The sequence below is a fragment of the Cervus elaphus genome, chromosome 23, assembly GCF_910594005.1.
Source record: "Cervus elaphus chromosome 23, mCerEla1.1, whole genome shotgun sequence".
NCBI lineage: Eukaryota > Metazoa > Chordata > Mammalia > Artiodactyla > Cervidae > Cervus > Cervus elaphus.
The window spans coordinates 43905411-43976785 of NC_057837.1; the positions used below are offsets into that span (position 1 = coordinate 43905411).

The 71375-nt window shown below is 43.3% G+C and overlaps 2 protein-coding genes, 1 long non-coding RNA gene and 1 other non-coding gene across 20 annotated transcripts; 3 read left to right on the forward strand and 1 right to left on the reverse strand.

The window, feature by feature from the left end:
- Positions 1-4393: 4393 nt before the first annotated feature.
- On the reverse strand, positions 4394-30588 carry AKR1E2 (aldo-keto reductase family 1 member E2). 15 transcript variants are annotated; one of them, XM_043883513.1, is made up of 12 exons: positions 30525-30588; positions 30357-30389; positions 26632-26739; positions 12623-12790; positions 11843-11959; positions 10922-10999; positions 9258-9380; positions 8024-8121; positions 7573-7645; positions 7206-7289; positions 6104-6186; positions 4394-5830 (listed from the first exon to the last, which is right to left on the reverse strand). In XM_043883513.1, the coding sequence occupies exons 3-12, from the start codon at positions 26689-26691 to the stop codon at positions 5788-5790; spliced, it is 927 nt and encodes a 308-aa protein (XP_043739448.1). In that variant the 5' UTR covers positions 26692-26739; positions 30357-30389; positions 30525-30588; the 3' UTR covers positions 4394-5787. The 15 variants fall into 15 exon arrangements, 10 of the variants coding, with proteins under 10 accessions (XP_043739448.1, XP_043739445.1, XP_043739447.1 ...); XR_006336960.1 differs by lacking the exons at positions 6104-6186; positions 30357-30389; positions 30525-30588 and adding exons at positions 6187-7147; positions 27139-27350 and having other exon boundaries at positions 7180-7289; positions 26632-26738; XM_043883510.1 differs by lacking the exons at positions 30357-30389; positions 30525-30588 and adding an exon at positions 27139-27350 and having other exon boundaries at positions 26632-26738.
- Positions 30589-30649: 61 nt separating this feature from the next.
- LOC122681422 (malignant T-cell-amplified sequence 1-like) lies at positions 30650-31482 on the forward strand. The gene has a single exon (XM_043883520.1). The coding sequence runs from the start codon at positions 30793-30795 to the stop codon at positions 31336-31338; it is 546 nt and encodes a 181-aa protein (XP_043739455.1). The 5' UTR covers positions 30650-30792; the 3' UTR covers positions 31339-31482.
- Positions 31483-34711: 3229 nt separating this feature from the next.
- On the forward strand, positions 34712-53677 carry LOC122681423. Of its 3 annotated transcripts, none has more exons than XR_006336965.1 (4): positions 34712-37767; positions 51048-51194; positions 51685-51764; positions 52454-53677. It is a non-coding gene; the product is annotated as an uncharacterized LOC122681423 (long non-coding RNA). The 3 variants fall into 3 exon arrangements; XR_006336966.1 differs by lacking the exon at positions 34712-37767 and adding an exon at positions 37805-38471; XR_006336964.1 differs by lacking the exon at positions 34712-37767 and adding an exon at positions 42661-43332 and having other exon boundaries at positions 52454-53676.
- TRNAG-UCC lies at positions 40708-40780 on the forward strand. The gene has a single exon. It is a non-coding gene; the product is annotated as a tRNA-Gly (tRNA).
- Positions 53678-71375: the final 17698 nt, after the last annotated feature.

A 71375-nucleotide genomic window follows, 5' to 3' on the forward strand; every position in this document is an offset into this window, starting at 1 on the left:
CTCTCTTGCTTTTTCAATGATCCAATGGATGTTGGCAATTTGATCTCTGGTTTTTCTGCCTTTTCTAAATCCACCTTGAACATCTGGAATTTCACCGTTCACGTACTGCTGAAGCCTGGCTTGGAGAATTTTGAACACTAATTTGCCAGTGTGTGAGATGAGGTGCAATTGTGCAGTAGTTTGAACATTCTTTGGCATTGCCTTTCTTTGGGATTAGAATGAAAACGGACCTTTTCCAGTCCTGTGGCCACTGCTGAGTTTTCCAAATTTGCTGGCTTATTGAGTGCAGCACTTTCACAGCATCATCTTTTAGGATTTGAAACAGCTCAACTGGCATCCCATCACCTCCACTAGCTTTGTTTGTAGTGATGCTTCCTAAGTTTCACTTGACTTTGCATTCCAGGATGTCTGGCTCTAGGTGAGTGATCACACCATAGTGATTATCTGGGTCGTGAAGATCTTTTCTGTATATTCTTCTGTGTATTCTTGCCACTTCTTCTTAATATCTTCTGCTTCTCTTAGGTCCATACCATTTCTTTCCTTTCTTGTGCCCATCTTTGCATTAAATATTCCCTTGGTATCTCTAATTTTCTTGAAGAAATCTCTAGTCTTTCCCATTCTATTGCTTTCCTCTGTCTTTGCACTGATCATTGAAGAGGGCTTTCTTCTCTCTCCTTGCTATTCTTTGGAACTCTGCCTTCAAATCGGTATATCTTTCCTTTTCTCCTTTGTCTTTTGCTTCTCTTCTTTTCACAGCTAATTTGTAAAGCCTCCTCAGACAGCCATTTTGCTTTTTCACATTTCTTTTTCTTGGGGATGGCCTTGATTTGTGTCTCCTGTACAATGTCATGAGCCTCCATCCATAGTTCTTCAGGCCCTCTATCAGATCCAACCTCTTGAACGTATTTGTCACTTCCACTGTATAATCATAAGGGATTTGATTTAGGTCACACCTGAATGGTCTAGTGGTTTTTCCCTACTTTCTTCAATTTAAGTCTGAATTTGGCAATAAGGAGTTCATGATCTCTTGCTTAAGCCAGTTTAAAAGAAATCTCTCTACCCAGCCCAGAAACAGGTACTTGACTAAAACTTTCTCTTTATCGCTTAGGTTTGCTCATCATCCAGATTACCCATTTCCTGAGGAATATTAACAACCGTGTCTGTGGTTGCTCCAGAGTTCTTGCATTGGGGTTGATGATCAAAGCACACCTCAAGGATAAGAAGGTCTCTGCTTAATTAGACATCACTTAGCCTGGTCAGTCGTGATACTAGAGTAGGAAATAAAAATCTCTAAACCCAGTCTTTTTCCCCAAAAGTAAATAAAGACACAATCCAACATACCGCTTGTTTAGCTTTTTCATCTTTTTCCCCCTGTGTAACTGAGACTGAAATGCTGATATCCCTGGAAGTGGTCATAGAGGATGGAGCTCTCAGAAAAAGCTAACCATAGTATATTTTCCAAATTTTTCAGGTGTGCCTTTTCACCTGCCTATAGTTCTTATGTGTTTTTTCCTCTTCCATTCAGTGAATTTCCCACAGTAAGCAATTTTATGAGACCTTTTAAAGGGATCTAAAGCTTAATGAACACACAATACCCCCATTGTCTAGATTTCCATTAAAAATTACTCATTATTCCCAAAACAAGGAAGGCATCAAATTGAATTTAAAAAGACAAGCTACTGATGCCTGCACCAAGACAACTGAGATATTAGAATGATTTTAGAGTACCCATCATGAAAACGTTTCAATAAGCCATTACAAATGTACTCGGGACAAATGAAAAAGTAGAAAGTTTCAACCAGGAAACAGAGTGTCCTAGCAAAGAAACAGAAGACATAAAGAAAAACCAAATGAAACCTTTAGAAGTGAAAAATATAGTAGTGAGAATTAAAAACTTGTGGATGAACTCAATAGACCTGAAGGAACAGAATAAATAGTGTTCTGGAAGATAAAGCAATATGAATTACTCAGAGGAAATCAGAAAAAGTAGGTTAAAAAAAAAAAAAAGGAATAGTGCCTTGGAGACCAGAGGAGCAATAACAAAAGATGTAACATACATGTGATTAGAGTGGGGGAAACAGGGAGATGTTCGTCAAAAGGGTATCAACTTTTAGTCGTGAGATGAGTAAGTTCTGAGGATCTACTGTACACCAAGGTGACTGTAGTTAATAATACTGTATGCGTAATTGAATTTGCTTATAGATCCTAAGAGTTCCCAACAAAACAAAAACAAACAAACAAGTAATGCAGAGTTGATGGATGTTAATTAGCTTGATTGTATGTGGGGACCATTTCACAATGTATATGCATAGCAGACCATCATTATATGTAAAATTTCAATTGTCAATTATACATCAATAAATCTGAAAAAAAAAAGTGATGAATCTCATTAAATGTCCTTTCATGGAATCAAACAATAGAACTGACAATGAGGAGAATACTTTGAGTTTATAACTATTCTAATTTTAAAAATTGAGTTTTATATTTATTGTGCTAGTGTCTACTATCTACTAGAGTAAATCTCAAGCCTTCTCAGCACTCAGAAGGGAACTATGTTAGGCGATGGGAGTTAACTCATATCATTTCACAGTGTGCCTGGATAGCAGATCAGAATCCGCCTGCAATGTAGGAGACCAGGGTTCCATCCTTGGGTCAGCAAGATCCCCTGGAGAAGGGAATGGCTATTGCTTCAGTATTTTTGCCTGGAGAATTCCATGGCATGTAGCCTGGCGGGCTACAGTCCATGTGGTTGCAAAGAATCGGACACAACTGAACGACTAACACTTTCACTTCATAGCAGATCACCATGCCATGCACTTAAAATACGCCGTTTGTTGATTATACCTCAAGAAAGCTGGAGAACCAGAGGAGGGACTGGGGCAGAAGTGGGGAGGACAGTTATAAAAGGGATGCCCATGATGATGGCAAAGTCCTGTGTCCTGACTGTGGTCATGACTCATGAAATAAATGTGTGAAAAAATTGCACAGAACTAAATGCACGTGCGTTGCTAAGTCACTTCAGTCATATCTGACTTTTTGTGACCCCATGGACTGTAGCCTGTCAGGCTCCTCTGTCCATGGGGAATCTCCAGCAAGAATACTGGAGTGGATTGCCATGCCCTCCTCCAGGGGATTTTCCTCACCCAGGGATCGAATCTGGGTCTCCTGCATTGCAGGTGGAGTCTTTACCCCTGAGTCACAGGTCAAGCCCAACTAAATGCACACCCAGCACAAATCTAGGAAAATATGAACATGGTCAGTAGGTTGCATGGATGTTGATATTCTGGTTGCAACACACGGCTGTTGGTTTTGAAAGACAGTAATGTTGGAGGAATAGAGGGGACACAAGCTTGCTCTGTATTCTTTTTGAACCGCAAGTGAATCCATGATCATCTCAAACTAAAAGTTTACTTTAAGAACTGCACCGGTGGGCCAGTGATTAAGACTGTGTTCTCCTACTGCAGGGGGCAGAGGTTAGATCCCCAGTCAAGATCTCACATGACAAAAAAGAAAAAAAAAAAAGAAAATGTTTACTTTAAAAAGAGCCACTGAAAACTTGGCATCAGCTCCACATGTTCTCCTCCCTTTTGCAATCCTTTCTAGTCAGAAGAATTTTGATGTGGCTCTAGCTTTGGGCCCTCCCTACTTTCTGTGGAATCCAAAAATAAAATTCTGCCCAGAGCACAGGCTGGAGGAAATGGGAATAAAAACAGTCTGGGCCATGAAAACCAGGAGGTGAATGAATACACACCCTCTTCTATGGAAATGAACTTTGGAAACTGGATGCCAGTCCTGAGATTTGGCACTGCTATCACCAAAACCATCACCAACTCAGTGGACATGGGTTTGGGTGGACTCCAGGAGTTGGTGATGCACAGGGAGGCCTGGTGTGCTGCGGTTCATGGGGTCGCAAAGAGTCGGACACGACTGAGCGACTGCACGACTGAGCGACTGAACTGAACTGAACTGAACACCAAAACAGGGGGCTTCCCTGGTGGCTCAGTTGGTAAAGAATCCACCTGCAATGCGTGAGACCTGGGTTTGATTCCTGGGTCAGGAAGATCGCTGGAAAAAGGATCAGCTACCTACTCCAGTATTCTTGGGCTTCCCTGGTGCCTCCAACAGTAAAGAATCCGCCTGCAATGGAGGAGACCTGCGTTCAATCACCAGGTTGGGAAGATCCCCTGGAGAAGGGAAAGGCTAACCATTCCACTATTCTGGCCTGGGAAATTCCATGGACAGTATAGTCTGTGGGGTCACAAAGAGTCAGACATAACTGAGCAACTTTCACTTTCACTTTGTTATCAAAACAAGATTACTGAGGGGGGTGGGAGGCGGAATTAAAAAAGAGGGGATGAGACCAGGAGAAAAACAGTCCTTCCTTTCTGGGAAGTGTGTTTAAATTCAAATTTTAATTTTTTCCCACAACTGCAAATGATTAAGCATAAATATAACTTTTATATAGCAACATACTCTAACTTGAGAATTTGGAGGGGAACCCCTCTTTTTTCCTAAAGTTCAATGCTTAAAGAATCAAATGCTACCAATTAATATGCACATTTTTAATGATTTTAAAATATAAGACCAAATTGCTTCCAGGAGCATCTACATAAATTTATAATCCTACCCAAAGTTACTGAAAGTGCTATTTTTTCAAAATACTTCAAGTGTTTTGGAGGTTGATTTTTTTTTTATTTTGGGGGGGACAAACTGGAAAATCACTGTCAATTCAGTTTTTATTTCTATTATAATTAATTTGCTCCCTGGTTTTTGGACATTCAAATCCTAACTTCAACCTTCACACCACGTAATCTTTGGGAATTATTCAGCCACCTTGTGCCTATCTTCTTAAGAGGATTCAGCATGTTCTGCAAATTAAATGCCTAGTGGGCTTCCCAGGTGGTTCTAGTGGTAAAGAATCTGCCTACAATGCAGGAGAGGCAGGAGACCCTGGTTCGATCCCTGAGTTGAGATCTCCTGGAGGAGAGCATGCAACCCACTCCAGTATTCTTGCCTGGAGAAGCCCATGGACAGAGGAGCCTGGCGAGCTCGTCCATAGGGTCACAAAGAGTCGGACACAACCACACAGCACAACGTGGTAAGTAATCAATAACTGTTACTGTGCTCCTCCAATATCACCCTTTTAAACTGGGAATTTATCATTTCCTTATTTATAAGAACTGCATTATGGCTTTATTACTCTTGTCTTGTGTTTTAGACAGGTTGGAAATCATTTTTCCCAGGCTATGGAAACCTGTCCCCTATGGCAGTATGTTAGCATCAGTGAGGGATGGGACAGTGGCAGGCTGCTGAGCACACCATTTTGTTGTGTGTTGTGTAAGGATTTTGCTTTAAAACCATCTGGGGGTATTGGCAGGGAACAGAGGATCAGAGACAAAGCAAGAAGGGCCAGGGACTGACAATGGCTGAAGCTGAGTGAAGGGGGTGGAGGTTCCTTATACTGTAGACATTCCAACATTTCCATAACATAATTTTTTTTTAATGGGAAGGCAAATTATTCATGAGTCATTGAATGTCCTTGTTTGATGGTGTAGACCACCCAGCACTCTTGTGAGAACCCAGCACACTGTGGGCTCCTAGGATTCTAAAACCTGAATGGGTCTTGGTGGAGAGCGATCGCTGCTCTCATGAAGCCTCCACCTTCAGGCACAGACCATATTCAGTTCTTGGGACTTCTCAGGGAACCCACCCAAATCAAGCTGAGTCCCCTGCCCTGTCCAGGGCTGCCCTGAGTCAGCAAGGATTCCTCTGGGCTGAGCAGGGTCCTCAGAACTCTGTTCTGAAGGGATAGTCCTTGTGATTTTCAGTTCTGAAAAAGAGAAAAACAGATCAAAGATAGAAGCAGAGAACGGTTATTATTTTTAAGAGAAACGTTGAAAAAATACACTTAACATATTGTTTAAACTCCTGAGTGTATGGACACAGTCTTATAATTTACCTCCAAAGTGGCCTGTCCTTAGACAGGAGAGAATTATGAGGTTAACTTAACCCCAAAGGTGGTAAAGCCCTGTGCAGGGAGCAGTCACGCAATCTGGACCTTTCTCCCCCTCTTTGGGAAGGAGGATAAAGGAGCCATATTTACATGGGGAACGTGGCCAAACGGAGATTCCTGTCCAGGCCAAGGAGGTCAGTCATATCCTCTTCTGATAATTCAAAATCAAATACCTGGAAACCAGAAGGAAACGGTCACTGGGAACTTAGTCTGGTAGATCTTCAGCTGAGCTACCTCAGCTGCAAAGCACAGGTGGGGATCCATGGGTGGGGATCAGACTTCCTGTGATACTGGACCAAAACCAGGCGGGCTCAGCCTCTGCTGCTTAGGAATCCCTGGGAAGACAGGTATGCCCTGCGTGCAGCCCACAGGGTAAGGAATGTCCCAGAATAGAAATTTTCCCAACATGCAAACCAAAACAACAACACAAGATGAAACAAAACAAAACAAAACAAAACACCATCACAATAACAAAACCAGTAAACCCCCTCAAGAAACACAGACCAAAAACATTTCTTCCATACACCCACTTGGTGAGGGAGACCTGGTCCCTGGAGGCATTGATGCTCACTGTGTAGTTTTTCTTTCTGGTCCTGCGAAAGCAGTATTCTAAGCAGCTCTCCCTTCTTCCTATCCCTAACACACGTGTGGACTATGACCCTTGCCTGCATTAAGAGCCGCTCCACTCAGGGACAGCCAACCCTGAGCCCACAGCTGAGAAGCTGGGGCCGGGGGAGGGGCAGAGACTGGCCTAGCCTCTACCTGCGTAGAAATCAGAGACTCAGTGGCAACCAAGGCAGAAATCAGAGACTCAGTGGCAACCAAAGTTCTGCCTGGAGAGAAAGCTGGAGCCCCGACACGTCAGGGCCAGGGCAGTCTGGGTGCAGTGGCTGGCACTGGGGTGAGGGTCAGCCTCGAAAGAACTCTGGCTGCAGCCCTGCCTGCCCACCCCCACCCCCTGTTCCATCCAGTCCAGTTCCAATAGCTCCGGGCTGGGAAGGGTCTGTCTCTACTCCAGAGGCCTCACCCTGACACCCCTGGGTGTTAAAGCCACAGGGGGTGCGGCTGCTGGCTCTCAACATCAGTACATCCCTTCCCCAAGCTAAGAGGTGACCCCAACGCCTCCGATACCATGTGATTCAAAAGGAGGAAGCACTTGATACCATGTGATTCAAAAGGAGGAAGCACTTTCCTGGAAGTTCTCGAGAATCTGCTTTGGGTTGACAGATTTGGGAATCACTCTTACGTTCCTCTGGATCTGAAATCGGATCAAAATCTGCAGGGAAAGAAAAGTCCAACATCAGACACAGGGCATTACCGGGGTCAGAGCTCAGCACTTTCCCCGACGGTCATGCTTTATCATGCAGTGAAAGTCCAGAAGCCTGCAGTGGGAGCATTTGCTTTCATTCTGAGTCATTCAGAAAACCAACTAGAATTCTCTGAGCAGTTCTAGCGGGAGAAGCTCAGAGGACCTGCATGCACCTTAAGGAGAAATCACTGTCATGCCCCGTCCCCAAATGATGAGACAGTGGAGCCAGGATGTGGCGACTCCCGCCTACCTGGGCTGCAGACTTCCTGTGCTTCTGAGCGATCGTCTGGATCGTAGGGTCCTCCATCAGGTGCATTCCCCCACTGGAGAGCAGAGCACAGGGCAGAGGCCACGAGGGCAAATGAACATGCTTCCTTCTTTAGGAAAACCTCAGGCTTCCTCCAAACACATAATCTAGACATATTTTTGTCATGATACTTGCTCATCATAGGAAACTTAAATGATGCAGAGAAGCTGCCACTCAAATCCTCCCACTCAGACAAACCACTGCTAATGTTTCAGGGGAGGCAACTAGACACACAGCTTTTCACATACACTTGGTGATTTTTCTCAAGAACCAGGTGGCAGTGCTAGAGGCCACGGGGCAGTGGGTCTCCGTGCTTCGGCCTCTCTGACCTCTTAGCTTGGGTACAGCCATTCCCTGCTTGGGCCTCAACTCAGAGCCCCTGGAGCATCCCTACCTGCAGCCACCGAGGGGCAGGTAAGCCGTCACAGACACGTTTCTTGATTGGCAGAAACTGATCAAGTTCTTCTGAGTGAGATACGGGTGGCACTCGATCTACAAGATGACAGCTCATCGGGAAAACAGTCCCCCAAAAGGGGCCCACATTCCTTCCCGGACCCTGTCACTGCTGAGCTAGGACCCACTTCTAGTGTCTCCACTGGGAAGTGGAAAAGCCTGGACGGTGGTCCCCAAGACATCAGCCCACTGGGAAAACCTACATCAGGAGCACTTAAACCTTGCCTGCTCTCCCAGACCATCCTCATCACTTTAGGTAAAAACCTTGGCCTCCCATCTGCTCTATGCACACAGAGAAGAATGGCAGTCCATGGTCACAGGCGGGTGTGGAGCCCACAAGGCACAAGGCTGAGTGAAGGACCAGGACACAGACACCACGTGCAGGAAGCAGCACGGTGTCCGTACCAAGTGCTAACACTCCTCAGTGCTGCTGGAAACCAGAAGAGCGGCTGCCCTTCCTGAGGGAGGGGGCACTGAAAGGAGCATCCGGGGGCTTCCGGCAGGCCATGGGGCTGGTCATGTTGGTTTACTGGTCCGCATGCTGGCCAGAGCCAGGCTCAGCTTATGAGATGGTCTCAAGCTCTGTTCTTAGGTGAGCACTTTTTTGCATGGACTTAACACTTTAACAAAAAGTTTAAAATAAAGGACTGCAAGAATGCACTTTCTACTTGCAGTGCCAGACTGTCTAGAGAACTCAACATTCCTGCTGGCACTAGTCATTTCTCTGCATTAACCTCTTGGCAGTCTGTGACCTGGGCTGAAGGTCGTCCATTCGTCCACGCCTTTCAGGCTGCAACGTGCCAGGCTGGAGAGCAGGGGGGTTCCTGTGCTTTTCCATGAAGCCCACTTACCTTGGAGCATCACCACTGAAGGGTGGGGGCTGCTGGGACCGCTCCATTTTTTAACGCACCTGGTGACGCACCCACAGCTGCGCAAAGGAGCCAAGCTCAGCTCAGGCCCTTGCTCTGGGGGCACCACCTCACCAGACCAGACTTTCGGGGATCTTCTGCCCCCTCACCCACTGCCTGCCTGACTGCTCCCAGTTTGCGATGCTGACAGCCCTGGGGAAGACACCTACACCTCTCGATCCACCCTTTCTTCCAGGGCCCCTGCAGCCTCCTGGAGGTAATGGTTGAAAAGATGATCCACAGCCTCTGAGCTGACCCCACGCTCACCTGGTTGGTCACCGGCTTGAACCTCAGGTTGGGTTTATTCAGAATTCTCTCGAGCTGCTCGTGGTTGAAGTTTGACACCCCGATGGCTCTCACCAGGCCTGCGGCCACCAGGTTCTCCATGGCCTAGGGGGATAGAAAGAACCATGGGGCATCCGGGCTGGGCCGGCCCCACGGGTGACCCGCACAGGGTCCGAATAATGGCCCCGCCTGCTGTTCGACAGTATTTCCCTCAAGGCTTCTGCAGCGCTTCCGTGCTCTAGGTCTGCTCCCTGTTGCACCACTAGGAGCTGGGGCCCGTGGGCACACCATGGGACCTCAGAGAGCCTCCATTTCCTCACCCGCACACTGGGGACCACCCTGTCCAGGTCACGGGGCTGGTTAAGGGCCGTGTGAGCAGATGCATACAGAGCTCTTCGCTGAGGGCTGGCGTCGAGCAAATGCAGCAGGACGGGCCGCTGTTACCCTGAGTCCCTGTCGCCTGGTGTCCGCAGGGCGTCCAAGCCGGCCTCACCTGCTCGCCCCTCCACCTGGATCATAAGCTGCTTCGGCACCGCAACCTGTGCTCAGCTCCTGCTCCAGTGCCAGTTAACGTCTTCAGAGACAAGGGCAGAACAGCTCTGCTGTTCACTGACCAGGAGCCGGGCCACCCCTGGCTTCAAAGGAATGCGGCGGCCTGGTGCCAGGCATGGGCGGCTGTGAGTCTGAGCGGCCACAGCCGGTGACCAGGGTCCCTGTGTCCCTGTGACTCCCTGAAGCAGCAACAGCTGCCCAGGCCCTCACTTGGGCCACACAAACAGCCCAGGGTTCGACCCGGATCCTTGAGAACAGGCCACACAGTGGACAGACGGGCCAGGTGAGCTCGGTTTCGCTGATTTGGTTGTTTGATGAAAGGGGAGGGAGAGGCTGGCCTGGCCTGGCATGCCTCCTCATCTGTGCCCCCTCCCCACTCTGCCCGGATGACCCCACACCCCATGCCTGCACCCCTCACCCCACACGAAGAGCTCGCACTTTGTCTCCCTGAACTCTGCAAGTTACGGTGTGAACCTCCTCTTTTGGCCTCCAACCCCCCACCGCCCGTGTAGGGGTCACAGGCACCTGCTGGCCTGGCTGGACACCCTGCAGGCAGGAACCCTCCTGCAGACAGGAGCCCTCCTCCCAGGCCAGCCGCCCACTGCCCAGCACCCCACACCCACCGCCCTGACTGGCACGCTCCCGCCTTGCTTCCGCCTCGGCACTTTCCATCTGGACTCGGGTTTGAAATAAGCTACCCCTTCCTCCACTTCTTCCTGCCTGCCCGGAGACGTTCCCTGCCGCCGAAGTTATGGTTCCGAAATGCTGACAAAGCACTAAAGGGAACTATAGGATGGCAGTGTGGTCGCCGCCAGGACACGGAGAAGCAGGTTTTCAAATTTTCCTTCTTTCTGTATGTTTTACACTTTCTATATTTTCTGTAAAGACCATGCGATCTTTTTCTTTACACAAAACATTCTGAATTAGTCTGAATTAGTTATCCCTAAAGTAAGTGCTTCAGAAAGATGACCGACCCGCGCTGAGGTCCTCAGTCAGGTGCTCGTCCTCAGTTCATGCTGCGAACCAGGGGCCTCTGAACAGGCAGCTGCAGGCCTCACGGTTCCCTCCAGAGACAGTCGGCAGGGCTGGCTTACCTCCCACGTGTCCAGGAAGTCCGTGTTACTAGGGATGATCATGCCGTTGTGGTCCATGGGCAAGTCTGCCTCTCCGGACTGCAAGAGCCAGAAAGAAAGGTGCTCACTGGGGGCTCATGGTGACCCCCGGAGAGGACAGGGAGGAAGGGAGGGAAGAACACTGGACCAGACAGCAGGAAGCCTGGGCTCTGCTCCAACACACAGCTAACCTTCTCCAGTACTCTGAACGTCACTGCCCACCGCTCACCCAACGGGTAGGAGGACCTGAAATCCATGACAGCAGCCAGAAAACTGTTTGGCAATTTCAGGCAAAAAAAGTGGAGTCTTTCATGTCCTAAGGGCCCCATCTCCCAAGTGCACTGGTAGGATCGTCCCTCTTTTCTTAGAATCCCCATCATGGTGAGAGATAGTGAATCAAGAACTAGTATAAGGGTGCTGGGAGGTGCAGGGCAGAGAAAGATGGCTACAGTACTGAAGTGGGTTGCCACCTCCTCCTCCAGGGGATCTTCCTGAGCCAGGGATGGAACCGCCATCTCTTGTGTCTCCTGCACTGGGAGGTGGATTCTTTACCACTAGCGTCACCTGGGAAGTGACAGAGGATGGCAGGAAATTTTTAAAAACCTAAAGCCAGCCATCAGCACAGCCTCAGGGGTTGGTCTGCAAGCTCTCCACCCAACCGGGTTTAGCCACCCGAGGCAGGTCAAGGGGGAGGCCTGTGTATGAAACGACATGATGGGCTGAGAGGTGGATTTGTAGGGCACTAGAGCCTAGGGGCTCTGAGGTCCTCCAGCCCATGCCTCCCCAGAGCTGAACCATGGTTTCCCCCGGGGGAACCATGTGCTCGCTCCACTGCCTGCTGAATGATGTCAGGGCACCGCCGGGAAGGGAGGTGTGGCCTACGGGGGTCTCGCCGTCTTGTACCTTGAAGCCCATGGGCCAGTGCATGAGGTAGAGGTCCAAGTAGTCCAGTTTCAAGGCCTTCAGACTCCGGGTGCAGGCTGCTTTCACCAGGGGCTTCTTATGGCAGGTGCACCAGAGCTGCAGGGGAAGGGAGGAAGCACAGACACGATGGTCACAGAGCCCGTGGGAGCTGCGAGCACACACCTGCCCGCTGGCCCAGGATCTTCAAGATGCATGACGTCCAGGACCCCTTGGCAGTAAATACAATGGGGCAGGGACACGTCCTTTGGGCACCCCGGGATCCTCCATGACTGCCCTTGTTCAGGCTGTCAACGTCTCCCATCTCCTGTAACAAGTGGCTACAATCTCCTCAACACCACACCAGCCTCGCTTCTATACAACACAGTTCCCTATGTGACAACTTTCAACCATGCTCCTTTCTAAGTGGAAAAGAGTGAACTTCTAAGACAAAATCCTGACTTCTTCCACAGTCCTGCCTGTCCACTTCCCCAACCTGGCAGCTCTCTGCTGCCCAACAGTTTTCCATCTGGGAATCTCAGCCAAGATTCTTAGGGGGTCCCTGCACCTGTGGTGTCCCGTGCCCCGTGCCTTTGCTCATGTCACACTGTCCCTGACCCCCCTGACCTGCAATGCTCCCAGCCTGTGCACGGAGCTCCACAAGTCCTGTCCCGTGGGTTCAAGTACAGATGGAGTCATCAGCTCCTACAAAGGAGACTGGAAAACCCTACCCATGTTGTGCCCACTGTCAGTGGCCCTCTCTCTCTACACGGGAAGTCCTACCTTGCTGACAATAAACAGGTTCTCTCGTCTCACCACGCCCTCCTTGATCTTGGACTGGACTCCCACTCCGACCTCATTCTCGTTGTGGTACACGTACGCACAGTCCACGTGGCGGTAGCCCACGTCTATCGCCACTTTTACAGCCTCTGTTACCTCCCCTGCAACTGCCTGCAAGACAAGATGTCAGCCACCTGGACTCAGGACAGCCCGACCCCAACAACCCCTGTTCACTCTAGAATACAGTCAACAAGCCATAAAAACTGAATTTACTGAGTTGGTACTTGTATTCATCCATCCTAAAATGAGGAACGTCAGCGTCAGAAAGGATTTACAGATAATCTAATTTCCTTTACTTATTTGGGGAAAATGCTTTAGGTATGTTCAGTGCCTGCAAATGACTGAGCTAGAGGCTGTGCTACTGGAATGAAGGTGCGCGTAAATAAATTTAGGATGAATAATGGTGACAGGTGTGATGCAACGAAGTACAGACTCACCCACTACGCACAAAGGCCATCAGCCCAAATGTAAAGGCAGACAGGTGCACGCAAAGACAATCCACCACACAGAGCATTGCCAGAAGCCAAAGGAACGCAGTGGATGCTATCAGCAATGTGCAAGTTCAGAAAAGAAACGCTCTCTGTAAAGGGGGCTGCTCGAGCAGGCAAGGGGCCTGGGGCAGAGGAAGGGGCTCACACGACCACTAAACCCCACATCCCCAAGGGGTCTCAGCTCACAGGGCGCTTTCTCCCTTGAACATCACATCACCCTGTGAGATGCATCTGTCATAATGATCTTCATTGAATGAGAACACATTCAGAGTGGATGAGAGCTAATGAACCAAGCATCCACTTCAGAGTTGGGAGAACCACCAAGAAATCAGAAAGAAGAGAAAATTAATATAATGATGAACATCAAATACAAATTGATAGAGAAGACCAACAATGCCTGTAGTTGTTTTTTGAAAAATCTTAATAGACTTTTTTTTTTTTTTCCTGTTGGTTCTTTTTCTTTGGCCACACAGCACAGCATATGGGATCTCAGTGCTCCAACCAGGGACTGAGCCAGGGCTCCCAGCAGTAGGAGTGTGGAGACCTAACCACTGGACCTCAAGGGGATTCCCTAAAGTAGACAAACTTTGGACAAGACTAGGGAGACCAAGTTTTTTTTTTTTTTTTTTTTTTAATGACATGAAAGAAAAGCAGTACATACAGATAAAAAATAAATACTTAAAAACCTAAGGAACTATTATCAATGACTAGAAGCCAACAATTTGGAAAAGTGAAATGAAATGGAAAAATTCCTAGAAAAACTTAAGAAGAAATAAAGCTCAAGTGTTTTGTAACTATTTTTTTAAATAAAGCAATTATAAACACAATACACAGAGTTTTATAAAATTTTCCAGTTAGAATTCATACCAATTAAAAACAAAGTTCTGACAAGAGGAAACACTTTCAACTTATTTTACTCGACCACAATAAATTGAACTATTAATACATCCCTGATCTCTACCAGTTGGTAAGTGGATAGAAGAAATAATTTAAATAATATTTTGATGACTAAGGGTGATGGTTCTAATTCCTGTGTGTGCCCATTGGTGTCTGACTCTTTTGCGACCCCATGGACTGTAACCTGCCAGTCTCCTCTGTCCATGGGATACTCCAGGCAAGAATACTGGAGTGGGTTGCCATTTCCTATTCCAGGTGATCTTCCTGACCCGAGGATAGAACCCCTGTCTCATGTCTCCTGCATTGGCAGGCAGATTCTTTACCACTAGCACCAGCAACCAATAACTTTCTATGTGAATTCTTAAACAAATATCTCTTTATTAAAGACTGTTTTAAAAAGAAAGCAAATTTGAAATGCTTTGTAATTAGTGCTGTCTAAACCACTGACAGGGATTAGAAAAAAACAAGTAGAGGAAGGTCCAAAGTACTTCCACTGAAGATTGAAGGCAGGAGGGGAAGGGGACAACAGAGGATGAGATGATTTGATGGCATCACTAATTCTACGGACACGAGTTTGAGCAAGCTCCCGGAGTTTGACGATGGACAGGGAAGCCTGGAGGGCTGCAGTCCATGGGGTCGCAAAGAGTGGGACATGACTGAGCTACTGAACAACACTCCATCTTCCAAAAGCCGGAGGCGGGCCCCCGCCAGGTGCCAGCGACCAGCTGGACCAGCGGAGGCTGTGGCAGATATCCCCCGGTAGGTGGCTCTCCACGCAGGGGCGTGTCGAAGGAAGGCACCGCCCCTCCTCGACCAAGAGGTCGCCTCACCTTCCAGGTGCCCAGGCCCAGAATAGGTATCTCCTCCATGGCTCGGAGCGCGTCCCCGCCTGCCCGCGCGGCTCCCCAGGGCCGCTACCCAAGTGGACGCCGGACAGGTTGCCGGCAGCAGCAGAGGCCACCAGGGTTTGCTGGCTGCGCGAAGGCGGCGGAAGAAGCCAACGCGGCCTCGGTCGTGGACACGCCCAGCTGTTGGGGCCGAGGGTGGTTCTGCGGTTAACTGACGTGCGACGGCGCAGGGCGAGACAGCCCAGGAGGGGCCTGGCCCGGCCCTCGGTCTCTTAGCAACGCCTCCCCCCAATTCCGGCGGCTCTCAGCATCCGGATCTAGGCGGGGATCCCGAGGTTCGCAGGGGCGGCTGGGCCAGGCCACCCCCAAGGCAACGGGGAGAGGCTTCGTGTCCCCCTCTCTGAGCGCCTGGGAGGAGGATAGGCCCCCAAGACTCCTCCCTTGGCGTGGGGGAGGGGAGGGGGCGGCTTCAGGGTGCCAGAGGGAAGTTCTTTTTGCTCCTCTACAAGTTGCTGTGCTTGGGCGGGACCCTGAGGGTCTACGGTACCGTGCTAGAGCTGGTGGCCTTAGCTCCCCGTTGGTGACCCAGTGCTCCGAGTCCTGGGAATGTTTTCTAACTCCCGGAGTCTGTGGGAGCAGAGCGCAGCCTGGAGACCCGGGGAGTCTGGGACGCGGTGGGCACCGGGCCGCATCTCCGGGGACCAGGGATGAGACCCTCCCTGCAGAGCGTCCAATCCGCAGATGGGAGTGGGCGGAGCCATTGCTGGAGTCCCGGCCTGCGGTGCCCCTCCCCTTGCTCCCGCACCCAAGACGGACTCCTCTCCAAGGCTGGGCTCCGGGGCCACCTCTTGGGCGTGGCCTCCGGGGTCAGTCACAGGAAAACTTCGTTGTGACGTCTTAGTTTGGCTGGACTTGGTCACTTAGAGTTAAGTGACTCTGAGCATCCATGCTGTGGCTCATCAATAAATTGGGGTGACCTAAGTGCCAGGGAGCGCTCCCTTAATAACAGTAATTACTCCCAACACTCGGGCCTCATTGTGGGGCTGCCTGCTCTCAGGGCTCCCTCCAGCCCCTTGCACCAGCCAGGGACAGGCTGGACCTGGTGCGGGGAGAGGTTGGAGGAGATGGAGAGGGAAGGGGCAGCCTGACCTTCCCCTGCCCAGGCCCGTGTCTACACCACCTCCAGGCCTCCTGACCTAGCGGTGCAGGGAGCTGGCCGCTGGTGGCAGGGGTGGGGGTAGAGGGGGACCAGGACAGCAGGATGTGTGGGTGGTTATTCTGTGACTTCATGTCCCCAGGTCTTCAGCCAGGCTGATTGGTGTGGGGTGGTGGGTAGCAGCACGGCGGTCGTTGGCATCATGTGGTAACCGCCAGGATGGGAGCCGTTAGTACAATGGACACGGGTTCGCCCAGGTGGGTCTCTTTCGCGCGCTGCTAGATGCATGCACGGGCACTGGACAAGCTAGACTAGGCTGCCCCACCACCCCTTGCTGAGTCTGCATGTGGGAGCTAGGCCCTTTGTCCTGGAGCTTATCCTGCTGCATCCACCCACGGACCTGGGGGCCAGGAGCCTGGGCTGTGCCCACATCAAGTGGGGCTCACGCAGTTCAGTGTTCATCCCTTCCTGGGGCAATCTGGGAAGTGAGACCAGGATCAGAGCCAGAAGAGGTGTGCGGAGTCCAGAAAAAGGAGGGTTCAATACCCTCCTTTGGGAGGCCAAACCCTGCCTTTCGCTGTGCTTTGGGAAGGAGAACCCCTAAGCCCCTGCGCGCCCCTCCCACGTGCAGCCCTTTCCTCTGGGCATCCCCATGTGGTGGGTGAGTGCCTGTGACTTCCGGTCTCCTCCCTATGCATCTATATGCGTGGTGCGCAGAGACCATTTTTGCAGTATGTGAGAAACTTGGCAGTATTACCTGTGCAATGGAGCAATGAGATAGATGATGGCGCTATTAAAAACTGGATGTTGTGAGATTATTTTTACAATAACACGTTTTAAATTTTCAAAAAGTTTATACTTTGAAGCAATGTGAGAGAAGGTATTTTTCATATTTATTTCAACAGGTCAAAAACGGAGGGTTAATTTTTTAATAGACAGCATTTCAAAAGGAATTATTGTTTATTATCTGTAGATGCAGAGAAAATCCACAAATTGTAAATCAAGTAGATTCTATTTATAATGTGCTTCACCTGAGCTTGGGAAATATTTTCTGAATCTGCAGAGATGGGTTTAGGAAATACAACTGAGGTAAAACAACTGCATGATAAAAAATATTGCTACCTATTTAGTTGAAAATAGTCCTAAAACAGAGAACTTCATTCTTGAGCTATATGTAAACTTCGTTTGAGTCTCCTGCCCTCTAGTGGTCATTTCTCAAACTGCAGACAAAGCTGTATGCGGTGAACTCTGAAATGAACACAACCACTGAGTTTGAGCAAGCTCTGAGAGTTGGTGATGAACAGGGAAGCCTGGCGTGCTGCAGACCATGGGGCCTCAAAGAGTCGGACACTACTCAGCGACTGAACTGAACTGAAGTGTAGGAATCAAGTTCCAAATTTTAAGACATTTGAGGAAGCTGAGAAGTTTTCTAACTTGGTTTCCTCACTTTCACAACATAATTGCCATGTCTCTATTACATACTCCCTTGAGATTACAGATAGAAAATTGAATTTGGGCATCTCTTGACCATTTGACTTAATTTTCTGTAAAATTGGTACCTATCTAATATAGTCTTATCACTATTGCATAAAGGTTGTTTTGAATAATAAATATTTTAAAATGTCCTACACTGTTTGCTATTATTAGGTACTTCCATTACATGCTGTATCTTTTATTCATTACTACCCCATACACCTTGTGAAGTACACACTGTATTATTCCAATTACACGAGAAAATAAAGTGATAAGTATCACTTTATATACTTATCAGCGGGGGCTGATAACACTTGGGAAGTGACACACCCTGGGCCTGAAAGACTGAATTTTGTGCCATGATTTTCATTCTTCTAACAATTCATAATTAACTTTGAGTTAATTTTTAACTTGTCAATATTTAACCGTAAGTGTTACCCTCCAGCTGAGCTATTTAAAATCCTAAAAGATGATGCTGTTAAAGTGCTGCACTATGTCAGCAAATTTGGAAAACTCAGCAATGGCCACAGGATGTAAAAAGGTCAGTTTTCATTCACCTCATTTCACCTGCTAGCAAAGTAATACTCAAAATCCTTCAAGCTAGGCTTCAGAAGCACATGAAGATATTAAGAAGAGGTGGCAAGAATACACAGAACTAGACAAAAAACATCTTCACGACCCAGATAATCACGATGGTATGATCACTCACCTGGAGCCAGACATCCAGACATCCTGGAATGCATCACTACAAACAAAGGTAGTGGAGGTGATGGAATTCCAGTTGAGCTATTTCATATCCTAAAAGATGATGCTGTGAAAATGCTGCACTCAATATGCCAGAAAATTTGGAAAAATCAGCAGTGGCCACAGAACTGGAAAAAGTGTTTTCATTCCAATCCCAAAGAAAGGCAATGCCAAAGAATGTTCAAACTACCACACAATAGACGGCAAAAGCGTCTGCCTACAATGCGGGAGACCTAGGTTCGATCCCGGGATTGGGAAGATTCCCTGGAGAAGGAAATGGCAACCCACTCCAGTACTCTTGCCTGGAAAAATCCCATGGACGGAGGAGCCTGGTGGGCTACAGCCCATGGGGTCGCAAAGAGTCGGACATGACTGAGCAACTTCACTTCACTTTCACCCGCTAGTAAAGTAATGCTCAAAATTCTCCAAGCCAGGCTTTAACAATCCGTGAACTGTGAACTTAAAGATGTTCAAGCTGGTTTTAGAAAAGGCAGAGGAACCAGAGATCAAATTGCCAACATCTGTTGGATCATCGAAAAAGTAAGACAGTTCCAGAAAAACATTTATTTCTGCTTTATTGAAATGCCAAAGCCTCTGACTGTGTGGATCACGATGAACTGTGGAAAATTCTGAAAGAGATGGGAAAGTTACCCAGCTCAAAATAGCCTGGAGTTAAAACCCCCCTGCAGGTCCTCCCCATCATTCTATGCAAAACAAAGAACTCTCACCCAAAGAAAAAAAATGTACATTAAGGTTGATTAACCCCAACTCTGAGCTGGTCCCAGCCTCTGGCCAACCTCCAGAATTCCTTGCCCCAGCCATTTAAGAGCTAACTACTCCGAACAACCTTGGAGAACAACAGGCCCCCTTAAGACAGTAGATTTCCACATATATGCCTATATATACTTTCTTCCTGGGTTACTGCAGCAGCTCACTAATCTGACTTCTGCCCCTTCTTGCCTCAATAAAGGTGATCTGTTCCTGTAAAGCTGGTCTCGTTCTTTTTCTGAACCTCACCTTCTCTAACTCCCTTACCCTACATTTTTTGGTGCGAAACCTGGGAGCTCAGTTGAGGTTCCTTCTTGTTCTCCATGGCCAGTTCTTCAGATCGTGGAAGCCTGCCGAGCTCAATTTCCTGCCTGGACTTTCAACACCTCCTGGAGAGGGCGCCCTGTGCCTTCGTGAGTGGTACGAAGCCCAATGAAAGGGCTTTATTGGTTTTCCGCATAACCCGAGGAATATTGGTTTCTCTCTTCCTCTTTTCTCTACACTTTCTTTTCCATAAGACCGACCAACTCCAGGACAGAGGCCTTTTGCCATTCGACCTCCCTCCATCCACCATAAATTCTCGCCTGACCCAGTAGCCCAGGTAAGCTTGGACGGTACTCTATAGGGTGCCATAGACTATCATCTTTTCCGGGTTCCTGGTGAACTGTCCAGCCAAAAGGCCCTCTGGGGAGGTATGTGAGGGATGGCCCTACCTCTGTCAGAGTCTCTCTCTCTTTGCCTGGTCAAAAGATGAGGTGACGACCTTTTCTCTCGACCAGATAGTCGCTGGCCATTTGCTATGGGGGTCAAGGCAATCCGTCCCACAGGACTCTCCCTTGGCCTGTGTAAAACGAAACCTCAAACCTCTACTCTTGACCGATCTCAAGATTCATAAACTAAACCGCGGGCCTAGTTTGGGACTTTCGATTTCAATATTTTATCAGATCTCACAAACTTCTCAAATGCAATGGCAAATGGTCGGAGGTTCCCTATATTCAAGTCTTCTGGCACCTTAGAAGCCGTCCTCTCTGCAAGGATTGTTCCACCTATCAAATCCTCCTCTGCGCTCTCTCCCCCTCCATTACAAAAGAATCCAAATCTAAAGCCCCTAAAAAGGCCCCCTAAACCCCCAGCCCGATTTTGACCCGGCAAATGAGCCTCCTCCCTACCGCCCTGGAAAGAAAGCTTCCAGAGACAAGACCCCATCCTCTAGTCCTTCCTCCTTCAAAACAGGATGCGATGACTCTGAAACCCCAAAAGAGATTTCCACCCCCCACCCCCACATCAGCCAGGACCTGAAGCAAACACATGCTTCTTCTAAGAGAGGCAGCGGGACCAGAGGGCCCTACCCGGGTTCATGTGCCTTTCTTAATTTCTGACATGAGCCAAACTGAAGAAAAATTGGGATCTTTTTCAGAAAATCCTACTAGGTATAGAAAAGAATTCCTCTGCCTTACACAAGCATATCATTTAACCTGGAATGATCTTTATTACATCCTAAATGCCACATTAACCCCTGATGAAGAACGGATATGGCAGGCAGCCTAGACTCATGCTCATCAGCTCCATAAACAAAGACAGAACTAATCCGGTGGCTGATGATGCAGTCCCTTTAACTGAGCCATGGTGGACATATCAAGGTGATGCTGCCATCTGGTACCTACATCATATGATCACCTGTTTACTAGAAGGAATGCTAAAAAGCTCTCACATTCATGTTAACTAAGGTAAAATTAGGGAAGTGACTCAAAAAGGAAAATCCTGTCCTTTTTCTTTCATGGCTTACTGAGGCAGTCCAGAATTACACTAATCTAGATATTTCCACCCCCACCGGACTTCTGTACCTACCTGTCCAGTTCATAAGCCAGTCAGCCCCCGAAACTCGCCAAAAACTACGCGCATACAGAAGGGCCCTGAAACCCCTCAGCGAGATCTCCTAGAAACACCCTTTAAAGTTTTCAACAGTAGGGAGGAAGAAGCGAAAAAAGAAAAAGAAAAGGAAAGAAAGGCCAAATATGCTTTATTCTCTGCAGCTATCCAAGAAAAAAACTCAACCCCTTTGGCTCATCAACCTCGGCCCATCTGTATGGGACCTAACCCTCCAGGCCCCTAGTTCAGATATAACCAAACAGGACACTGGGCTAAGTCCTGCCCAAATCCCCAGCCACCCACCAAACCCTGCCCCACCTGCAAACAATGGGGCCACTGGAAAAAGGATCATCCTCAGACACTCCCCACCATATCTCAGGGTCCACCCCAGGCCCAACAACAATGGGCTGGGAACCAGACTCAGGGGGACCCTGGCACCCCAGACCATGGTTCCTCGGATGAAGTGAGAGATGATCCAGTTGTGCCTGAGTTATTCCAGTGATGGAGCCCAAGCTCCAGACCCCAAGTCCGTCCCATACAGATGGACTCAGAGCTTCAGGTAATTGGCACGGTGGCCGGACACAAAGTCTCATTCCTAATAAGACACTGGAGCGGCCTTTTCACTTTTAACCTCCTTTAAGGGCCCTCTCCCACCTTCAGAAGTGGCCATGGAAGGGGGTCTCAGGCATCCTTTTTCATCCCCAAATAACCTCTCCTCTCCTTTGTTCCTTTGGTAAGGCAACACTAAGACATTCTTTTATAGTAGTTCCTCAATGCCCAATAGCATTGATGGGACGTGATCTTCTGGCTAAGCCACAAACTTCTATAAACCTTCCATTCTTAGATCCCGTATCAATTCTTTGCATCCAAATGGCACCCGAACCCTTGGGCAGCCCTCACTCCCAAAACCTGCCCCCTAGCCTTCCCCCAACAGATCCTCAGGTCTGGGACACCGAAGCCCCATTGGTAGCCCGACACCACTGCCCTGTACAGGTCTTGCTTAAAAAATCCCTCTCAGATAATAACCCAAACTCAGTACACCCTGACCACAGAATCCTGACAAGGACTTAAACCAATAATCTACTGACTGCTCAAAGCCAGCCTTTTGGGGCCTATCGTTCTCCTCATAATACTCCTATACTGGCAGTCAAAGAGAGACCCACTCCTGGTGTCTAGTTCAAATTCTTAGCAAGATCAATGAGGTTATAATACCCTTACACCCCTTGGTCACTAATTCCTACACCTTTCCCTCACATATTCCCCCGACACACTCGTACTTCACGGTATTGGACCTCAAAGATGTTTTCTTTACTATATGTCTACACCACTCCTCACAGCCCCTATTTGCCTTCACCTGGACGGATCCAGACAGATATCAATCTCAACAATTAAATTAGACTGTCTTACCACAAGGGTTTAGAGACAGCCCTCATTTTTTTGGTCAAGTCCTCCAAAGAGACCTACAAACTTCATATGTAGGCTCTACTACTTTATTCCAATATGTAGATGATTTATTGTTATGTAGTTCCTCTCACCACAACTGCCTAGTCCACACTGCAAAGGTATTAAATGCCCTAGGCAACTGGGGCTACAGAGTCTCACTCTCCAAAGCACAAATTGCTTCCACCACTGTCAATTACATGGGATTGCTTCTCACTCCCACATCCATAATAATTCCAGCTCAGAGACTTCAAGCCTTGACACAGATCCCCAGGCCTCAAACCAAGAGGGAACTTCTTTCTCTATTAGTTCTATTAAACTTCTTCCGAATATGGGTCCCAAATTTTGCCCTCCACCCAAAACCTCTCTACCAAGCTACTTGAGGAAACTTAGATGAATCCTTATTGGTCCCCACCTCTCTCCACACCCAAAATGAGTCTCTTACCAAAAATTTACTACAGGTCCCTTCTCTTTACTTACCTGATTACACCAAGCCTTTTTTCCTTTTTGTACATTCTTGACAAGGACATGCCTTAAGGATTCTGTGCCAAAAACGGGACATACGGGGGCCTCTGGCTTACTTATCTAAACAACTCGATCTCATCATGCTGAGATGGCCACCTTGTCTCCAGGCCTTAGCTACAACCACCCTCTTAATACCTGAAGCCCAAAAACTAACCTGAAATGCTCCTCTAAATGTATGCTCACCTCATTCCCTCAAACATTTATTCTCTCATCAGGCTTTCCTTTCTCTGCCCCGTTTGACTACAGATCCTCCACACACACCTCCTTGACCCATCCCTTTCTTTTATGCCTTGTAAACCTCTTAATCCTGCTAGCTTACTCCCTACACCAGATCCAGAAGCAGAACACCTATCTCATGACTGTGTTCAGACATTAGATATGACACTTAATCCCTTTGAACATATAACTGATCAGCCCCTTACTAACCCCACAGTCCCATCCTGTTTCATAGATGGCAGTGCCCAGAAACAAGACTCATTTGGGGCTGGATACACTATAATCCAGGTACAGCCCGACAAAGTTATCTTTCCTCGCCTCATCCAGTCAGTTACACTCCCAGCTCACACATCTTTACAACAGGCTGAACTGACAGCTCTTACACAAGCTTTGACCCTAGCCAAAGACCAAAAGATAAACATTTACAGTGACTCCAAGTATGTCTATAACATATTACATTCTAACATTATAATCTGGAGGGAGAGGGGATTCCTGACTCAGAAGGGCACACCTATTCTCAATGCTTCTCTGAACTCCTCCATGCAGCTCAGCTCCTAAAACAAGCTGCTGTAATACATTGCCGGGGACATCAGCGACATGGCCCTCTCTCCTTTTATAACAACAAAGCAGATCACGAAGCAATGCAGCAGGCTGCCTGTTAGTTCTGTCTTTGCAAGTGAAATCGCTCAGTCATGTCCAACTCTTTGCGACCCCGTGGACTGTAGCCTACCAGACTCCTCCATCCATGGGATTCTCCAGGCAAGAATACTGGAGTGGGGTGCCATTTCCTTCTCCAGGGGATCTTCCCGACCCAGGGATTGAACCCGGGTCTCCTGCATTGCAGGCCGACACTTTAACCTCTGAGCCACCAGGGAAGCCCTAGTTCTGTCTTTACTACAGCCCAAATTGATGAACTTAACATCCGCGCATTACTTTCATATTTACATTCCCTTTTCCACCCCTCTGCAAAAGTACTTAAGGCTTTCCTTCAGAACTTTATTGAACTGACTAAGGATGACATTACTATTTAAATAATCTGACCCAAACTTGTGCCATTTGTCAGTGGACAAATCCTAATTCTAACATTCGCCCCACTCCTTTCCCCACCCACCAAATCGCAGACATCTTCCTGCACAAGACTGGCAGGTAGATTTCACCCACATCCCACCAGTAAAAAGGGTTAAATTTCTCCTAGTCTTCGTATATGCATTTTCTGGATGGATGGGAGCTTTCCCGTCTACTAACAAACGAGCCCCTACTGTGCCTCAGCTTATTCTTACTGAAATCCTCCCCAGGTCTGGAAAGACTTCCCCCCTCCAGTCTGACTACAGGCCTGAGTTCACATCCCAAATCACCCGAAGTATTGCACAAGCCCTTCAAGTTCTTTGGAGGTTTCACATTCCTTATCATCCCTGGTCTTCCGGTAAGGTTGAGAGAGCCAACTGAGTCCTAAAAAAAAAACTCTGACCAAATTAACTATTAAACTTCAAGACTGGACTAAACTCCTCCCTTTAGCCCTCTTAAAGGTCCAGGCCTTACCAAAAAAAAAAAAAAAACCCTTAAATATCAGTCTATTTGAGGCCATGTATGGGAGGCCCATAATACCTCTGGGTCTTCCCCCCTCCCAGGATGGTCCCAAACTGCCATCCCACCTTCCTTTTCCTTTACATGCCCAGATACGAGATGCCCTTTGGCAACATATGGATGACTTACTCCCCTGACCACATCCGAATCTTCTATACCCATCCCTTCAAATAGGAGACAAAGTTTGTATGACAACTCAGTCCCACTCAGATATAACCCCAAAATGGCAAGGTCCCTACAGGGTAATTCTGCTGACCCTTAGTGCTACAAAATTAAAAGAAATCACCCCTTGGGTACACATCACGCGGTTAAAAAAGGTTATACAGCCCGATGATGAAAATGTTTGCCAGACTAATACTTATCAAGTTTCTCACACAGGCCCTCAACTCTATAAAGTTCTCAACGGCTTCCACCGGCCTTAATTGGTGATGGATGAGCCTGTTGGTTTCACGGCTTCAATTATTCCTGGAACAAATTCTGGCAGATATCTGGGTCTCGAGTCCTCAAGGATCCACGCTCAAACACATTGAAGATTACATCTCCACCCTGTGGTTACTGGGAACCTTTTATAACTTTTACCCCTTTGAAATCCAGTTCTTTTCCATAGTAATCTATCTTATACTCACTTCCCCAAATGTTGTTTAACATCTTCTTGTTATCCTCCCTTCTTCCTGTCCCATGAACTCCAAAATCCTAACCTCAACTGTCTATTCTGGACCCTTAATTTAACCTATACACTTCTCAATGTTTCTAACCCACAACTGGCTAAAGACTGCTGGATATGTTTATCTGTAACTCCTCTGGGAGATTCAGCCCTCCCTATATCCATCCTCGACTGGACCACAGGTAACAAGTCCCTACACCACTCATACTGTGGGGAGCATTTATTCATCTCATATCTTAAATAGCTTCATACAAGTGACCAAATCTGAAATTCAGACATCCTCTTAGAATCTTTACTCACTGAACTTCCCTCCTTCAATGCAAAACCTCCAACAGGAGGCCCTATTGCCTAGAGAGTAACACTGTTACAACCAGCTCCTTTTTGCATATCCAGAAATTCCAGAAACAGTTCATATGACCAAACCGTGGGCACAATCCCTAACTCCATGTGCAACCATACCTCCACTTAACTCTTTGCCACTGCAAAGGTTATATATAATGTTTCTGGTCCTACAGGACACTCTTTAACCTTTTCAGGGCCGTTTCCCTCAGCATATCCCTCCAGTTCTCCCACTGTTGGGGCCACCTTAGTGGGGTCTGTGAGCGTCCTTGAACGAACGACCAAAACCCCCCCTTGACTCCTCTTCACCATCAACTTCAGCTGTTATATTACAACACGTGCCCTATTTTTCCTGTGTGGGACATCTACATACCTCTGTCTACCTACTAACTGGACCAGGACCTGCACCCTGGTATACTTCAGTCCAAACATTTTAACAGCCCCCAATGATCAACCCTTGCCTATTCCTCTCATCCACGAGTGACTAAAACGAGCCATTCATTTCATTCCCCTCGTAGTAGGGCTAGGAATACTGGCTGGAACTGGAAAAGGAACTGCTGGCTTAACCACCTCCATCCAAAACTACCAGACACTCTCTAGAGACCTATCAGACAGCCTCCAGGAAACAGCTCAAGGCCTAGTAACTATCCAAAGTCAACTAGATTCCTTAGCGGCCGTTGTATTTTACAGAACAGAAGGAGATGAGACCTACTCAACGCAGAGAAGGGAGGTCTGTGCCTTTTTCTAGACGAATCCTGCTGTTTCTATGCCAACCAGTTGGGTATTGTCCAAGGAGCTGCAAAAAATTTCACAGATAGAGCCTCAAGAATCCACCAGAGATTAAACAACTTCTGGCAGTCATGGTTAACAGATTGGAACTGGAAGCTTTAGGTTTTACGCCTTCTTGGACCATTCATTTTTATCATCCTCCTACTCACCTTTGAACCTTGTTTGTTTAATCTTTTCCAGGGATTCCTCCAAGACCAAATCCAAGCCATTTCCCGAGACCAAGTCAAGACTGTTCTTTTGCTTGAGACCCTGACGGCTAGAATAGAAAATCAACACTATGGGCCTTATACTTCCTTCCTCCCAGACCACAAACCCCTGACCCTCATTTATCACCCTGAACATTAGCGATGCCCACCTCTCTCTTTTTATATATATTCCTTAGGGTCTGGAATGAAGGAAGGTTACAGAGCTCAAAATGGCCTGGAGTTAAAACTCCCCTCCAGGTCTTCCCCACCATTCTATGCAAAACAAAGAACTCTCTCACTTGAAGAAAAAAAATGGGCATTAAGGTTGATTACGCCCAGCTCACAGCCTCTGGTGAATCTCCAGAATTTCTTGCCCCAGCCATTCAAGAGATAACTACTCCGAACAACCTTAGAGAAGAACAGGTCTCCTTAAGACAGTAGCTTTCCACATATATGCCTATATATACTTACTCTTTTCTTGCAGCAGCTCACTAATCTTGACTGCTTCCCCTTCTCGCCTCATTAAAGGTGATCTGTTCCCATAAAGTGCTGATCTCATTCTTTTTCCCAACCTCGCCTTCTCTAACTCCCTTACCCTACAACCAGACCACCTGACCTGCCTCTAGAGAAATCTGTATGCAGGAAGGAAGCAACAGTTAGAACTGGACATGGAACAACAGACTGGTTCCAAATAGGAAAAGGAGTACATCAAGGCTGTATATTGTCGCCCTGCTTATTTAACTTATGTGCAGAGTACATCATGAGAAATAATGGACTGGATGAAGCACATGCTGGAATAAGATTGCAGGGAGGAATATCAATAACCTTAGAAATGCAGATGACACCATTCTTATGGCAGAAACTGAAGAACTAAACAGCCCCTTGATGAAAGTGAAAGAGGAGAGTGAAAAAGTTGGCATAAAGCTCAACATTCAGAAAACTAAGATCATGGCACCCGGTCCCATCACTTCACGGCAAATGGATGGGGAAACAGTGGCTGACTTTATTTTTGGGGCTCCAGTATCAGTGCAGATGGTGACTATAGCCATGAAATTAAAAGATGCTTACTCCTTGGAAGGAAAGTTATGACCGACCCAGACAGCATATTAAAAAGCAGAGGCATTAAAAAAAAAGCAGAGGCATTATTTTGCCAACAAAGGTCCATCTTGTCAAAGCTATGGTTTTTCCAGTAGTCATGTATGTATGTGAGCGTTGGACTATAAAGAAAGCTGAGCACTGAATTATTGATGCTTTTGAACTGTGGTGTTGGAGAAGACTCTTGAGAGTCCCTTGGACTGCAAGGAGATCCAACCAGTCCATCCTAAAAGAGATCAGTCCTGAATGTTCATTGGAAGGACTGATGTTGAAGCTGAAACTACAATACTTTGGCCACCTGATGCGAAGAGCTGACTCATTTGAAAAGACCCTGATGCTGGGAAAGATTGAAGGCAGGAGGAGAAGGGGACAACAGAGGATGAGATGTTTGGATGGCATTACTGACTCAATGGACATGAGTTTGGGTAAACTCCGGGAGCTGATGATGGACAGTGGGACTGGCATGCTGAGGTCCACGGGGCCGCAGAGTTGGACACGACTGAGCAACTGAACTGAACTGCAGCATAAAAGTCATGTTTTAACATATTAGTAAGTTTAAAGCAAATTTGTGTATCATATTTTATAATATGATCATGTATGCCAGCCTCAAAGACTGAGATTATTCTATAAAGAACCAGGCCCTGTGATTTCAGAGGTGAGTTTTTTGAAAGTCTAAAAAGCAGTTTTTCATTTTAACTGAATTTAGAAGCAAAATTTAGCCCTTTGTGGACCTTATCGTGGCAGACAGCAAATAGATGCTTGCAGGCTAAGAAAAAGTGCACCCTGGGGAAGAATTAAACGGTATGGATTTAAGAGTACAATTTCAGATAAGAATGAAAAATTAACTTCAAAAAGACTTTTCATTGCTATGAAACTCCAAACTAGACATTATTTTTAGAGTCCTTTGCCTAAAACAGCTTCACTATAAAATCCGTTGGGAGTTCCTCTGATAGCTGGGTCCAGGTCCAATCATTTCTGATTAAGCTATTTTGCATCTACAGACAGTCACCCTGGTCGTTCTGGCCAGTAATGACTTTCCCTCCTCTGAATTTCAATATCTGGTTTCTGCTGCTCAGACACAGGACTTCACACCTGGTAACATGGGACAATCAAGAACCAAAAAAAGACAACTGTCCTCTGAGAAGAATTAGATCCTCTAAGAACTCCTCAGCCTCCATAACTGTGTGAGACAATTTCTTATAATAATTACACACACACACACACACACACAGAAAGAGACATAAAACCTCATGTGATGATATAAGCTCTCAAGAATGAGGAAACGTTATTTCCACTATATACGTAGTACCTGTTACAATTCTGCCACAGTGCAGGCTTCCCAAATAAAGCATGTGTTTACCAGAGAGAAGTGCCCACAGAGCCAGGATTTGCTCTTAGTCTCTTCACAAAGCTGTCTGGGAAACAAAGGGACCAAATCTTAGGGGAGGAGAGAGATTCTTTCATTTATTCATCCGCCAATTACTGCATATGTAGCGTGTAGCATGAATCAGATCTTGTGCTGGATGAAAACATACTGAGATAAAATATATAATTTCTGCCCTCATGGGCTTTATACTTCCTAGGATAAGCAGAACCTAAGTGGATAAAATCCTAATTAACAGGGTTACTTCCACTTTAATCTGAAATGGGGTACAGACCTATTAGTAGAACCTCAGGATCTATGAATCCAAATCCGATAGAACTGAAAAGGGAAAGCGATCCACAAATGCAGATTTCAACATTCTGCTCAGAAATCGACAAAAGAAGTAGACAGAAAATCAGTAAGAATAGAGACTCACTGGACCCAAATAAAGGAGAAGGCCTATACTTTTCAGAAGCACCATTAGAGAGTATTCCAAAGCACCAAAGAGAGTATTCCGAGCCGGAAGACGAGTTTAGATTTGTTTAAAATAAGCTATGGTTTTTCCAGTAGTCATGTACGGATGTGAGAGCTAGACTACAAAGAAAGCTGAGCGCCGAAAAACTGATGCTTTTGAACTGTGATGTTCGAAAGACTCTTGTGAGTCTCTTGGACTGCAAGGAGATCCAACCAGTCCATCCTAAAGGAAATCAGTTCTGAGTGTTCATTGGAAGCACTGATGTTGAAGCTGAAACTCCAATACTTTAGCCACCCGATGTGAAGAACTGACTCATTTGAAAAGGCTCTGATGTTGGGAAAGATTGAAAGCAGGAGAAGGGGACGACAGAGGATGAGATGGCTAGACAGCATCACCAAATCAATGGATATGAGTTTGAGTAAACTCTGGGAGTTGGTGACGGACAGGGAGGCCTGGCGTGCTGCAGTCCATGGGGTCGCAAAGAGTCGGACACGACCCAGCGACTGGACTGAAGTGAACTGAAAAAGGATCGAAATCCTAACTGTAACATTCACATTCCTTCTGGGCGCAGAGCCCCTTTCTCCAAGTGCAGGCGGAAAGAACGGGGAAGGTGACGAACAGCAAGCAACTGTATACAAGTATTCGGGCCTGCGCTAGACGACATCGGAGAGCGTGAGAGACCGCGAAGGGGAGTAACCGCCAGGGCGCGACTCCTCGCCCGACCGGGAAGAGGGGGAGGGCTTACCGCTCCGGGTTGCTCCGGGTTCCTCCGGTTTCCGGCTGCGGTAACTGGACGGGAATAGTTTCAGGAAAAGAACACAGCCCACGCCACCCTCCGCCGCCCACTCCCCCATTCTTCTCTTGTCGCAGCAAGAATAACCGCTATCCCTCCGCTTCCTCCTCAAGTCCCGCCCTTTCACCCGCCCGGCTCCGGAGAAGAACCCCAAAATGCCGGCCCCGAGCGCGCCGCCAAGCGCGCCGCCGTCTACCGGGCAGCGGAAGTAAACGTGCCGGAAAGCTGTGTGCCGGAAGGTCGTAAAGCGCGCGCCTCTTCCGGTTAACGACAGCCGTGCCGAGCGTCCCCTCCGGCGGCCGCTCCCCGGTAAGCGTCTCCGCCGGACTCTTGGTAGCTCAGTTTTCTCCCCGGTTCCCGGCCAGGGTTTTCTGTGGTCGCCCTCTTTACCCCTGCATCATGTTCAAGAAATTTGATGAAAAAGAAAACGTGTCGAACTGTATCCAGTTGAAAACTTCCGTTATTAAGGGCATTAAGAACCAGTTGATGGAGCAGTTTCCCGGCATCGAACCGTGGCTGAACCAAATCATGCCAAAGAAGGATCCGGTCAAAATAGTGCGATGCCACGAGCACATAGAAATCCTCACGGTGAACGGGGAGCTGCTTTTCTTCAGGCAAAGGGAAGGGCCCTTCTACCCAACACTGAGGCTGCTGCACAAGTATCCGTTCATCCTGCCCCGCCAGCAGGTGGATAAGGGAGCCATCAAGTTCGTGCTCAGCGGAGCCAACATTATGTGCCCAGGCCTGACCTCGCCGGGGGCCCGCCTCTTCCCCGCCGCAGTGGACACGGTGGTGGCGATCATGGCGGAGGGAAAGCAGCACGCCCTGTGCGTGGGCGTCATGAAGATGTCCGCGGACGAGATCGAGAAAGTCAACAAAGGAATCGGCATCGAGAACATCCATTACCTCAATGACGGGCTGTGGCACATGAAGACGTACAAGTGAGCCTGGGAGGACGCGCGCCTGGCGCCCCGCGGACCTCGTGCCCAGCCTGTGTCGGAGTGACTCCAGGGAGACGGCTCCTCAGTGCTTAAGACATTCAGCGGACACTAGAAAAGGAGAAAGGCCAAGTAAAAGTTTTGGAACGAACCCCTCTGTCTGTGTGTGTGTCATTTGTGTGTGTGCCTGTGAGTGTTTTTGTGTCCCCGGGGGTGGTCAGTTTAGATTTCCTGTCTTGTTGGTCTAAGCAGGTATCCGTTGGAACAGGCTTACTATCTCTCTCAGAAAAGTAGATTTCAAAGTCAAGAGCGTGCACTTGGTAGACAGACCCTAGTGAGTGAAAAGGTAGGGGAAGAAAATGGCGAGGGACTTCCTTGGTGGTCCAGGGGTTAAGACTGCCGCTTCCACCTCAGAGTGCTCAGATTCCATCCCTGGTGGGGGAAGCTAAGAACATGCCCTGAGGCCAAAAAAACTGACTGGAGAGAGGCCTGAAACAACTATTCGTACGACTGCTTTAAGGGGTGAGTACTATAAACAAAATCCGGTACAAAGTAAACTTCAGACTTTGTTGATTGTCCACCCAACAAACATTATTCCTGCTTTTTCCTTCTTGGTGCTGGAAATGTGGGTCCATCCCTTGGCTACAGGAGTCTGGAAAATGGTCATTAGTCCAGCCTTATCATGGTGGGTGGTCTATTTCCTTATAAGATGGACTCATTTGTGGGTGGGCAATGGGCCTAAGGCCAAGCGGGACCTTATGTTTAGGAAAATGAGGGTCCTTCCTCCCCTGGTTTTGAGTCACTTATAGCTGGGTGTGTGACCTGCTTTAGGAGGAGCGACTAAAAAAAATGCTTGGGGAGAAACTCTCCGTAGCTTGGATGGGGAATGATTTTGTTCTTGCTAAACACACACACACACACCCTTGATAATAGTCTGAAGGTGGTGTTGAAAATAGAAAATAATAGTGCCCTTGTTGATTTATGAACTGATGATTAATCAACTATGCAGACTCGTTATGTTGAGACTTCTTAAGAAATGTGACTAAATTCTGTGAAATGAAAACATTTTTTTTGTAGATTGCTTCATTCTTACTTGTTTTCTGAAATTTAAACCTAAAAGTGAGCTCAATTTTTGTAGAGAGGCATCATAGACCCCCCCCAACTGAAAAATATTTTAAGTGGGGATAAAATAAGTCAGCTGACAAATTCATTGGTGTCCTTCATACGAGCAGTTTCAGTGAAATTCACATGAATGCTAGATAAATTGCAGTAGATTTAGGGGTGAAAGGGGAAGAGAAGGATGTGGGAGTCCACACTTACCGTCATTACTTAGAGAATTTGGGGAATTGAAAGGTGGGTGAAAGAAGATTGTAGTCAAGGTACTCTGTTTTGGAGCTTATTTGCTGTTGTTATTTTAATTGTGTGGTTTTTTCTTTTTCTTTCTTGTGGCATGTTTGTTAGTGGGCTATCTGAGTATATTTGTATGCTGAGGGGAGAGATTCACTAAGAGTGGAATGCTTGGTGGGGATGTAGTCAGTGGAATAGGAGAGCAAGAAGGAGTGGCCCCAGAAGCAGGGATGGAGGATGGCCTCTGTCCTCAGAGATCGGCACATTTGGGTTGTCTCCTTTCACCACAGGCTTGTCATGGAACAACTCTTAAACACTCTTCTTCAAAACATTGTTTATCTCCTCAAAGGAGTAGGGCTTTTGCCCCTACTAATTCTCCACCTCTGTCAGCAACATTAACTGGTCACTGATGGACCACTGTGGAGGGTCTGTAAACTCATGATCCTCTGGAGCACTCATGCCTCCGATGAAGACAGTCAAGCCAGCAACCGCACGTTTTTTTTTTTTTTAACATACTCTGACGATCTCCACCAAATGCTGAACACGGACTTTCTGGATCTGCTCTAAGCTGCCTTCTTTCAGGTCTCTTCAATTCATTTTCTTCCGTTCCCTCCTGGCTCATCTGATCCTATTGGATGCTGTTGATATCCTTTTGAACAACTCAGGATGGAAAGCCTGTGTACACATTGGAAATCAGATGGAGGTCAAGAATTCTATGAACTTCATGCAATTTCATGAAAAATTGGTGTGTGTGTGTGCATAGATAACTGTGCTTGGGAAATTATTGTCTACATTGGTCATGTGTTTAAGGTGATCTGTGAGCCTAAAGGGTATTGTGAGTGATTAGAAGAGGATCCCCTCTACTTCCTTTCTGCTACTGCCAGGGCTTCGTTAATGATAGGGATGCTAGATAATGATATATAAATTATAATCACATCTTAACACCAGAATCTACCCACCCCAGTGCTCTGTAACCCAGAATAGTTCAACAAACATTACTGGGTATTACTTCAGGGTCAGACACTGGGCTAGGAGTAAGGGACTGAAATAGAAATATAGTATTACTTTAACTGTTTTCCAGAAGCTTGGCCTTGTTACGGAGGCAAATAGATAATTTCACTTTCCTTTGTTTGTATGTGTGTTTAACCTTCCCTGGTGGCTAGAGGTAAAGAATCTGCCTGCAATGCAGGAGACTCGGGTTCAGTCCCTGGGTTGGGAAGATCCCCTGGAAAAGGAAATGGCAACCCACTTCAGTATTCTTGCCTAAGAAATCCCATGGGCAGAAGAGCCTGGCAGGCTAAGAGTCCACAGGGTCGCAAGAGTCAGACATGACTTAGAGACTAAACCATCACCACCACCACCACCACCATCTAAACTAACATGGTAAATACCTGAATTACCTATGACGAACAGCATGAGTGAATGAGGGAAAATTGTCTCTCCCTAGAGAATCAAAGAAGGTTTCTGAATGAGAGGATATGTGTGAGTGGGGATAGAGCAAATGCTTAAGACTGTCTTCATAGTGAGTATGGTGAAAAGTTACAGTAAAAGCTATAGTGTGAGCAATGCAGTTGAGTCACAGAAGCACAAGCAGTCTGGCTTCTGTAGGCCATGATTTTCACCTTAGGAAAAGGTGAGAGGAGATGATGCTGGAGGCTTTTGGTAGAGACCCATTTTTAATGTGCTGGGAAGAATTTATATACTTAGCAATTTGAATGGGTCTTTAAAAGACTGCTAAGAATGAGTGAGACGTGAACAATACTACATTTTGGGTAGATGATAAAGGTGAAAATAGTTCCATGGGGACTGAGACTAGAAAAACTAATATTACAGTGTGGCAGATACTTCAGGCAAAAAATGATTTGGCACTGGTGAAAAGGATTTGAGCTATTAAAATATTTGCAGAGGAAAGTTTCCTAGGACATTAAAGGCCAATCACTTGAGAAGAAATGGATAATAGTGTTATATCTCTTAAAGTACATAATTGTTTGCAGTTAAGTTTTTTCAAATAGGATCTTCACTGGTGGTCCAGTGGTTAAGACTCTAGGCTTCCTCTGCAGAGGATGCTGGTTCCATCCTTGGTAGGGAGGGAAGATTCCCCCATGCCCCACAGCATGGCCAAAAAAAAAAAAAAAAAATTCTTCCAGATCCAGAAAGTTTCACTAGTGAGTTCTAACAAACATTTCAGGAAGGAATAACTAAAATTTACATAACTTCTTCTACAATAAAAAGGTTTGGGAGACAACTTCCAACTCATTTTATGAGGCCAGCAGTACTGAAAAATCCAGACAGCAAACCTTCCCGTGAAACTATGGACCAACATCCTTCTGTATATAAATGCAAATACTGTTTACAAAATGAGCAAACTGTGCCCAGAAATATGTAAAAATTTCAAAACATGGCATTTATTCAGGAAATGGAAGGCTGATTAAATATTTGAAATCAATGTAATGTATCAAATTAATAGATTAAAGAAGAAAACAAGGTCTTTCCACTAGATGCAGAAAAAAAAATTTGACATAGTTCACTATTCATTCATTCACTAAAAGAAATCTTCCTTAACCTGATGAAGTGGATCGATAAAATACCTGTAGCTCACATGTATTTATTGGTGAAAGACTGAATGCTCTTTTCCTAAAATCAGGAACAGGACAGAAATCTGTATCAGTCATCTTAGATATGAAATAAAGGAAGACAAAGAAATAAAAGGCTTATATCCTGTGTAGATATTAGATATATGTATATATATATATATATATATATATATATGTCTAGTCACAAACAATTGAGTAGAAAATCCAAAGGAATGAACAAAATAAGCTGCTAGAACAGATTCATGAGGTTATTAGCAAATCAGTATTTTAAAATCAGTTGCATGTCTACAGGCTAGCAACGAACAATTGTTGAAGTTTAAAAATAAGCCATTTTCACTAACACAAAATAACTCGAGATCCTTAAGTATCAATCTAACAGTATGTGCTTGATCTGTATGCCCAAACCACAAAACGTAAATGAAACGCTGAAAGGGAGCTTTCGTAAACACAGTGGTTTGATCTTTTCAGGAACAGGAAGACTGAATAAGGTGATAACACAATTTTCCCCAAGTTAATAAAGAGATTTAATACAGTTTGAGTCAAAATCACACAGGTTTTTCATAAGAATTGGCAAACGATTTCTAAAATTTTAATGGCAACTCAAAGGGACAGGACTTTTAGTCCAAACCACTTTAAAAAAGGAGAAAAAAGTTGGAGAGCTCACATGTCCAGATGTTAAGGCTTCCTATGAAGCTGCTGTAGATGGTGCGGTCTTAGCAAGAGGATAGGCTCATGAATCAGGGGAGCTGAGAAGCGTCCAGAAATGCACCTGCTAAATATTGTTAGTTGATTTTCTACAAAGTTTCAGAAGTAAATCCATTGAGGAAGAATAGTCTTCTCAACAAATGCTGCTAGGGTCATGCATATGCAAAAATATTGAACTTTGGCTCTTACTTTGCAATGTAAACAAAAGTTAACTGAAAATGCATTGTAGACCTAAATGTTAAAGCATATCAAATTTCTGTAAATAAACAGGGGAAAACCTTTGTGATCTTGTGAAAGTTGCTCAGTCCTGTCTGACCCTTTGCATGGGCTATAATCCTGCAAGGCTCCTCTGTCCATAGAATATTCCAGGCTAAGATACTGGAGTGGGTAGCCATTCCCTTGGTCAAGGGATCTTCCAGGCTCAGGGATTCAACCCAGATCTGGGTTGCAGGAGTTTTTTTGCAGGAAACTGCCAGGAAATTGCAGGCAGTTTCTTTACCGTCTGAGCCACCAGGGAAGCCCTTGTGACCTCAAGTTTAGCAAAGATTTCTTAGATATAAAACCAAAAATACTTCACCTAAATGAAGAAATAGAATTAACCAAAATTAAGAACTGAGTTTGTAAAGACACTGTTAAGGAAAAGGCAAATCATATTCTATGTATGTGTTTCTTATCAAAGCATATATTTAATAAGCTGTGAGCATTCAGTATTCAGTGCTGAAAAAGCAGAAGCAATAAAAAACCAGGCAAAAAGGTTCGAACATACACTTCACCAAATTAGATATATGAATAGCAAATAAGCATGTGAAAAGATGCTCACCATCTTTAATCATTAGAGAAATTCGAATTAAACCACAGTGAGATCCACTACATTTGAACAACAACAACAGAAAAGGCTGGCTGTGTAAGTTGTTGACAGAAATACTGAGCAAACGAAACTCATCCATTGCTGCTGGGAACGCAAGTGGTGCAGCCAGCAGTGGAAAGATACATTAACAGTGTCTGTAGTTGTAATCCCCCCAAAACTTGAAACACATAAAGGAACCTTCTTACCATCGTCATACACTACCCATTCTCAATCTTCATTTGACTAGGAATTTTTTTTTAACAACAAACATTACAAATAGTGATCAATACAGATTTTGAATATTACCTTTCAGATCCTAAAGACTAATGATAATAAGCATGTTGGCACATTTTTTCACCTCTGTGCACTTTCTCATTCTTTTGAAGATCGAGTCTGCGTTAATTCCGGGACCACAGTTCTTCAGTTCATGATATCCTCACATGGTAAACTCCAGGAAAACTTAAAACACTTATAAAAAGCATGATTGCAGTTTTTGCATGCTCTTTCAGCAGAGCCAAATTCAGGGTATAATTATTTTCTTTGAAAATTCAGTTGACTCAACATATTTTCAAAGGAGGAAATTCCAAGGCTTTGAAAAGCACATCTGTGTTACAGAGGAAACATTTTCTAAGCAGGAAAAATCTTTCTGACTCTGCAAAGCATCACAATTTCAATCACATGTTTTGGGGTTATCTCTGTTGAAAGACTTTTCTCCTTCAGTCCAAATGATGTAAGAAGGGAGGCAAACAAGTCATAGTCACGTCAGAGGCTCAGCCAAACAAACATGGAAACTAGATGTGACATTAAATGGCTTTCCTCGGGCAAAATAATGCTTTTTAAAGTAAGCCCTGCATTTCTGGTGTGTTGAAGATTTGTGCTGACGATGACCAAGGCTTTTAGAACCATGAAGTAAGCAGATCCTCCACAGACAAACTGACTATTGGTAATTATGTCTCTATTCTTTTGAGGTCAAATGACAGTCAATCCTTTTAAATTTGTATTTATCTGTACATCTCAGTAAAAAGTCTTTGATGATGAAAAAAGAATAACAACATGAGTGACGGTCAAGAGCATTATGCTAAGTGAGACACAGTCTTAAAACTGTTGCAGATTCTCAGGCCAAAGAGAACTGTGATCCGTTTGCTGTGATTATCAATTATGCTGTCTTTTTTTTTTTTTCTTTCTGATGAACCGTCCAAGTTGTATTAGGTGTCAACGAAATATTAGTCACAACCTCAAAGTAGAGAGTTATTTTAGGTGGGACTGTTTAGGACCCCAAGTTATTTAGGTGGAAATGTTTAGGACCCCAAGCCGGGGAGACAGCATCTCAGTAGCTCTGAGAAAACTGCTTCAAGGAGACAGGAGGGGGAGTCAGGCTGTATACAAGTTTGCAACAAAGGGAGCAGTCATTCTGAACATCAAAGATCAGATATCAAGTTAAGGAACTTAGTGTTCTAGGTATGGGAAAATGCCAGCCTTTGGACTCACTGAATCCATTCCTTTCATTGCACTTCGGCTCTCTGGGGCCAAATTCTGTTTCCTTGTTCACCTTAAGAAGTGGCAGCTGTGGCAGATGGCTGATTCGTGCATTCCCCAGCTTCTCAGCAGTCACTGTGCGGGATGGAGGATCTGCTGGATCCCACTTTGGTGAGCCCTCATTCACATTTGAAGGCCAGAAATCCCTGTTGGCTGTGACATTTTTTGTTTATTGATATGTCAGGAGATATTTTCGTTCCACATAGGACACTTTTGAGACGCTGCAGGAAGGTTTTCAGTATCACTGTTAATTACAGGTCAGGCACCACTTCAGGAATGTGGTTTGAAAATGAGCCCTTAACCAAGTGATGCCATCATTCTGGTGATGCACCAAAGAGGCTTTGGTTTATCGCTTTGGTAACAATTCAGTTAATGTACTCTTACTCGCAATTAAAGGATGCTGTTTTAGACTAGCTATTTGTAGATGGACACAGAGAAATTCCCTGAGCTGTGGGTACTTCCCCACAGGATCAGGTGGGGACAAACTCTCCGTAGCTGCTAATAACTTTTATTCCATCCATCTTTTCCTGGTGCTATTAGCACAAATCCGTGTCCCCAAGGCACAGTGAGGCCAAATACATGGAAACATCACAGTCTGGAACAAAAAAGGGGTTACTGCAGGGCCTTGCGAGGAGATGAGTGGCTCCTGCCCTAAAAAGCCCTGCGCTCCCTGAAGGGTTTCCACAAAGCGCTTTTAAAAGCCCAGTGAGGGAGAGGGTGTCTCAGGGTTTGAGATCAGCTCTGTGCACAGTTCTCTGATTGACTGATGGTGAGAGAGCAGGGTGGTGTCACCAGGGTTAATATTGTCAGTCCTTAGGCTCCAGGAGGCCTGGGGCTGTGTGCTCATGGTCATCAAGCAGTTGTTCAGTCGCTCAGTCGTGTCCAACTCTTTGCGACCCCATGGACTGCAGGTTTCCCTGTCCATCACTTTCTCCCAGAGCTTGCTCAAACTCATGTCCATTGAGTCGGTGATGCCATCCAATCATCTCATCCTCTGTCACCCCCTTCTCCTCCTGCCCTCAATCTTTCCCAGCTTCAGGGTCTTTTCCAGTGAGTCGGCTCTTCATATCAGGTGGCCAAAGTATTGGAACATCAGCTTCAGCATCAGTCCTTCCATTGAAAATTCAGGGTTGATTTCCTTTAGGATTGACTAGTTTGATCTCCTTGCAATCCAGGGAACTCTGAAGTGTCTTCTCCAGCACCACGATTTGAAAGCATCAGTTCTTCAGTGCTCAACTTTCTTTAAGGTCCAACTCTCACATCTGTACATGACTACAGCAAAAACCATAGCTTTGACTAGACAGACCTTTGTCAGCAAGCAGTTAACATTTTTCATTTGGTGGAAGGTTTTCACATCTGTAAAACAGCTCAGGAAATGTGCATCAGATACCGTTATCTATTCATTAGGTACTTTTCAGAGAGGAGCTAAAGCAGAGGATATGGGGAAGGCCTGTTCTGGGATGGTCCATGGAGTCCTGCTTGGTTTCAGTTCCCCTTTTCCCAAACCTTCACAGCCCTTCCTCTCCAACCTCCCCCTCTCTCCATATAACCTTTAACATATCCATAATTTACGAGACCAACTGAGATAGGATTATAACCTCCCTCAAGCTGACAACTTGAGGCACAGAGAGGCCAGGCTAATTACCCAAAGTCACAGAGCCCATGAATGATGGAGCTGGGGTGGGTTTGAAATATCTGACTCCAGAATCTGGGCACTCGTCTGTAGAAGACACGACAGTATTACCCCACCTGATCTGACCTGCCTTTTCACTTGTTACCTCACCCCCGGGGACATGCAAGAACTTCTGTTAGTTTCCCCTTACTGAGAAAAAAAAAGTCACGGGGTCTCAATTTTTGTCTCCAAAAGCTGACCAACCCACCTCTGCAGTCCAACCAACCTGGTTTTCTCACTCTCTCTCACACTTTTTGTGGACATTTTGGAGTCTAGCTTAGGTTCAAATTATTCCCTTATCTTGAGTTTTCTCTTCCCTGTTGGCTTAATTACATTATCACTTTTCTTCAGAATTTAATGAAGGCTCTGCATTTCCTCTATTAGATTCTCTTTTATTCTTCTCTTCACCTAAAGCCGTATCTTCTGAAATCTTAAGAGAACATCATGTCTGTACATCTCATTTTGCCATTTTATCACTAAGACCGCAGGGAATCAAATAAGAGCTTTATCGGTTGTCATCTACTAGCAAAAACACAGTGCTGTGCGTGTTAGGATGACAAAGCTGCATAAAACAGGGTTTTTTACAGTGAAATTATTGGGTTGGCCCCAAAGTTTATCCGAATTTTCCATAACATCTTAGGGAAACATCTTAAAAAACACTTTATTATAGAGACTTCCCTGGTAGTCCAGTGGTTAAGACTCTGCACTTCCATTGCAGAGGGCATGGGTTCAAACCCTGGTTGGGGAACTAAGATTCCATATGTTGTGTGGTGTGGCCCCCCGAAAATGGGTGTTGTAATTCAGGTAAGATAAAATTAGTGCAGAAATTTAGCTTTAAAAGAAACCCACCCCCCACCAAAAAAAGAAAAGAAAAAGAAACACCAAAAAAGAATAAAATGTGAGGTGTAGGATTTTTCACATCAACCTGTAGTTCAGGGATAGATTATATATGTTCATGTATACCTAAAAGTTTAGGTATTAGTTTGAATACCTAAAAGTTAAGAAATATGTGATATACAATATGCAAAAAATCTAAAGTGTGAACTTATAGTAAAATGGGTCTTTAGTATAAATAAACTTTATGAAGTTTATATAAATAAACTTTAGAATAGTTTATTCTATTAGAATATTATAATGTAATAATAAACTATTAACAAAAAACACTTTTATGAAACTCATTCCTCAATTTTAATACACAATCTAATTATCAGTAATAATGGAGAAAACCTTGATATTTCTCGTAGATTAAAAAAAATATATTCCTTCCTTTTAGACCTACAGCCTGAACTCTAAGAGTTAGCTATTTTTAACATTATAAAATGCTGTTTTAATTAAGGGCTGCATAATGGATATTTCTTGTCCAGAGAGTTTACACAGGAAAGGACCCTTCCCCACTCCTCCAGTCCTCCACCACGCTACACACATCATGTCTTTTCATTTAAAACAAATATTTCAAGCAAGGTAATAATACTGGAACAGAGGAGAGTCTATTTTGACTCCATGCTGGATCTGTTTCTTTGAGTTTAAAACTTATTCTTCTGTCACTTTTGTTAGTATAATCATACACAACGTTGTTGTTGTTGTTCAGTCATTAAGTCATTTCTGATTCTTTGCAACCCCATGGACTGCAGCAAGCCAGGCTTCCCTGTCTTACACTATCTCCCAGAGCTTGCTCAAACTCATGTCCATTGAGTTGATGATGCCATCCATCTCATCCTGTCACCCCTTTCTCCTGCCCTCAATCTTTCTCCGCATCACAGTCTTTTCCAGTGAGTTGCCTCTTCACATCAGGTGGCCAAAGAATTGGAGCTTCAGCTTCAGCATCAGTCCTTCCATTGAAAATTCAGGGTTGATTTCCTTTAGAATTTCCTGGTTTGATCTCCTTGCAGTCCAAGGGACTCTCAAGAATCTTCTCCAACATTGCAGTTCAAAAGCATCAATTCTTCAGTGCTCAGCCTTTTCTATGGTCCAACTCTCACATCCATACATGACTATTGGGAAAACCATAGCTTTGACCATATAGACCTTTGTTATAGATAGTAAGACATAATAGTTAACTATAAGAGGCTTACATGTAGTTAAGGAGTCAGACTGTATGTACTTACATCCAATAATAATACTGAAATGTTATGAAAATGCTAAATGCATGGCACAGACTAGTTAACCGAGAGTAACTGGGGCTGTCTATAATTAAAAATTCAGGAAGCTTGTGGAATTCTTGGCATATGATAAACTCTCAGTAGTAATCATTAAAGTTACTAATATAGTTAAAGCTATGGTTTTTGCAGTAATCATGTATGGATGTGAGAGTTGGACCATAAAGAAGGCTGAGTGCCAAAGAATTGATGCTTTCAAATTGTATTGGAGAAGACTCTTGAGAGTTCCTTGGACAGCAAGGAAAACAAACCAGTTAATCCTAAAGGAAACCAACCCTAAAATATTTATTGAAAGGACTGATGCCGAAGCTGAAGCTCCAATACTTTGGCCACCTGATGTGAAGAGCCGACTCACTGGAAAAGACCCTGATGCTGCGAAAGACTGAGGGCAAGAGGAGAAAGGGGCGACAGAGGATGAGATGGTTAGATAGCATCACTGGCTCAATAGACATAAGTTTGAGCAAACTCCAGAAGATAATGAAGGACAGGGGGCCTGGTGTGCTGCCGTTCATGGGGTCGCAGAGAGTGAACTGCTCAGTGACTGAACAAGTAAAAAAAGATTATGAAGTGTGTGTAATTTTCTCCGTAGACTTACACTGAGAGAAAGAAACAATAGGTAGAAACATCAGAAAGAAGATTTTTCTGGTGCTATTGTTGCTGCAATTAAGACTAGAGAATAGGACAACTTCCCATTAGTAAAATGGAAACAAAAGCAGAGGATTCAAGGATTTTGTTTACAATGGCTGTGGATTATGTGTATTTGGCAAAAAAAAAAAAAAAAAAAGGAACAGGAGAAGAGGAAGGAGGATATGGAAAGGACGGGGCTCCCGTGTTAGCTGAGGTCTCCGCGGCTGCGTCACCACTAGCAACAGTAACCATAGTGCCGCAGTGTGGGTCAGAGGTCAGGTTGAGGATGGAGGCTTTGAGCAGCACCTTGTGGTCCCGGAGCCTCCTGGTTTCAGCCGGGTGGGTTAAACCTCGTAGCACACCCGTCTTGATGGGGTGCTGTGCAACGGGGCCCCACGTGTGCAGCTCTTCCTGTTTCCATGGTTCCTTCGGGTTTATTTCCTCTCTGAACACGCCTCGCTCGTTATGAATGTGGAGATCACGTTCCTGACATGAATGTGAATTCTTGGAAGTAAAAGTAAGCCACTTTAAAGTCAAGGTGAACCAGTCTGACATTGGCCCGAGGCCCGAAGCCAAGGTACCCCCACTGGTTCTGGGAGAGGGACTTGAAACTGTGCTTGACATTCACATAATGAGCTAGAAATGTCAATTGCTGCTCGAGGTAAACATTTATTTTCCAGAGTAAATGTTACAGCCCCTGCTTTTTATGACCCCGTGTCATTTGAGCACTTGTCTAAAAGGGTTGAAATACAACTTGAAGTAGCTTTCATTCCTAAACACAATCCACACACACAAATTTGTGTTTAACTACAAAACTATTTACTCCACCAGCTCATTGTAATCATCAAAACAGAGAACAGCACACATTTCCTTCATTATTAAAATAAAAACCAGGCACTTCTCTGCCTTAGGTTCCTTTTGAATACTAATGTATAAAAACCCCAATTAAATTAATCTTGGCTGTCACAGTCACACTTGGCAAATGAATCATAAAATAGTCTCCTCTTCATATGACAAGTTGTCCTTGATAGCAAATTAAAATCTTAATAAGGGTTTCTGAAATGCACATGCATATATACATGACTGATCTCTTTTATTGGAGGGCAGTGTCGGAATACAGAGTGTTTTTCTTTGTTTTTTTGTTTTTTTTTTTCAAATGGTGAATTTTAAAGAACATCTTCCAGATCTCTTTGTCTGGTGGTTTCAATGTATATATACCCTTGAATGCTTTTAACTTGCCTACAAAATAAACGTTTTGGAAATTTTGCCAGAGCTGCTGGATAATGATCTTTTTAATCACATAAAATTATTTATTAACTATTTAGTTAAATGATAAAAATATCAATGATATGAGTCTTTCTACCTCTTAGCTTTCCTCAACAGCAGTGTTCTCTCAGGGCTGTGATTTCACATATCAACTGAAAAAAAAAAAATGCACAACTTGAAAGTTGTGAGTTGTTTTATTTGGGGCAAAATGAGGACTGCAGCCTGGGAGACAGTACCTCAGATAGCTCAGAGAGACTGATCCGAAGAAGCAGTGGAGGGATGTCGATACGTAAGATTTTGGTGAAGAGGGAGCTCAATGCAAGCAAGCCCTTACTTTACAAGAGGTTTTCTGCTAGTCACAAGGAGCTGATGTCACCATTAAGGGATTTAGTGATTTTCTAGATATGAATAGATACAAAGATTGGGATCATGAAAGCAGTCCCTCAAAATATCTAACTGAAGACCGGTTCCACCAGTTTCCCTCGAGCACAAAGTACCTCACTCTCCACCCTGAAATCCCTTCTGGGGGTGTTGAAAGTTGGCAGCTGCAGCAACACAGGGTTCAATCTCCAGAGATGGATAAAAAATGCCCTTGTTGTTATTCACTCAGTGGCAGATGCTCTTGGCAAGTGCCAATTTGTAGTTGACACACATGAAGAAATCAGAGACCAATTACAGAGGCAGATTCCCACTAGCTGTCCAAATCTGGAGATGCAGTTGTCAAGATGGGGAGACGTTGGTAGAAAGACACTGGGAAACAGGCAGAGACATATAGCTTCAACTCTGACATGTGAAGAGCTTGAAAGTTGTCATTAGCATTCCCAGATCAGGAAAAAAGATGAACTAACTGAAAAAAAAAAAAAATGATGAAGTCTCAGGTGTAGGTACCACTCCAAACTCTGGAGAAAAAGGTGAACTTGGAGAACGAGAGTCCAGACCTGCTTATCTGGAATAGAACTCTCTGGAACCGTAAACTGGTAGCAGTATTTAAATTTTATTTTTGTTGAATTTCTGGAAGCAGAGGGTGGACTAGCTTGAGAATGAGAAGTTGACGGAGACTATGGAAAAGGGCTTTTCCTCCAGGAGCTCTGTGAAGAGCCAAGGAAGAACCCCTTGTGGCTCTGGTGGGGGGAAGGATGTTTGAAAAAGACACTCAAGTGTTCTCAAGAACAGAAGCCTGTTCTGTGGGGAGCAGATTGTTCCAGGGCCTTTTCCCCTTGGGGGAAGCCAGCTGCCCTGACTCCAGCCCCCTCTAGACTTCCAGAAGCTGAGCAGCATGTGTAAAGGTCACAGCCCATGGACACAAGCCCAGCAAGAGACTAGGGTTTAACCAGAATGTAACAGAGCACATCCCTGCCCCCACAATACCATAAGGGGGTTCCCAAATGGTAGCAGTGGATTGTAGGGAGCTCAGACTCTATCTAAGGAAGAATTCTAGGGGAGCCACAAAGACAGCAGGGGAAACGAAACCGACAGAAGTAGAGGACTTTGAAGTCTCCGGCGTGTACGGCTACTGTTGTAGCCACGCGTTCCGGGAAACAAACTCACTCAGAAGGACAATGCAGATAGTGGAGTGGAGCTTATTAAACCAGCGGGCCCATGGCAGAGTCTCCTCTTAGCCAAGGACCCCAACCGGCATTTGTGAAAATCTTTTATACCCCATGTGTACGTGTCCGAACCCACCACCCCAAATTCCTTGAGACTTACATAAACTAAGGAAGGGTAAATACAATCCCAGTAACCCCATCACTCATGTGCCATGTGCTCAGACAGTTAAACAATTAGCCAACAATCAATAAGCATGAGGTTACACTCACGACAGGTACAGAAAAATTTATGGCCTGTCTGGAGGAAGGGGTGATTAGTGTATGTATTCTTTTAAGCGAGGAGTAACCTGGATATGATCTTCAAGGTTCCCCTGTCCAGAGGGGGTCTTATCCTTCTGTTGTCGTTTCCATAGACACTAAACACAGAGTTCAGAGTCCATTGGAGAGGTGGTCTAGCATGATCAGCATGAACAGGCCTAAGGTGGAGTCCAGGCCCTATGAATTCCTTCTTCACTACAACAAACGACCCGCACCCCGTGGGTAAGATCTCTTTAGCTTGGTTCCTATTACCCAGCACATCATGTCTGGCTTTCAATTAAAAAAAAAAAAAAAAAATCACACGGTGTGCTGAAAGGAAGGAAAATTACAGTCTGGAAAGACAAAATGAGCATCAGAGATATACTTAGCTATGGGACAGATTCTGGAATGCTTTGAAATCACTATGATTAAGCTCTAATGGAAAAGGTAGACAGCACACAAGAAGGAATGAATGATGCAAGCGGAGAGGTGGGAACTATCTGATGGGCTCATGATTAGATTAGACACAGACAGGGAAAGAATCACTGAGCTTGAAGGTATGTCAGCTGAAACGTTCCGAATTAAAATGCAAAGAGGAAAAAAGAAAAAATTAAGGATGGGCGGGAAGGAGGAAGTGAAGGAGGAAACAACAGGCTCTGTCTTGAAAGCAGGACTCCATCTTGAGCTGGACTGTGGACTTTGAGCTATATGCCCAGTATTTATGGAAACGACCTACCAACTGGAAAACCAGCCGGAAAGGAAGAGCCTCAGGGCTCCATCGCCTAAAAGAATACCCTAATTATCTGTGGAACCGAATAGAATCATACATGCTATTATGCTTATTGGGGTATGACCACAGGCCTATTGATAATTGTGCACTGTTAACTACCTAGGCTTAAGGCACATGAATCGCGGGTTAACTTTGATTGTATTGTTCTTTTTCCTTTGTTTAGATTAGTTTCAGGGAATTTGGAGAGGTGGGTTTGGGCACGTACACTTAGGGTTTATAAGGATTTCACAAAAAGCTGGTCAGGGTCCTTGGGTAAGAGGAAACTCTGCCTAGGGCCTGTCCGTATAATAAACTGCACTCCACTATCTGCATTGTCCTTCTGAGTGAGTTTGTTTCCTGGAAAGCATGGCTACAACAAAAGGACCGCAGAAGCTAGGATCCAGGTAATTTAAGTCCAGCTCAGAGAGGCATTTTTAAAATGTTTTTTAAAAAATTTTTTATTGATTTTAAATTAGAGGATAACTTCTTTACAATGTTGTGCTGGTTTCTGCTTTACAGTGATGTGAATCAGCCGTAAATATATATATATATATCTCCTCTCTCTTGGGCCTCCCTCCTCTCCATCCCACCCCTCTAGGTCTTCACAGAGTGCTGGGCTGGCCTCCTTGGTATACAGCATCTCCAAAGAGGCATATTTTAACTGAAGTTTCCATCAGACATTGCGCTGTCCCAATGCCACATCTTCCCTGCGCACCCAGTCTCAATCCTGTCCTGCGGGCCTTGGTGGGAACATTAGGTGCTAGCAAACATGAGGTGCAGTCCTACTTGGGCTTCTCTGTTTCCTGGCACTGGCATCCCAACTTTGAATCCATGCATGCGAGATGGCCAAGCAGTGCTCCAGTAATTATAACGGCCACATTACTGCCTGTGCATCTGACACAACTAAAAGCAGGCTGAAAATTGTTCTCAGACCCATTTTTCTACATTTCAGTATTCCAGTGTCTTTATAGATTTTTAGATAAAACATCATTCAACTATGGACTTTATAGATGGGAAGTGTACAATGCTTTCAAAGTTGCCTGTGTTTCTAAAAATAAATATGATAGTTTTCAAGCTCAGGTTTTGATTTACATAAATTAATGCCTTATATTTTTCCATAATACTTCCTGATGAAATTGCATTTGGTACTTGATGACGAAGCTTACTTGAAGAGTCATGAATCCAGTTCCACAATTATTGAATTTCTAAATGGAACAGTTGGCAGCTCTTTCTTAGCGTTGATGATATTTGGGTGATCCTAAATCAATCAGGGTATAAATACAAATGTATAAAAAATAGATGTGTGACTATCATTTTATATCAAAGAATGTTTGGTTTAGTTGAAACACTGAAATATTAGATGGCCTTTGCTGAGGGGCAAAATATACTGTAGGGTTTGCGGTCATCAATTCTGGAATAAATTTCCTAGGTTGAGATCCATCCTGTCTCTATGTCGTAGAGGCTCTGTGACTTTGGGGATATAACAGCCACTATATTCCTCAGTATTTAAATATGCAAAATTGAGATTAAAATACCTCCCTTGTTTAGGTCTCATGTGAGTAAAGGTATTACTATACACAAGTCACTCCCAAAGTGACTAAATAAGTGGTTAATGAGTATTTGCTGTTATTTTATTTTATTTTTATTTGCTGTTATTTTAAAACTTTCTTTGGTCCTAAAAATTAAACTGCCCAGAGACTCCCTACTAATGTCAAAGCCAACTGAAGATAAACTATTTGTAGTCCTTAAAAACACGTTAATGTTTGACTAAATGGTAATTTACTTGCCACCTGATGATACAGAATTTGATCCATATGGTCAATATGTCCTTCCATAATTAAAGACAGAGAACATCAAAAAGAACCATATTTTCCTAAGCCTGGTGTAAGGATGGATACTTCTTGCTTCGAATGGACTCTACCTGAGGTTCTTTTTGTTTTAAAAGATAATTAAGAGTAGTTTCAGTTTTGCAACTAAATTGAGAAGAAGATAGAGATTTCCCATATACCCTCAGCCCCACAAATGCATAGACCCCACCATCAACATCGCTGCTGCAGAATGGTCCTTTTCATTTTACTTCTTTTAAAACCAAGGATGAACCTACTTTTCTTTTTTTAATGTACTAAGGAAAGACAAAACAAAATTAAAGTCCACTCTGGCGTCACCGACTGGATGGACATGAGTTTGAGTAAGCTCCAGGAGTTGGTAATGGACAGGGAGGCCTGGCGTGATTCAGTCCCTGGGGTCGCGAGGAGTTGGACACGACTGAGCTACTGAACTGAACTGAAAGTCCATTCAATGCCCCGGTAACGCACGTAGCTCCTCTTCTCACTTTCTTTTGTGCTCTTGAACGTTCTCAGTGGAAACACATCCTTTATCAGAAGCAAAAATCTTAATATTTGGGAGCGGGCCGCAAGAACTTTGTTTACAAAGAATTTGTTTTACTTCCCGCTTCCTGTAGATGGAGCTAAATCCTCAAGTATGTGTTCTGTGTTTGCACATCTAAATTCCTGGGAAGGAAGTCTTTGGAAGACAACGTTGTCTGAAGATTCTTCATCGCTTTTACTGGAAGTAGTGCTACAATGTGCAAATTCAGTGCTTTAAAAAAAAAAAAAAAAAAAAAAAACCAACGCATTTTTGAAACACAAGCCCTGTGCCTCCTTCCTCTTTGCAGGGAGCCTGTCTTAAATAGCAATGGCCAGACCTTTCCCCCCAAGGAGCAAGTGTCTTTTAATTTTATGGCTGCAGTCACCGTCGGCAGTGATTTTGGAGCCTCCCAAAATAAAATCTGTCACAGTTTTCATTTTTTCCCCCATCATTATAGTAGCTTGTTGCTACTGTTTTGTATTTCTGTGTTTTGTGAAAAATTAAACTGCTCATTATGCATTGTCCTTTCCTACGGGTGTTTCCTGTGTCCTGGTCGCCTCACTTGCTCTGTGTGGTTGGATGACCATATATAACAAGTTATGGTGACCTCTTAGCATTTCAATCAGTTAATAAACATTGCATATCTGGGGACAGAGAGATGCACTTGATTACTTTCTCACATGGTTTCAAAAGGATGTGAGAATACAATGTGTCAGACCAACAGGAAACTTAAAAAAGGAAACAGAAAAAAATGTTTTAAAGGATCTGATTGTGTCCATACCAAGTTCACAGCCCTGTATTTGTTCATTGATTCCAAAACCAGGAAGAGAAACTTTATACCTTAAAAGGAAAAGAAAAAGCTGCATAATATTTAAAGGATTTTTAAATATCATTATTAAGATAGAAAACATTTTGATTAAATGCATTTTCCCATGTCTTGGATGTTTTTTAATTTACCCAACAGGTCATTGAGTACAGTTTATTTCTTGAAATAAGAAAAAAGAACCCTTCAAAAAGTTTGAGAGATGTTTTAGTACTTTTTTCCTTTTAGTGCCCAGATTTGTAGCTAGGCTAAGTCAGAGGCAGAATAAAAAATGAACCAATGTTTTTAATTGTAACCTAAAATGCTATCTTGAACTTAAGACATTGTAATTATTTTGAATTTCAGGAAAATGCTGACAGAAAATTAAAAGCTACACAAGAGTGGTAAGGTTTTCAACATGTAGCAAGGTAAATTTCATGCTCCACATTTTAAAGCTACCTGTTAAAGACTTTACCACTCTTGTGTACCTTTTAATTCTCTGAAGCTAGGACATTTTCAATAATCAAACATATTTTCTTTAGGAGATTAATATGTGAATTTGCAGGTTGGGTTAATTTCACTAATATCTGAGTTTAAAATTTATGTCTCAAATAATTCTCAAAATATTGGCTTACTCAATTTCATATATTTGTTAGCATTCAGAAGTATCATTTACTATAGTTTTCAGGGTTTAGAGGATTACAGAGAAGAAATGATACTAAAGAGGTGAATTACAAAATTAGTGGTTCTCAAAACAATATCCAGGTTTATTTCTTTAAAAAATGATATGACTTTTCTCAAAGTTACATTTACTATTATACACGCTATCTCTTGTTTTGATTTATTAGGAAGATATTAAAGGCATTTTCTTTTTTATGCAGTTTTCTTAAGACTCCATTAAAACAAATGGCTTTCCGGTCTGTGCCACTTTCCAAGTCAGATACTGGTTTAATATTGATTTGCAGAAGGGACTCCATTACAAAAACCTTTTGTAATTGTCCAAATTCCCTGTGTTTAGGAAGCTTTTGAGACATCCAGGAATAAGCAGTTTCTGTAATGGTGAGAGAGAATTGTATGGTGCAGAAAATAAAGGCTTGTCTGTTGACTCAGGCTTGTGTATGAGTTAGTATATAATTTACTAATTAAAAAAGATGTTAACTTTGAGTTGTATTATTGCTTTCTAGATTAAAAAGAAAACAAACTGCCAGCAACTCTAGTTCTATTTTTCCCTGTGAGAACACTGTCAGCCCACTGTGGAACTGAATTCCATAGGATAAAGAAGTTTAAGTTGATTTTATGTGCCATAAAGTTTATGGAAAGATTCTTCACAGGTAAACATTACACTAGATTCTGAAACATTGAAAGCATGCCAACTGACAGAGATTTGTAAAGATAATTGAACATGTTATCTTTGCATAGGTAGCAATAGTATATTTGCATTTTAAAATGGGTGCCAAAAACTAGGGGTGGAGGGTGGTGAAAGAAATGGGGAGATACTGGTCAAAGGGTAAAAAAATTCCAGTTAAAAGATGGGTGAGTTCTGGATCCAGTATACAGCATGGTGATTGTAGTTACTTATACTGTGTGGTGTACTTGAAAGTTGCTAAGAGAGTTAAATGTTCTCCTCTCACACATACACAATGGTAACTATGTGATGTGATGGAGGTGTTCCTTGTTGATAAGGTGGTCATTTTGCGACAACATTCAAGTGTATCAAGTCATCACATTGTACACCTTAGACTTGTACAGTGTTATAGCTCAATTATATCTCCATAAAGCTGGAAAAAGAGAAGAATAATTTGAATATATACTTTCTCACAGGTTAGGTGTTTTCCAGTTGGTCATGTTCAAGCCTGTTGTTTCCAGTTCTCCCCTGGCTTAAGGCCCTCTGTAAGCAAAGGGTAATAACTGAGTTAGGGTAATGGGTTTCCAGGGTCGTCTTGCCTGTTACCTTATTTAATAAGGTTTGGCTTGTGCAGTCACTAGTTGGATTCAATTATGTCTCTTCCTGACATTTTCATTCATTTGATTGCCCAGACCTAATATGTCAGGGAAGACAAGGTCTGGGGCCGGGACTATTTTCCTTTGAAAGCATCAGTGCTGATCAGATTTAAATGTTTGCTTCCCCCTTCTCCCGCTACCAATCCTACCACCTTGGCCATATCTAAGTCAACCAAATATTCTCCCAGAAAATTTTTTTAAAAGGTTTCTTGATATGGGCCATTTTAAAAGTCTTAATTGAATTTGCTATGATATTGTTTTGTTTTGTTTTGTTTAATGTTTTGGGTTTTTGGCTATGAGGCATGTGGGAGCTTAGCTTCCTGACTGGGGATAGAACCAGCACCTCTTGCACTGGAAGGCCAAGTCCCAACCACTGGACCACCAGGGAAGTCCCTCTTTCCCGTAAAATTTGTGAAAGCCCCCAAATAATTAAGAAAGGCACACGTTCAAACCTACTGACTCATCTGTAAATTGTTCAGTTAGAAAAGCGTCTTTTATTCATTTAGGAAGCATGGAAGGCAGTTCTAGCAAGGAAGCCACCTTGATCCTAAGGGGCCCCTAGATGCATTTCTCTGTTCTCTTCATCTAGGTTCTATAGCTGTCAACGGAAAACTGTCACCTGTTACAACAGTAAACAACGGATGTTACAGCCATCAAGCCACTGCACACTCCAGCGGGGCACCCTGAGGGGACTCAGGAGGAGAAAGCTCCAGACACCTGCCCCAGATGGCTGAGGGGCACATCAAAGGAATGACTTCTGTGAGCCCAGACTCTTGCATCTTCCTGTACACAGAAAAGTGCAAAATTCCTTATCTTGGGATTTCCGGTTTTCTTTACTTAACAGTAATCCCTTGATGTTCTAACTACCTGAAATTTGTTGCAAAAACTCTTATGTATCCTGGCTCCTCCCTTACCTCTTTGGGGCTGTTCCTTAGGGTAGTTGTCCCCAGCCTTTTGGGTCCCAGTGACTGATTGTGTGGAAGACAATTTTTCCATGGCCTGGGGGCTGGGGGGTGGTTTCAGGATGATTCAGGTGCATTATATTTGTTATGTGTGCGAGCGTGCTACATCGATTTAGTTGTGTCCAACTCTTTGCAACCCCATGGACTGTAGCCCACCAGGCTCCTCTGTCCATGGGATTCTAAGGCAAGGCTCCTGGAGTGGGTTGTCATGCCCTCCTCCAGGGGATTTTCCCGACCCAGGGATTGAACCCACATCTCCTTCACTGTAGGCAATTCTTTACCACTAGCGCCACCTGGAAAGCCCACATGTATCATGCACTTAATTTCTGTTATCACATCAGCTCCATCTCAGATCATCAGGCATTAGATCCCAGAGGTTGAGGACCCCTGCCTTAGAGCTATCTGAAAGGCTGCTTCTGGGGCTTAAGTCCTCAGCTTTGCTTGCTAAATAAAACAGGTATCTCAACTTTTAGGCCGTGTATTTTTTTTTTTCAGTTGACATAGACTTCCTGCAGTGTGCCCACTGTGCCCAGGCAGGGGGGTAGTGGGAGAATGAAGGAAAAAATAAAGCAGATCACAGGGCCCAATCATGCAGCCAATCCAAACTGCATAACCCGACAGATACTCACTGTTTTACAGGCACATGAAACAATAAGCCTGCATTTCCTGAGTAGGTCCTACCTCATCTGTGTTGTGATTAAATCAGACTGTCATGGATCTGAGAGTTCAGGGCAGTGAGGCTGGTGTTCAGTGGAAGCCTCTGAGTCTTTCAGCAGAACTCTGCCTTGGATGTCGGTTATGGCACCAGCTCCTTATGAACTAAACTAAATGTGGACTTCATTTTAAAACAGTCTTACAAAAATAATAATAAAAAAATAAAATAAAACAGTCTTGTTTTGCACGTCATGCTCTTTTAGTCCCATCTTATCTCTCAGTGGTTCCAGTAATTAGCTGCCTGCTCACTTCCAAGCATTGCAATATGATTATACAACATTTATAAAATTTGGAACCCATCCTGTACTCCACTCAAAGTGAGACTTCAGGATTTAAAGACGCCTTCTTGTGCATCATATCATCTTTGGTGTGTGTAATGGACAGGTCCTTGTGTGGTTTCTATAAATTCACCTAAATGGGGGACTTTTCTAGAAAAGGTTCCTTCACCCTGCCTTCCATGAAGAGTGATGGAAGAATACAGTTAATTTTGTGAGTACAAGAACCATAAAAATGTCACTGACATGAAATCGCCTTTTTGTTTACATTAAAAGGGACAAATATTCTGCCCTCTCTAGAAACTTAATTAGAACATCTTCAAAGACCCTGAAAGAGACACAATTTTAGGAGCTTTCAAGTAGTGAATAATAGAGGTTTCCTTTATTTATTCCTTTGATTAATTCTACCCAAAGTGCCTTTCCCCCCCAGAAGATATTTTCTTTGTTCTTTGTTCATTAACAAATCTTTATTCATCATGACTTGGAATCCAGTCACTCCTGTTGCAGAGCTGTCCGTGTTCCCTCAGTTTCCTTGGCCCAGTGGAGGCACACACATGTGTGACACTCACAGTGTCATTCTAGGAATGGCCTCTTACTCTGTCCGTGGCAACAAACAGTTATGTTGTGTAGCCACGGAACCCACTTTATTTTATAGCCTTTAGCTTCCTGAAGAGAGTTCAGAAATGAGGATGGGACTTCATTTGGAACCCTAGGTTAAGTAGAGTTCAAATGGTCCACTTATTTATATAAACAAATTCAATCCAGGCATCTCAAAAAATCTCCAAACAATAAATGCTTGAGAGGATGTGGAAAAAAGGGAACCCTCTTGCACTACTGGTGGGAATGTCAACTGATATACAATGACTTTGGAGAACAATGTGCTGGTTCTTTAACAGACTGAAAAGAGAACTACCATATGACCCAGCAATCCCACTCCTGAGTGTGAAAGTGAAAGTCGTTCAGTTGTGTCTGACTCTCTGCGACCCCATGGGCTATACAGTCTATGGAATTCTCCCAGGCCAGAATATTGGAGTGGGTAGCCTTTCCCTTCTCCAATGGGTCTTCCCAACCCAGGATCGAACCCAGGTCTCCCGCATTGCAGGAGGATTCTTTACCAGCTGAGCCACAAGAGAAGCCCAAGAATACTGGAGTGGGTAGCCTATCCCTTCTCCAGTGAATCTTCCCAACCCGGGAATCAAACCAGGGTCTCCTGCATTGCAGGTGGGTTCTTTAGCAACTGAGCTATGAGGGAAGCCCTATACCTGGAGAAATCCATATTTTAAAAAATACATACACCCCAGTGTTCACTGCAGCACTATTTACAATAGCCTCTTTGGAGAAACATGTGAAAATGTACCATTATATGCTCACAACTTTACTTTCAGACCAGCATAGCTATCTTGGCATTTCTATTTACTGTATATAGAGATCAGAAAACAATTTTGAAAGCTATTGGGAGCAACAGGGGGAAAAAAGCACAGATATCCTTAAAACAGGAAAATTACTGCAGTCACCTGATAGGCAAACCTCAGAAATACCACCAGAGGGTGCAACAGCCTGTTCTATAATGAGGGAGAAGCAATGCTCAGAAAACAACCTAAAATGGCATTTTCTCTCCTTGCTTATTAGTTCTTAATACACTAAAAAATGTAATGACTTTATTGACAGCAACATTTGAAACTAAAATCTCAGAAGTTATAATAATTGTATTCGAGTCGTGATAGGATTATTGTACATAATATCTGACTTTTGCAACTAAAAGGGACTCTAGATCTTTCTGGTCCAATTTCTCTGTTTAAGGACAGGGAGACTGAGATTCTTAAACTTGAAGTTAAGATTCAAGGCAAGAGGTTTTTTTTTTTTTTTAAATTTTTTTATTAGTTGGAGGCTAATTACTTCACAACATTTCAGTGAGTTTTGTCATACATTGATATGAATCAGCCATAGATTTACACTTATTCCCCATCCCGATCCCCCCTCCCATCTCCCTCTCCACCCTATTCCTCTGGGTCTTCCCAGTGTACCAGGCCCGAGCACTTGTCTCATGCATCCCACCTGGGCTGGTGATCTGTTTCACCATAGATAGTATACATGTTGTTCTTTTGAAACATCCCACCCTCACCTTCTCCCACAGAGTTCAAAAGTCTGTTCTGTATTTCTGTGTCTCTTTTTCTGTTTTGCATATAGGGTTATCGTTACCGTCATAGAAGGCAAGAGTTTTGATGGGAATTCTGGTCATATTATAGGGTCCAGGACTGTGATTTAACAACTCTGCTACTCAGCCATTTGTGGTTTTAGCCTAATAACCACAGTTCGCCTGGGTAGGGAATTGGATGGGTGGATGGGATATGGGATCACTGAAGTCAAGAATATTTTTCAGCTGATGTTTATCTGTAGAGTCTCCTCAGCTCTCTTGTAAGAACATTCATGTTTTCAGAAAAGTGGCTTTTTCAGGGAGACCCTGCCATCCTCCTCTAACCTCTTCACTGTTTTCTAAAGCATCTCTGTTTCTAGCTGTGACCGAGCAAAGTTGTTTTAAAAAATGCTGTCTTTCCAGCCTCTGGTTATTTCTGCAGTAGTGGGGGAGGGATTTTTCACACATTTGGTTTATACTAAGAAGATACTTCCTACAGCATCAACAAATATCCTGTAACAGGAATGAGCAAGGAGACCAGGCTTTGGTTCTGTAGCCAGAATTCTCATGGAAGTTATGCTGCTATTCAGGAAGTGGAGGCTGACATAAAGCTCATTATTAACTCACAGAAGTAATAAAAGCTTGCGTTCAAAAAGAACACAATGATTTGGAAATCATCTCCGAATCATCACTTGACCCCAAAACAAAAAGGACAGAAAACTGACATGACAGTCATGGACATTAAAATATTGAAATTTTATTTTGTAATTTACATTGTTTCTTCTTCCTCATATTGCCAAGTGGCTTGAAAACTGTCTAAAGGATCATAAATGGTTTACACTGGGAATTATAGATTAGAAATTTTTGTTGAGAAGGTGAGAAGAGAGAGAATTTCTGGAAACCTGGCTATACTACAAGATCTGTCCATATTTGTTTCCTTTTATCAGCAGGTACTACTTTCTATCAACCATTTAAAATGGGGGTAGTAGTTTAACAATAAAATGACTTTCAATGTTTTACAGACAATACAAGGTAAATAAAACTTCATTAAATATCTGATTGGAAAACTTTACAGAAACTCTTCAAAATATGATTTAAAAATATGGTTTCCTTTTGAAAGTATCTGAAAATCAAATTACCCAGATCATTACACATTTCACATTTAACTTTAAGTTTCAGTTTGACAAAATTTCTCTATTGAAATACATATTTTAGAAGATGAAATCAGTAAACCCAGATTAAATGAGTAAGCAATTTCCCCTTTGCCTGGCTCAGACAGGTTGTTGGGTTGTTGCTATTATTTTTAAAATTTCCACTACAATGCAGCAAAATGAGCATCCAATTTTCAGCATGTGCAACATTTGAGCAGAAGGTTTTTTAGGTAATAACTGAATGTCCTTTTTCTCATAAAAAGTAAGTGGCTTAATCACATGTTCTTTTGGAGACATCCAAGGTTTAGCATTTCACGATTTTACCATCTTTGTCCAAATAAAGGAAATAAGGAAATCTCTCTGATTTCTCTATGAGAACTCTGTGTGAACAGCTATGTATAACAACTTGACAACATCATGGGAAATTTCCAGAATTTTATTTTAATACCTATTTGAATTGGTGATGATCCCTGAGGACAGGACTTTCCCCATGCTTATTCATTAGAAACTTTTCTGGATTAAATGCTGGCAAAAGTCCTCTTGGGAGCAGGGTCTACATTATTTAAAAGGTCTCACAATCTATTCTCATGTCCAAATTTACACCATTTTGTGAATCACATGTTTTCCTTTGGGTCAAGTTTAACTAGCCTTTTTTCTTTTTAAATGAATAGAAACCTAACAAGTAGAAAATCTGATGATGATTTTCATTGTATGAACCAAGAAAGTATTTGAACCAAGTAGTATTAATAACTACAACAATTTATTGCTCACTAATTATTATCTTTTTTCTTTTAGTGTAGACCCTTACTCAAAAGTTGCCAGATTTTCTAATGTATGGATTGAGATACATAAAAATGTGTCACAGCTAGTGTGAGAAGCACCCTGGGTCATAGCGTCCCCATTCAGGACAGGAGTTGGGCTGAATGAGAGGTGGGTTCTTTTCCCAGGTTGGATGGGGTGGACTGTCTAGAATGGTCCTGCTGGAGCCCGAAGGGGTGGTGAGCAAGTCCAGGGCCCCAATGTCCAGCAGGCAGGTTCCCAAGGCCCCACCCCAAACACACGGGGTCTGATGTGAATTTTGATCTGAATTCAAAATTCAGATTTGGGTTATCCTTTTGGATTTTAGAAAGGAAATACATGGCGGGTACAATAGATCATATGGTGTCCCGACCAGCTTCCTACAGTCAGGCACATTAAGGATTCTGGAGCTAAATAAGTATATAGTTTATCCTCCCCTCGGGCCACCTGATGGGACTAGAGGAATTATGAAGGTTTTTTTTTTTTCTGTTGTTATTGTTGTTTGGTTGGTTGGTTGGTTGGTTTTGGCTGCACAAAGTATAGGTGGGATCTTAGATCCCTGACCAGGGATGGAATTCATGCCCCCTGCAGTGGAAGCTGGAATTCTTGTTTGTTTGGGTTTTTTTTTAATCTTCATTCAATTTTTTACAATATTGCTTTGTTTTATGTTTTGATTTTTTGGCCCTGAGGTACGTGGGATCTCAGCTCCCAGGCCAAGGATCAAACCTGCATCTCCTGCATTGGAAGGCAAAGTCTTAACCATTAGACTGCCAGTCTCTGTTTGTTTGTTTTTAATGCATTATGGATTTTGAATTGTGGATAAGAGATCATGGACCTGGATCCATATGAAGCCTACTGATTAAATACAAACACTGAGAAAGTAAAACTTGTGATTACTTTTCCTGCAGCAACGGTGTGGGCATCAGGTAGGACCTGACAAACACGCATCTCGACTCTCGGGAGGGCGTGTTCTTTGGGTGATGATGGGACATTGTCGTCAGTAGTTATTTCCTTCAGTTCAGTTCAGTTCAGTCACTCAGTCGTGTCCGATTCTTTGTGACCCCATGAACAGCAGCACGCCAGGCCTCCCTGTCCATCACCAACTCCTGGAGTCCACCCAAACCCATGTCCATTGAGTCAGTGATGCCATCCAACCATCTCATCCTCTGTTGTCCAATTCTCCTCCTGCCCTCAATCTTTCCCAGCATCATGGTCTTTTCCAATGAGTCAGCTCTTCGCATCAGGTAGCCAAAGGATTGGAGTTTCAGCTTCAACATCAGTCCTTCCAATGAACAGCCAGGACTGATATCCTTTAAGATGGACTGGTTGGATCTCCTTGCAGTCCAAGGGACTCTCAAGAGTCTTCTCCAACACCACAGTTCAAAAGCATCAATTCTTCGGCACTCAGCTTTCTTCACAGTCCAACTCTCACATCCACACATGACCACTGGAAAAACCATAGCCTTGATGGGACAGACCTTTGTCGGCAAAGTAATATCTCTGCTTTTTAATATGCTATCTAGGTTGGTCATAACTTTCCTTCCAAGGAGTAAGCGTCTTTTAATTTCATGGCTGCAATCACCATCTGCAGTGATTTTGGAGCCCAGAAAAATAAAGTCAACCACTGTTTCCACTGTTTCCCCATCTATTTGCCATGATTCCATATAATTTTCACTATCTTTTTTGTTCTTTTTTTTTTTTTTTTGGTGGCAATACAAACATACAAACTAACTGAAAAAAAAAGCTAACTTTTATTAACTTTGCAATTTAGTAACTGAAGGATTTTATTATGGAACCATTGACCTTTTACATACTTTTTCTAATACATTACTTGGAAATATATGAAGACCATATGAATGGGAACAAGCAAAGGCTATTCCTTCTGAGCTTCCTGGAATGAAGGCAGGCGGCCATCCTCAGTTGCTTTTGTCAGGGGACTCGTAGGCAGGCAGGGGAGCTGGGCAGCTTCCTTGTGGACAAAAGGAAGGGCTTCAGGGGCCCCCAGATTGAGCCTGTCGGGGTGGTGAAAGCTATAGGCAGGCTAATATTACCATGGGGCCCCCAGGTGACTTTCTCTGGTCAGTTCTGTGTTAGGAATATGAACAGGGGCCAACATCAGAGAAGCTGACGGTTATTGGCCCAGTCCTGGCCATTTGGGGCTGATGGCTATAGGGATTGTGGTTTAGCCTCCTGGGCTGGCTGCTGCAGAGGTTGTGGTCAGAATTCTGCTGTCACAGTGGTGGTGGTAGCTAGGTCGTCAAGTTGTGTCTGACCCTTTGCAGTCCCATGGACTGTAGCCCCCCAGGCTCCTCTGTCCATGGGATTTCCCAGGCAAGAATACTGGAGTGGGTAGCCATTTCCTCCTCCAGGAGATCTTCCTGACCCAGAGATTGAACCCACGTCTACTATACTGCAGGCTGATTCTTTACAGCTGAGCCACTGGGAAAGACCCAGTTTAGCTACTGCTGTCTTCTCCATTCGGTCTCTCAGTAGAAGAGAGATCCAGAGGGAGTCCCACAGTTTCTCAAAAGGAGAGACTTATAGGGATAACTTGATGGATGGGGAGTCTGGAAGACTTGTGGCGGGCTTTCCTTAGATTATCTGCTTATTAGAGTGGCTTCGGAGTCAGGACATGCTGCATCCAGAGGGGCTTCCCCAGTCCCCACTGCTTTCTGCAGCTCTGCAGCTGGGGGTGCCTCCCTGGGTTAGGCTCTTTTCATTTCATCAAGCACCTAAAGTTCACTTTCTGTGTTCTAACAGCATGATTGGCTCTAGGAACAAGCGCGACGTTCACATCTTAAACAAAACACTCCCTTTCTATGCAAAATTCCACTCTAATGCAGCACATTAAGCAAATAATCTGCTTAGCAGATCCCAGGGAACTTACTGAGAAAATGATGAATGGGAAGAAGGGTGAAAGAACAGAAAGACTGAAAAGAGAGATGGGCCCGTGAACTTCTGAGTCACTTGAACAAAATCGAATACTAACTATGAAAATTAACCATTAGTCAAACTAATTGACTTATAAGATGAATAGTCCTCTCAGAATCAAAATAATGATGTTAAATGGCAGAATAACTGCATTCGAGGTTACTGAAAGGGAAGACAATCTCTGGAGTGACTAAAGTTAATGGCCTGCTCCCGCCCTGCTGCCAACTTGCTCTCTTCGAAATATATATATTCTCTTTCTCTTTCTCCCATCCATGGATGACTAACATCCATATCACAGATCACAATAAAACACAATGATGATGTGAATATCACTCCCATATTTTGAATACTCCCTGAAGTGCTTTTTTGGGGTGATTAGGGTGATTTTTCATTTAGAACATGAAGATACTGATTTTTAAAATGAATCATTTCTGATACACACGGCATTTAAATGCACAGTATCATTTTACATTTTTATATAGATGTTCATCTGAGGCGCCCAAAGTCCCTGGTTAACTTCAGTTTGTCTTATATCAAGTTCTGTGGCTGCTCTGAAGATGCAAACACTGTGTGGCTTCCTATCACAACTGCCGAGAGTGGTGAAGCATGTAGGATATCACCCAACTTGCAACCAGCAAGTTAGGCTGTCAGTTCCATGGATGGTCTCAGAAGACAGGAGACTCCAGGTCAGAGACAAAGCAGAAATTTGATTCTGCCGACTGGGACACTAAAGTTTGCCCTTTGTGATCTTCTCTTAATAAAATAGAAGTCAAGGCTGCCCTGTGAAAATGTTTATTCATGGATCATCATGGCGAGCAGGACCTTGATCCCAGAGGAAGGTCTTCCCGAAGACACTCAGCCTTTTATGGCTGTGAACGTGAAAGTGGTTTTCAGAAAGCAGTGCTGGCTGTAAATCTGCCACTCAGAACAGGTCAGGCTACGCACCTCCAGCCTTTACTGCCGTGTTCGCTTGACCTCTTTATCCAATTTTTCCACCCGCTTTCCAATATCATCTTGTTCTGGTGTGGGTTGTGCTTCAAGTCAGTGTCAACCTACTAACAAATGAGGTGAAATCCACAATGCAAAATGTTACCTCTTGTAGGGAGGCAGAAGGAAGACATCAGAGAGAAGCACACAGGTAAATATGAATATAAATGCAAATATAAATATTCTTAATGATCCAGATTTGAGGCTGAGTGATTGGTTCATGAAAGTACATTTACTGTGCTTTATTTTAGTATTTATTTATTGGCTGCACTGGGTCTTCACTGCTGGGCGGGCTTTCTCTAGTTGCCACAAGTGGGGGCTGTTCTTGGTTGTGGTGATTGAGGTGGCTTCTCTTACTTCGGAGCACAGGCTCTAGGGTGTGCGGGCTTCATTAGTTTTGGCGCTCAGGCCCAGTCTCCCCAAAGCATGTGGGATCTTCCCAGATCAGGGATTGAACCCATGTCACCTGCACCTGCAGGTAGATTTCTAACCACTGGACCACCAGGGAAGTCCTTCTGCTCTGTGTTTAAAAAGACACAGCACAAACATTCGTTTCTGTATATTTCACATGTAATATTTAGATATCAAATAATATTTAAAAATATGAAGGTGGGGGGGAATAACCTGATAGACTTATTAAGCAGCAAAGCTCACACCCTTCCTTTCAGAGGTTTGATTCAATAGATCCGAGCAGGGTCTGTAAATCTGCATTAAAAAAAAAATAGACTGAGGTGAGATCTGTATAAGGAGGAATCAGAACCCTGTTGAACAGAAAGAGTTTGCCTCAGGAGCAGCAAATCAGGTGTGCAACAGGAAAGACCTCCAGACTGCACAGTCACTGGCTGCAGCCTGGGGGCCAGCACCCTTCAACGAATCAATCAACATTCACTTCTCCATTCCCTGCAGCAGCTTTGCAAGCCGTTTTCAAAAATCATTGAACCACTCACAGTTTATCCACTCTGCAGAATAAACACAGTTTCTCATATCCAGCACGGCTACTCCTCTCTTGGCTCTATTCAGCTCTTTCAATAAGCAGCAAATATATACACCTTCCCAGGGAGATGACTCTTCCCACAAAATTGACTCATATTTAAATGTCAATGAGACCCTCCAAAAAAGAGAGCAAGAGAGCTGAAGTGAGGGTCTTCCCCCAACTTAAACAGATTTGTCTTGGCAATGGCCAATCTTGCTTCACCCTTAGGTGTGAACTTCAGTACCTCCAGCCCCAAGGAAATCACCAGCAAACATGTTATCCTAAACCTTGGCATCTATCAGTATTCCAATGCCTCAGATACACATGGAGTCCCAAAGGATAATCTGTGCACCACTGTCAAATTCTTCCTCCAGCACTGTGACCATCATTCACACAACTGTCAGGAGTATGGATTTTGACCGATCACTGCTGAGTCTGCCTCAAGCCACCGTGTCTCCACTGGGGACATCTCTGGAGGGCTGGGGATGACCCCAGGTCCATCCAGAAGTCCCGTACATTTGCATTTCTGTTGTTTGTTTAGTTCTGGTATTCATGCTGCACTTGTATTTCAGTTCTTTGGTGTGTATTATTATGTTGCTTGATTCATTCTGTATCAGTGAATAATCACATTGAAAAGTCAATCTGGAGGAAAATTTTAGCCCCTGGAATCTTACGGTCACAGAAATTTTTGCCCACATTTTTACTGAAGTGAAAAAAATATGATCAACAAAGCATTTTCTGAAATAAAAACATTTACACTAACATAAAATCTAATGGGAGAAAAGGAGTGAAATTTACATTTAGGAAAGAAAAATCATGCAAAATAGCTGACAGTTATTTGAGCTTGTTTGTGTGTATTTTTCAATGGCTAATCCAAGATATAAAATGATTACAATTTTTAGATTTCATTAGGTAAATTTAACAACAGTTTTCTAAATTTTAGTTAACTTATTTTTGTTTGTTTGTTTTCTTTTTTTCCATTTATTTTTATTAGTTGGAGTCTAATTACTTTACAATATTGTAGTGGTTTTTGCCATACATTGACATGAATCAGCCATGGATTTACATGTATTCCCCATTGGGTAGTTAACTTATTTTTAAACCTTCAGTATTTATTGATCTGGAAATTACAGTCTTTACAACTATTTCAACTTATGACAAATTTTTTTTTTGGTGGCCACTTAACATTGTGTGAAAGGGTATATAGTTTTTCAAAATTCTTCTGGCTGTTATGCAGGGAAAAAATTGCCACCAAACTAGATGACTCACACTGTCTTTTGACTATAAATTCAGTCATGCTTTCTTGTCTTGTTTTCTAGAGATAGTCAGTCTAATCTAATCTTTTGGGAGTGATCACTCATCTACCATGAAAAAAGAATTAGTAACAGTGGAAGAGGAAACATCACCAGAAAAAAAAAAAGCAAGAGATAATTTAATATGGTATAAACTTTGCAAGAAGTACAGTAAGCTAAAAAAAAAAAAGGCAAAGAAGAAAAAAATCTGTGAGATTTCAGATGTTATTCTCTGCTCACAAACCACACATTCTTATCAGGACTTGCAATGCCCTAATCTCAAAGCCTTAGACTCACATCTCCTTGCTGTTGGTCTCTCTGAAGAAAAAGGAGACAGAAGGATTTCTGCCTTCCTCCCTTGCCTTCTGATGACTGCCATGAACGATGGAGAAGTGCTTTCCAGCAGAAGGAAGCTCCCTGTCCACTGGATACATCCCAAGAGTCTGCATAACATGACCTTCCAGGTACCCAAGCATCCCTGTGATGCTCATGAAAACCGACAAGCTGGCTTCCAGTGTCCTCATAACTGATCTGCTTAGAAAAATGTACCTTAGCCATGGGTAAGACATGCTGCTGCTTCAGGAATCTTACTGCCTGTCTTCGTAGTTGATCTCGTGCATTTGTGCTATATGCTAAGTCACTTCAGTCGTGTCTGACTCTCTGTGGCCCCATGGACTGTATGTAGCCTTCCAGGCTCCTTTGTCCATGGCATTCTCCAGGCAAGAATACCTGGAGTGGGTTGCTGTTTACTCCTCCAGGGGTGCTTCATGACCCAGGGATCAAACCCAGTCATCGATCTTATGTCTACCTGCATTGGCAGGCATTCTTTACCACTAGAACCACCTGTGCATTTGTGGTACTGATCTATTCTCCTTAATTACACTGCAATTATTATCAGAATAAAAATCCACTATTTTTCATACAATTCTTTTTATATTTCTCTAAGATGAAATATTTCAATGGCACCTGACATTTTAGATGAGATCTTTATAAGATAAATGTAACTGCTTGATACATTCCCTGAATATGTATTTCATGACTGAGAAAAAATAAATTTCTTCCCACAAAATGGAAAGTTACTAGAAGCAAAGATGAAATGGAGTTATAGTCAGGGATGAAGAAAGAGGCAGAGAGGAAAGGGGAGCAAAAAAATAATTCTATTCCTCTGCAGGACAACTGGAATCAGCACTTCAGGTGTCTTCCCAGTCATTCTGAGGTCCGACTAGAAAAACAGCTTTCTTCCCTGGCAGAAAGTATCCTGATGGATTGGAACTTATTCCTTTGCAAAGTGCTAGAAAATCCACACCCTGCTAGAAGAAGGGCCGTGACCTACTGACAAACTGACAGGATCGTAGAGTTCCATCGATTAACTGTTACGTGTGGCACTAAAACACTTAAAACATTATCACAAGACTATTTACAGACCTATGCATTTCCTGCACTTTCAAACAACAATGTTTCTTTCCACCTCAGCTCTGTAATTTTGTAGGACTAAATGTTAAAGACAAACAGACACTATTTTTCTTCTACCTTCTCTTGCTGGAATCATTGCAGGAGTTTCCCTCATTTGCCAACACTTAAATCAGCAGCTTTATCTAGTCAAGAGAGAAGCATAATAAGAGTCACCTCCAGAATAAAAGGAAGAGCAATGATTCATACTTAATTATTCTAATGACGTTCTTAAGAGCTAGTCAATATCCGCATGCACGAAAAGCTGAAAAGACGGGTGGGATCTGACAGGTGTGTAGAAGTACCATCCATCTCTGGAAGAGACACGCCTTCCTTTCTATAGGAAAAGGTCTCCACCTTACTCAAGCCAGAAAAGACACAAACATGAGCGTTTAGAACAAACCCACGGCAAAAAGAGATAAATAAGACCAATACGAAACTGTTAATGAAAGAAGATAGCTGATCATCAAGGCGCAGGGGAAGGTAATTAATGGTGATAAAAATAGTCTGGTCTCTTTACTCCTTAACTTTCTTTTTAACATAATTTTATTTATTTATTTATTTTTGGCTGTGCTGGGTCTTCATTGCTGTGCACGGGCTTTCTCTAGTGGTGGCGAGCAGGAGCTGTTTTCTAGCTGTGGTGTGTGGGCTTCTCCCTGCAGCAGCTTCTCTTGTTGCAGAGTATGGGTTCTAGGGTCCCTAGGCTCAGTAGCTGTGGCACATGGGTTTAACTGCCCCAAGGCATGTGGAATCGTCCCAGACTAGGGTCAAACCCATGTCTCCAGAATCAACAGGCAGATTCTTAACCACTGGACCACCAAGGGAATCCTACTCCTTAACTCTCTTACCAAAATAAAAATGAATTCAGTTGTAAGTGATTACAAAAATTCAGAAAGCAAACTCTTACATTAAATGGGTGAAGATATATATGTCAGTTGAAATGTGGTCTGGGTTCATGAGGGGCTTCCCTGGTGTCTCAAACCGTAAAGAATCTGCCTGAAATGCGGGAGACCCAGGTTCAGTCCCTGGGTTAGGAAGACCCCCTGGAGAAGGAAGTGGTAACCCACTCCAGTATTCCTACCTGGAAATTCCATGGACAGAGGAGCCAGGTGGCTACAGTTCATGGGGTCGCCGAGTCAGACACGACTGAGCAGCTAACACTTTCACTGGGTTCATCAAGGAGTTTCTATTTAGAATGGAAGGATTGAGAGCATTTACTAACACAATCATATTTTCCCTTAGGTAAGGCCAGATTTGAATGTGTTATTTTATCTGGAAAGGTCACAAAAGATGAACTTTCCTCACTCTCTGTTAGAAAGTGCACATCCACCCTTGCTTTGAAAGGAACATTGATGCCTTTAGCAAGGTTTTTAAAAAAAATAGTTGGAAATTTGAGAAGAGTTTTTCAAAATTACTAAAGATTCATCTCTATACAAGATTTTCCACTTTTCTAGCAAACATGAATTATGGTTATAACATTTTCCAAAAATTAATTATACTAGTGGATATGGCTATAAATAACCCAAGGTCATAGGGTTGGGTATACATCACATAACAAGATTTTGTTGTTGTTCATTTTTCTTGTTAAATTACTATAATTAGTGATAAATTATGAATGTACTAAATAATGAGATAGAATGATTTTTCTAAAGTGGAATGTTCAGCCTGTTCAAGTTTTCAAAATAGCACATTGTGCAAGTGGAAAGCAAGCATTCTGGAAATACTTACTGTTATGTAATTATTTTTACCATGACTGACAAGTCTTAAGCAAAGCAAATTTCCATGAGAACTCGTTCTTGCAAAGTGACTTAAAATGATCTCATACAAAATACCACACTTTTGTTTTTCACATTTTTTCCCATGCCAAATACATGATATCAACACCCAAGCTGGTTGCTCATTGGCAATGCAAAAATAATAAGACTGACCCTGGTGATAGAAGAATGAATTTGCCTGTTTCCTCTGCTCCTGATCAGAGGAAGGCTTCGTTTGTCTTCTCCTCACACCTACATCAACCCTGTGGAGAATTCTGTAATCACTCTCGTCTAGGAAAATCTCATTCTCAAGGCCTTTTCTCTGTACCATTCAATGAACACTGTACGCAGTGGCTAATGCACCAATTATTTTTACCCAGTAATTTAACCCTTGATAATAAACTAGTTTGTTCTCTAATTTTTCTTGAATGTGCTACTTGTCCCACTCAATCATATCATAAAATTAAGTCCAGATTCCAGACTGCCTGAGTTCCATTCTTGGGTCTTTCACCAAAAAGTGTTTGTAACTTTGAGAAAATCACTTAAACAATTTTTTGCCTCAATTTTTTTCATGCAAAGTGGGAGCAATGATAAGCCACACAGTTTATGGGAGTAAATAATAAAAATTTTAAAAATGTATAACAGTTTCTTTTTTTTTTTTACATTGTTCAAGTACAGTTGATTTACAATATTGTGTTAATTTCTGCTATATAGAAAAGTGATTCAGTTATACATGGGCAGACTTTCTTTTTCAGATTCTTTTCCATGATGGTTTATCACAGGGTATTGAATATAATTCTCTGTGCTATACAGTAGGACTTTGTTGTTTATCCACTATGTATATAATACTCTGCATCTGCTAATCCCAAACTTCTAATATTTCCCTCCCGTAACCTCCTCCTCCTTGGCAACAACAAGTCTGTTCTTTATGTCTGTTTAGTGGATAAATTCATTTGTGTCATATTTTAGATTCCATATATAAGTGATACCATATGGTGTCTTTCTCTTTGTGACGTACTTCACTTTGTATGATAATCTGTAGGTCCAGCCATGTTGCTGCAAATGGCATTATTCCATTCTTTTTTATGGCTGAGTTGTATTTCATTGTGTATATGTGCCACATTTTCTTTTTTTTTTTTTTTTCTTCACATTTTCTTTATTCATTCATCTATCAATGGACATTTGGGTTGCTTCTATATGTAGGAAAGTTTCTGATATGTGTGTTATATAACATTCTCTATCGTCACTACTATTTTATTGCTACTGGTACTCTCAAGTCCAGGGACTTCATACCATACCTTTGACATAATGCCTCGCACAAGACTGGTCATACAATGACTTCTCCGTCAATTTTGATGACTAAATAGTAAGACTAGAAGGCAGAAGATAATCCACAGACCAGTGTGCAGTGTCTGCATATGCATGAGTTTGGGGGTAACTAATGATGAAACCATCTCTGCTTTTGAATAACTGAGTAGGGCTATACAGCCATAAAGCATACTTGTGAGATGCTGATGAAACAGCAACAGAGAGGTTCATTCATAACACGTCAATCAAAAAATGGTGTGGATTTTCATGTAAAGCTTTCCTGGAGTTCATGGTGATACCAAATAGAAGCAGACATTTTGAAATAAGCTCATGGTAGCTCTAAGGATAGCATAAATGTAGCAGTGGGAAAAATGTCTAACTTTTAGTTCCACTTATTCATCTTGATGAATTCAACATCATCATCTTTGAAAATTGAAGGGCAGATTTTAATAACTGGAAAGGGTTAAATTAGATTTAGATAGAATATGACATAGTCATTCAAAATATGATTGTAGAAAATTGAATGTAAGGAAAATTGTTCATGTTGTTAAGCACATTGTATATGTGCTTAACATATACAATGATCATGTAAATTATCAGTGTGACTGAAACTTGGAGGAGGAGGATGAAAAAAAGGAAGAGAAGGAGGAGAAGAGTTTGCTTTCTACTCAGCTGAGTTTTAAGCTAAGATATTTCTGAGTAAAGAGACAATCTAGCATTTTTACAGAGCTCAACCCAAGAGGGGTTATTCCTGAGAAGGAAGAAGTAAGAACACATGAGCAAAATGAATGTCACTTATAGAACAGCTCTTCTTTCTCTAAAAATAGAGTGGAAGGCTGGGGTGCTACATGTAGCTTGGAAATATCATATATGTATTTCTTTGTTCAAAAAACCAGATAAAAATGATTACTTGGAAATAAATTTAGGATGTAGGGGATCTTAGGATATGCAGGGCAGAAGGAAGGATAAAAAAGGCAAATAAAAATCTCTGTGTGTAAATATTTTAACATTTACTTTATTTCATTTTTTGAAAATTAAAAAAGAAATTTTTTTTTGCCATCTTAGTTCCCTGACCAAGGATTGAACCTGCATGTCTGGCATTGAGAGTGTGGAGTCTTAACTACTGGACTGCCAGGGAAGTCCCAGCTCAATTTTATTTTTAACTTAAATTTATTTTAACTTGAAATTCTACTGAAAAACAAGCAACTGTATAATCTATATGTAGACCCAAAGCTGATTTATTTCATTAAAAAGAAACCTGTAACATAAGCCATACATGCAGTTCTTCATTTCGTCCACAGGAATTTTTTCTTAGAAAAACACAAAGCACTCTGGAATAGCTTGTACATATTTGCACTGTTATGAGGCCTATTTTGAGTTGTAAATGATAGTTAATAATTTTTATTTCATTAGTCATATTTAATCTTTTCTAATTATATGCTTTATTTGAATGAGAGTCGTGAGACCCCCTTAAAATAAAACAAGATCTTTAATCTGACTTGGCTACATACAAAGGCCTGGAAGGCTTCTGTTTCAAGATTCCTATTAGGAGGCAGTTTAAGTTTTAATCTAATGATATGTCCTGGCAAAAAGGGAAACTCAAACTGAATTTAAGTAGTAAAAACTCCAGGAGCATGTGGTCAGCAATGACTCTATCTTGGTTTTAATGTTATAGATTTCTTCATTCATATACCAGGGTGACTAATATGTGTAATATGTGCGTACAATTACAATTAATCATTATTAAAGTCAGGTGGCATGAAACCATATTTATTGTAAGGATATATACTGATAATACACATGTGTTTTCACTAATGCTTACAACACTCTTTCTACATAGATAGAGATATTGTTCTCCAGTTCACAGGGTTAGGGCCTTATACCAGTTTGCTAACCTATAATATAAGTGTCTTCATGAACTGAATCAAAAGCTTAGGCACAGGGGCTAGTCTCAATTTCCAAAAGAAAACAGATTTCATGGTGCCATTCCACATCTTTATTATATATATGTATGTGGCTCATACAAAATCGTCTTTATCTGGAGTGTTATTTTCTGAAGGAATGGAAATTTAGAGAACAAGGTGATTTCTGAAATAAAGACTATATTTATGATCATTGAGTCAAGAAAGGAAGTAAAGAAGTCTTAAATCTGGCACTAATATTGTGAACAAAAGTACATTAGGCAAAATCCATAATACAGTCATAATATTTATGACAGTGGCAAAAAAAAAAAAAACCCACAAAAAAACCCAACCCAGAAATACAATAGCCTTTTAAAGTCTGTAGACAGAATATTATCTGGAAACAGTAACTTTCCATTATTTAGTAGTGAAGTGCCATTCAAAGATATAACAAATATTGCAGACACAATGCAGTGTTTTTCCTGCTCTCTGAATATCATTGTCCTTACAACCTGGCATAATAAGGTACCACCCTCACAAAGAGTGATTGAAAAGCTGTCAATAGATCAAAACCTTGGAAAGGTCTAGGTAGAGTTGATGAAGCAAACAGCAGATGTAGATGGAGGTGGAGGCTAAGAATTTCAGGGAGTTATCACCACCTTTGTACCTAACGGGGCAAAAAAGAGAAAAGTGGTTGCTGCAGCCCAGCAAAGGGCTCTTATAGGTGAGGGTCATTAGATAAGAGTTGTGCCCTCTCTGTCACTTGGACTTCCAAGCCCTCTGAGCCCTGGATCAGAGGAGTGGGATGCAACATTTTTCAAGTGGTTTATGAAGTATAGCAACAAAGGGGTCCTTCCCCCACCTCCATCCTTCCCTTGGTTT

Coding starts and splice junctions, on each gene's coding strand:
- AKR1E2 (XM_043883510.1), bottom strand. CDS start 27,226: ATGAGATCAGCACTTTATGGGAACAGATCACCTTTAATGAGGCGAGAA. Junction 7,646..8,023: donor CTGCCCCTCGGTGGCTGCAG/GTAGGGATGCTC, acceptor TCTGCTCTCCAG/TGGGGGAATGCACCTGATGG. Junction 7,290..7,572: donor ACAGGAAGTCTGCAGCCCAG/GTAGGCGGGAGT, acceptor CTTTCCCTGCAG/ATTTTGATCCGATTTCAGAT.
- LOC122681422 (XM_043883520.1), top strand. CDS start 30,793: ATGTTCAAGAAATTTGATGAAAAAGAAAACGTGTCGAACTGTATCCAG.